Below are 72,089 nucleotides of genomic sequence, written 5' to 3'. Positions count from 1 at the left end.
CATACGCAACCATTTAGTACTCTGTTCACTTTAGAAACATTGAAGGTAGCCCTCAACAAGATGGCTAATGGAAAAGCATGTGATACTTTGTAGTTGAATGTAGAGATGTTGAAATGGACAACAAAGGAGACGAGACTGTTTATGTTCCATGTGATACATCATCCTTTTGCATATGGTTTTCCCCAAGAATGGTAGGAGAATTGGATACAACCGTTGTATAAGGGAGGAGATTGCAATTTTCTCACAAACTACCACACGATTATGGCCAGTTCATAGCCATGGCAAAGCTATTTAGCACTAACTTGGAAATGCAATTGAGTCAATGGACAGAAATTAATAACAAAAGAGCTTATGGACAAGCAGGTTTTTGCCCTAGTCATAACACCATTGACCATTTGGTTACTTTACGTGTGCTTATGGATGAGAGTTGGCTTGAGGGAGCAACCTTGTATTGCTGTTTTTGGATTTTAAGAAGGCTTTTGACACTGTACCAAGGGTTGGCTTATGGCAACAAATGCAAGAATTAGGGGTCCCAAAATGATCTCTACTAGGGAATTTACAGGATATATCAACAAGTAGTGTTCTGCCTTAGAGATAATGGGCTGTCACAAGTATTTGAGAGTAATATGGGATTCAAACAAGGTTGTCTTCTCTCCCCTACATTATTTGGTTTATGCATTGATAAGCTAGAGGAAATACTTCTCACGGCTATAAATGAAGAAGAAGCCAAAATCCCACATATTGGTATGTTTTCCATCTTGCTCTTGCTTTAAGTAGATGATGTGGTCTTCTTTACATATACTAGGGAATGTATGTAGTAGTTCATGGGGATTCTTGAATGGTTTTGTCAAGATAGTGGTTTGACAGTGAATGTATCAAAAACAAAGCTAATGGCTGTGTGCATCAAGCAATCAAAGACCCCACCAAAATTACATTATGCGGGATAGTCTATAGAGATAGTATCTACTTTCAAATACTTGGGGATTGAGTTACCTGCAGACCACAAATGGCATACATGTGTGGAGCGACAACTAGCGACAGGAAAAAGCAAGTATTATCACTTTGAAAATGACTGCAACCACACAATTACTAAATGATGAAAAATACACTGTATGATTTTTTATGCATATGTTCTATAGACGGTATTATATAGAGTGAAAGTGTGGGGGGGAGCATCTCCTCATCTGTTAAAAAAATGCAGATCTAGAGCATGGCTATGGCGGATGGAAGATGAAGACTAAGTTCATGATGGCCTAGACTGAAGAGGCCAACTATTACTCAAGTGAATTAGGTTCCAAGATGAAAGCTTGGACTCATAAACAAAATCTTGATTATGAGACTAACAATGATCAAGACACTAATTGAAATGGTAAAGCATCATGATATTGCATTCATCATATATATATGTATATGAAAAAGTGCTAGTCAAGTACAATGCTTTATAGTTGCTAGATGGGTAGCAATTTGCCTCTCTGTGCATATGGGAATCATGCAGCCTACATGTCTTCAGCCCAAACTGCCTCATACAAAGAGGCTACATTAGGTGTGATTGCAAATATCTCAACACCCCTCCTCAATCACAACCAGAAAGTACAAAGTGTATAGAGGCTTTAGCAAGAGCAACACTTACAAAGTGTGGGCACACCATAAACATGGCAAAACACTAGAGGTTGTCGCATAAAAGGCTAAGTGTGGGTACCACAAACATGATGGTCATCCAAATGCTGTAACAGGGGCCTCACAAAGTGTATAGAGGGTGTAGTACAAGGCTACATGAGGAGTTTACAAGCTTATGCCAGAAGCATTAGGGCTATGCAATACAAGGCTAAAAAAGTCAATAAAAATTTGGGTCAAGGACTAACAGGCCCTTGCAGTTTTCAGCATTTCTTTTGACATAGATCTTCAATTCATTGCAGGTCTTCTTGTCGATGTAGTCCAGCTTGCTCTTTTTGATCTTGTACTTGTTCTTCACATTGCTTGCAGCTTCACTGTCTTCATGGTTTATCTTCTTCTTCTTCTTCTTCTTCTTCTTCTTCTTTTCTTCCACTAATTTGCTTGCATTATTCATCTAGTTCTTTTCTTTATGGTCCCCCTCAAGCAAAGGTACAATCTCTGAGCTTCGCATGGTCTTCAATGGTCTTCAAGATGAAAGAAATGTCTTAAAAAACTTTCAGTATCTCTAAGGTAGCATGCATATCTTTAAGTTCTTCAAATGGAAACATGGATGGCATCTTCATGAAAAACTTCATGTTTGTCATTGAAAAACAGCTCCAAATCTCTGATTTTCTGACCAGTAAAAGAGTTGAAACTTAATGTGTCAAAAGAGACAAGAGATACCAGTGCCAAAAAGCACTATGTAAGTATCAATAGATACTAGCAAATTTAAACTTTTGATGTTTGATGTTGATGTTGATGAACCCATTGCTTGAGTCCCCTTCTTGCTGGTAAAATCTTGTTGAACATTGAGTAAATACTCATATCAGAGTGACAATACTTGCCTTGCCAAATGGAGGAAGAATGAAGCAAAGAAAAAAGCTTTGGTGTTTATGTTATTGCTTGAGGTGTTCCAAATTTTCCAAGCCTTCAAGATCTCCCCTCCTTACTAATTATGGGCAAGTGTTTGCTCAAATCAAAGTGGCAAAAGCTTTATTTGAGTGGCAAGAGAGAGAAAATGATGAAAATTGAAGCTTTTGAGAAGTTGGCTATGGAGGTTCTAAGTTTAGGGTTTTTGGCGCTTGGTTTTTTAGCTCATGCAACTCATGGACATAACCATTTTGCACAAGACTTGATGGGAAGGAAGCTTGGGTAATGAGCTTCAGTTGCCCTATGGAAACAAACCAGATCATAGCACGCAGAAGCTGCGCAAACTGTACGACCAAAATATGGAGAAAAACAAGCAATGGCTGCAAATTTCAAAAATGTCGGGCTCAAGGCGCACCAATGTTGGGGTCTATGGTAATATGCACATGCGCATTGGGTTAAGGAAGATTTTTGTAGAAGAAAGAATGAGGAAATATAGCATGTAGAAGGAGATCAAGAAGCTCCAAGACAAGTGGGTGCAGGTTGGCTATGGCTGCTAGGTAGAGAGTGTGATTCAAGTGAGGAGATGAAGTTAGATACTCAACCTGATCTTGGACTGAGCTGGAGAAGAACTGAGAGAGCAAAGAAGAGCTAAGCCGAGTTGATTCATGCCTGACTCGGCTCTAATACCATGTTAAAAAGACACGGATCTAGAGCATGGCTATGGCGGATGGAAGATGAAGATTAAGTTCATGATGACATAGACTGAAGAGACCAACTATTACTCAAATGAATTAGGTTCCGAGATGAAATCTTGGGCTCATAAACACAATCTTGAGTATGAGACTGACAATGATCAAGACTCTAACTAAAATGGTAAAGCATCATGATATTGCATTCATCATATATATATATATATATATATATGAAAAAATGGTAGTCAAGTACAATGCTTTATAGTTGCTGGATGGGTAGCAATTTTCCCTCTTTGTGCATATAGGATTCCTGCAACCTAGATGTCTTTAGCCCAAACTGCCTCATAAAAAGAGGCTACATTAGGTGTGATTGCAAATATCTCAACATCATCTGCATGGAACGACATTGAGAAGCTGCAAAAAACTTTTATTTGTAAACATTTGGGCATCAAAAGCACCACACCATATGCACTTATGCTTTTGGAAACTGGCTATCGGTCAACTGAGGTACATGCTACGAGTACTGAGATATGCCACACAAGTATGTCAAATGGATGACAATAGGCTCCCCAGGCATGGGATGCTAGCACACGCCTAGAGAAAACGTGGAAAAGTAAAGTGCTTTCAACAGGATGGGTGTTGGATATGCGAAAATGGTTTAAAGGATGGGGAATGGATAGATATCTAGATATGGCATCCGAAGATATATTCATGGACACATTTCAATCAGACCTCTTATGAGCGTATCAAGCAAAACATCAAAGCAAGGGAGAAAATGGCAAACTTGCTTATTACAGTATGCATATATATCCTTCATGTTGGGAAACCTACCTGCAAGCAGAAGCACACACGTAGACATACATAGCCAACCCGCTCTCAGTGATATTTAGATGAAGTATTGCACAACTTTGAAACTCAATCACACACTTTATTGATCGATACAGGTGCATGGAGTGGACATGCAAGAGAGACAAGGTTATGCAAGTTGTGTGGACTACAAAGTGTAGAATCAGAGGAGCACATGATTATGAAATGCCCAGCATATGCACACATACATGCTGACTTTGATATCCTTTTACAAGGGGTAATTCACTAGTTTTTTACCACTACTCCTATATGGAAGTTAGGGGCTTTCATCACCCGCATGTTACACTTTCGGGAGAACCACGCTACATAGATTATTTTTTCACCGTAACTACCCTTTCCTACCATGGGGGAGGAGAATTATTGTATATCTAGAAAGGTCCCATGGGTCATAATTTGGCCTTCCATAGACAATACTACACTACACTTATTGTATATCTAGAAAGGTCCCATGGATCATAATTTGGCCTTCCATGGATGACTCTACTCTACTCTACTCTACTCTACTCTACTCTACTCTACTCTACTCTACTCTACTCTACTCTACTCTACTCTACTCTACTCTACTCTACTCTACTCTACTCTACTCTACTCTACTCTACTCTACTCTACTCTACTCTACTCTACTCTACTCTACTCTACTCTACTCTACTCTACTCTACTCTACTCTACTCTACTCTACTCTACTCTACTCTACTCTACTCTACTCTACTCTACTCTACTCTACTCTACTCTACTCTACTCTCTCCCTCTCTTCCTCCCTCCCTCTCCCACTCCCTCTCTCTATTTCTCTCTCTCCATCTCTATCCTTCCCTCTCTTTGTTTCTCACTTTCTCCCTCTCTCTCTCTATCTCTTTCCCTCTTTCTCTATCCCTCTCTATCCCTTTCCCTCTCCCTCTCTCTATTTCCTTCCTCTCTATCCCTTTCCATCTCTCTCTCTCTCTCTCTCTCTCTCTCTTTGATTTTCCTCTCACTAACTCAAGATCAAGGTAGGGAGAGTAGCCCATGTCCCTAAAGCTTTATGGATTAATAGATTATGCCAAGAGGAGGTAGAGAGCAAGGATTATTACATCTACATATTTTACAAAGAACCTTGTGTTTCATACTCGCATGGAGCACATTAAGGCTTATTAGTACATCATACTAAAAATATGCATCTTGGATTTTGTGTTGCAGGTGGCCTATGGTCCCAATGTAGACAATGCACAAATATCTTCACAAAGAATGTGACATAGTCTTCGATGCTTTATGACATGCATCTTCTTAGCTAACAATCACTCCCAACCTTGAGGAAAGGGGAAGGAGGTGGGGGGGGTGGGGTAAGGAAGGGGGCAACCTATAACAAATCATTCATATCACATGTGTTGAAAGGGTATTTTTAAAAAGAAACATTTCCTACATGTCATTATGTAATAAAACAATCCATTTTTCCTAAGAAACCTATAAATATTTTTCAAATATTAATAAAACCCCTTTTGTAAATGTAATCTTGTAAATCTTACTAAATAAAATAACCCTTTTTTTAATTGCCCATGGTACACTTACATATTTGAAGGTACGCCCCTTGAGATCCCATCTATATGTCATGCATGTCATCTCTTGATTGTAAGCTAAGTCAAAGCTTGATGGAGATAGAAGAGCTCTCAACATCTATTCATGTAATTTTTATTTCCATCCAACTTGCCCATTAGTTTCAATCATTCTCAATTGGTTCATGCATTTTGAGCCCCTTTTCATGACTAATTTTGGACCACATTGTCTTCCATGTGGAAATTCTGAAGCTACCATTTTTATATTAAATAATGTATATTGTACTAATTCAATATTCTGACTCATTAAGCATCATATGTGAGGATGAGGTTAGCTTTCTTGAATTCTTTGTGCTTGATGAAGCTATCATGGTAGGCCTTGCATTAGGCTTATGTGGCTTCCATGCATTGTAAGACCATCCTTTAGATCTTATCCAAGCATTCTAAGTGAAGGAGATGGTGCTACTTACAGAGACTCATTATCTCCTAACAAGTCTATCATAGCCACTCGTAAAGAGGCCAATTCGAGCTCCATAGGGAAAACAACTTATGTGCCATACACCAATTGGGTGTTTGTCCCATAGCCACCTTATAGGAGGCTCTATATGCCCAAAGGGCCTCTGTAAGTCAATTGTCCCAATCACAGTGATTTGCTGTAATTATTGTAGATCTCGGTTAGCTCCTCCATGATCTTATTCAAGAAGTGAGTGCCATGATCACTTACCAACTCTAAAGGATTACCAAAATGGTGATAATATTCTCATACATGAATAGAGCCATGTTGTTGCCATTATCTCACTTGTCACAAAATTAGTACATACCAGAATGTATTTGTTCTTATTTCATTTGGTTGGAGGGTCGATCATGCCCACAAAGTCAATGCCTGATTTCTCAAACAGCTTTAGGGGAAGAATAGGCTGTAATTGCATGGCACACATCTTGGTGGACTTCCCCAATGTGTTGGCAACAAAATCAAAATGTTGGGCTAAATCCACAACAATCAGGACATTTGGCAGACTTATATTGTTTCAAAAGTTGCAACTCACTTTGGCAATAATCTCTCACCTTGCCTCTTGACACTCCACTCTAACTAGCCATGCTTCCTTCTCTCTAAACGAAGAAAGCAAGAATACAAGACTAGCTTCAAGCTGTAGTGAACTCACATATCTTACCTTCTAGCATTATAGTCTAAAAGCTTGAAGGCATAGAGATGGTTTCATGACCCAGGCAATACGATCCGATGATGTTGCTCCTTTTCATTCACAGCCAAGCACACCAATAAGTTGACAAGCTAGTAGAGAAGAAGAGAAAAGTAAAAAGATGATGGAGAGCTTCATCTTCCCTTAGTCCCTCGCTTAACATACCTCTCACTCACTCACTCTCAACAATGGAGGCAATATGATAGAATAGAAGAAGAGAATAGAAAGTTTCAATAATTGCACAGACAGAGCTTCTACATTATGGATGCACTAAAATAGTAAATATAATTGAGACCTCCCATCATTATATACACATAAATTAGGATTAAGGTTAGGTCAGTTCTTTAGGATGGCACATTTTTTGCATTTTAGGATTTACACCCCTGTGAATTAGGGTTTGCACCTCTTCTACATTTTAGAGTTTCCACATTTGTGAATTAGGGTTTGCATCCTCCTTTGGATATCCTACTCACTTTGTGGAATCTAAGCCAATTCCTTAAAGCATGCTTTGTCCTTAACTTAAACAGACCTAGTCTATACTATTCTAGCCACAAATCCATATCCTCAACCCACCTAATAGTTACAAATGGGACAAATATAATGTGAGAGATAAATACAATGTTCCTCGTGAGAGTAGGTCTAGCTCTCATAAAATGATACATTCATAATGATCATGTGTTTCTAAAGTACAACAAATAATATAAGTGCCCAAAATATACAATGAAGTTATATAAAATAATAATTCTTCCCAAAAATAGTCTATGCACTTATACTTTGTCTCTCCAATTTAGCCTTCTCCGAATACCATTAACAATAGATAACTTCCTATTAACCTCCATAGGTGTAGCTATCTCCTTGCACCACTCAGTTATGCCAAATGCTTTTAAGATCTTCCATGTATATTTTAGATAAAAATCTTGTCGAGCTCTTTCCAAACTTCAATCCCCAAACAATAGTGCAACAAGCTTAAGTCTATCATTTCAAACTCGAAGTTCAAAGCTTTTTGAGTCTAATGGATCATATCTTCATAGTCACCTCTAATAAGATGGTTGTCCATATATATGACAATCACTACAAACTTTTCACCATCTCTATAACCATACAAGTTAGCATCTTAGACACGTTGATTGAAGTTTGAGCCTAAAAAGGACTTATCTATTCACTAGTACCATGCTTCAAGGGCTTCTTTTAGCCCATACAATACTTTTTTAGCTTAGAAGCTTTGTCCTCCAAATGGGGGGCCTCAAAAACTGGTGGTTGTGCCACATACATCTCTGTCCTAAGGTCACCATTCAAGAATATTGATTTAGCATCCATTTTGTAAATTGGCCATTTGTTATGAGCGGCCACTACAAGGGTTGTGTGGATAGTGGTCATTCTAGTAGTTGGAGGAAATGATTCTTGACATTCAAATTCTTCAACTTGTGAAAATCCCTTTGCAACTACTCTAGCTTTATACTTTTCTAAGCATCCTTAACCCTGTACTTTACTTTCAGATCCACTTGGTCCCAATAATCTTCCTCTTTTCTAGCCAATCCATTAGTTCCCAAGTGGCATTCTTCATTATGCTATCATACTCAGCTTGCATGGTTGCTTTCCACACTAGATTGACAAGTGCTTCATTCAAGTCTATTGGCTCCTTTACTTCTCTTATAATCTTAGCCATTAAGGCCATATTGACCATGTGAGTAGAAGCCTTTCTTTGCTCCTCTATTCTTTGAGACATCCTTGTTCTATTTACCTTCTCCTCAACAATTGTAGGCATATGATCATTGCAATCATAAAACAGCTTCATCCACAACAATGCTTTTTGGGTGGCATGATTACAAGTTGGTGATATTTCTTCTCATCATTCAAAGATGATGATTCATCCTTATTAATTATAAGGATAGCTCTTAGGACATGTTCATAATAGACTACTTCTTTGCTTGATGATATAGTGAAAGAAATCACATTCTCCTCCCCATTATATGTGATTGCTTCGTAAACACCATATTACGGCTCGTTATGATCTTCTTTGTTTCTTGGTCATACAATTTCAAAGACTTTTTGCATATCAATATAATCTAAGAAGATACGTTTGGTGCTTTTTGGTTTTTAACTTATTACTCTTATTCTTTAAAACATGTGTATAATATTCACATCCAAAAGGTTTTGAAGTGTGAGATAGATAGTTTCTTATTAGTATAGTCCTCGTAAGGATTTTTTCTAAGAGCCTTTGTGTAATCCTGATTGGGAATGTAGACTCCACTCTTAACAGCTTTGATCCAAAATTAATCCCTTGTCCTTAAGTATACACATTGTTATTTCCACATTGGTGTGATTTTGGCATTCAACAATTCCATTCTACTAAGGTGTACAAGGCATTGTCAATTGACATAGAATCCCTTTGCTCTTGCAAAATTATTCAAACTCCTTTGAGTTAAACTCACCACTACCATGTGTTGTAAACTTCTTCACACTTTTCCTTGTTTCATTCTCAACAAGTTTTAGCCATTCTTTATATCTACTAAAGCTTAAGTCTCCTCACAAAGGAAGTACACCCACATCTTTCTATTCTAATTATTGACGAGATCAACATAAAATAAAAGATCCACCCAAGGCTTATGTAGGCAATTTATTGCATAAGTCAACACACACCAACTCTAGATGAGCCTTCACTCTATTATTGCTTCTTGGTGGACAGGTCTTTCTCTGTTGCTTTCCCATCATACAAGCTTCACATGGTTCCTGCATTTCAATTACTGTAGGTAGGTGAGCAATCATTTCTTACTTATGTATCTCCTTTCACACTTCAAATCCAATGTGATCAAATCTTTCATGCTAAAGTTTACTTTTGCCCACACTAGCGATAGCTATAAGAGCACTTAGCTTATATAAGTCGTTCCTTGTTTCTCCTTTTCCAATAACTTTGCCAATACTATCAAGAATATCTACACATGTCTTGGTGGACCTAATCTTTGGAACATACAACATATTTGAAAGCTTTTTGAGTTCACCATTTGTAGCAATAAATGAAATAGTACTTTGCTCTCAACAAGGAATTTTGCATTAGTTCGAACTATGAGGGTGATGGATTCTTGTAGAGGCTGCATAGAATTGTATAGATCTTTATTGTTGGTTATGTGATAGGAGGCGCCACTATCCAATACTTATGAGTTAGTCATAGATACTTCTTGCACCAAGGAACATACTTCTTCAATAGTTGTGATGAATAACTCCAACTCTACTTCAATCATGTTGGCTATATCCTTCGCCTTTAGTTTTCAAGATACCATTCTTTTCATTTACTTTCTTGATATGACAATCTGCAATTGAACGTTCTTTCTTCTTACAATAGAAGCACTCTCATTGAAACTTTTCCTTACCACCCTTCTTCTTTTTATCACCATTGGTAGAGAAACCAACCGTATTTGCCTTTTGCATTGGTAAAGCATGTAGCATCTATAGTAGTGCTACATTCTCAGGATTTAAGCTACAACTCCTCAATCATTAGTAGAGTACAAAATTTATAAAACATCAAAGCTTGGGGTCTCACATGAGTGTCTAGGGTAGTTACCAGTCCATCAAATTTTGGTGGAGAAATCCAAAGATACCTTTGAGCTAGCTCCTCACTAGTCTTTTGGATCCCAATGCCAGTCATTTGGTCACATAGATTCTTGCTTTGAGTGATCCTTTAGCAAACTTCTTCACTACTGGTTGATTCTTTAAGTCATGAATCCTTGTTTGGTTTTGTGTTTCTATTAACTTCTCAATACATTCCAATTTCCCAGTCCATAAACTCTCTACATTTGAAAGATTCATCATGCTTAAATTTGATGGGTCAAGGTGGGTTGTGGTTTTGGGTCAGTCTTTATTACCGTCTTCAAAATCTCCTAAGAATCAAGGATATTTATAATTTTAAACTTCTACAAACTATAGTTTGTACCATCTAACTTGCCTTCACTAAAGGTTGGTGGATGTAGTGAAGAATTCGAGATGGAGCTTCCTCTATACTTCAATGGAGATACAATAGGTTGAGAGAGAAGAGAGTAGACACAATATCTGTGGGCACAATGACTTGTATCTTTTTAAGTTTTTTAGATAGATATATGAAACATAGTATAATACTTGTAAGGGTATGTTCACCCATGTAGGGTGTAGGCATTGTGTCTATGTAGGGTGCATGCACGATGGCCATGTAGGGTGCAATGAAAGTGGCCCTTTATTCCCAATATCCTCCCACCTAAAAGAAGCATGCTTAAAGGTAGAAGAAAGAATTAGCTAAGTCTAAGTATGTACAAAGCTAAAAACACCTATACCTATCCAACTCCCATCATCTAGCAGCAAGGATCAAACCACTTTGCTAGAAGACCCCTCATGAGAAGGTCTACATGTTTATCATCTATATGTACCTTAACAAGATCAATGCTCTTGATGTCAAGTACATCCTTGATAAAATGATACTTCACCTATATGTGCTTTGTCTTTGCATGAAACATAGGATTCTATGCTAGCATGACAGCACCTTGACTATCACAATGGAGGACATGAATCTCAGTAATGCCAAGCTCTCCCACTAAACATGAAAGCCATAAAGCCTCTTTGCATGCCTCAATGTTGGCTACCACATACTCTTATACTTTCCAAAGTAGATGCACAAATCCTTTGTGCCCTTAAGATATCTCATGTTACCCTTCATCACTGCTTCCCAATGCTTTTTTCCAAGATGTGCCATGTACTTGCTAACCACTCCCACTGCAAATGCCATGTTAGGATGTATAGCAACCATAGAATACATCAAGCTACTAATAGCAAAGGCATATGAAATCTTTGTCATTTCAAACTTTTCATCATCAAATGTAGGATTGTCCTCTGTGTTTAGTTTCATATATGGAGACAATGGTACACCAATCACTTCTCCTCCCCTTCCATATTGAAATGCTACAAAATCTTAGAGACATAATCCTCCTGTGATAGATAGAGAAGACCCTTGGATATATCCTTGAGTATATGCATCCCAAGAATATGATTTGCCTCACCAGGATCCTTCACATCAAAAATGTTGTGTAGGCTTTGTTTCAAGGTGTCCAAAAAGCATGAATATTCAGGTTGATTTACAGATCCAAAGTTTCATGGTTTGTGGGATGTTGAGCCTACAAATTTTCATTTACAGTTTACTATCTAGAAATTTCAACATGATGTCATGCTAGTTTCGGCTGTCCTAATTGCATGTTTTCCTATTGAGACTATGGTATAACATGGGCAACTCCTTTCCGATTATTTTTAGCATCATTCCTTGCATTTTCATGGTCATTTAGAGTAGGTATTTGCTGCTTTCCAACATGCATTCTTTGTTATTCTATAGGTATCTCTTCTTGGAATACAACCCTTCTAACCTTCTCTATCTTTTCAAGTTGTTTATGTATGCAGTCTTCTCAAAAGATAACATCATTGTTGCGTACAACTTTCCTTTTCTCGAGATCCCATAATCTATACCCCATTTCACCCTCATCACCATATTATAGGAAAATGCATTTATAGGACTTTGGCTCAAGTTTGATGTGTTCTTCCTTACGAATGTGCACAAATGTGTAGTAATGGTCATGAACTAATCGCTCTACACTATTCGATATTGGTCATGATATTATAGGCAATCCTCTCCCATTATCCTCATTGAGTGAACCACTTGGCAGCTCTCTCCAAGATTAAAGGTCTTTTATATGATGGACACAAACCTATAAGAGCGTCAAGTTTAGTAATACGTATCTAATGGTTATGGTTACTTGACACCTTGGGAGGTATTAATTATGGATATTAAATTAGCTTTTTCAAATTGAATGCGGTCACTATTTTCGTGGGTTATTGTACTCATGGTCGGCCTTGATGGGGGGAGTGGTAGCCTTCAAAAGTTGTGACTTAAGTGGACTCTAGCTTTGAGAATATGTAGGCATTGGAGATTGAGAAGAGCAAGGGGAGTGGTAGGTGTTGATGGTTCCTCATGACTCTTCTCTTTGTGCTCGAATTTACTAGTGGGTGGTGGCAAGGTAGCATTGATGGCTTTATTTTGGTGCCGGCTTTTGCATAGTCAGGACTTTGTCTACAACTAGTAGACCCAAATACTCTCAAATGAGCATACGAAGGTAGCTTGCCTGACCACACTTCTTGCAGGACTCTCCCCCCGACATACCTATTCGATGACCAATTTATCAAGTATATATCTATCATAATATCCTCCAACCAAAATCCACAAGGTAATGCAACATGAGACAACATACTACTGACCTTGTTCTAAATAGTCATATTCATATGCTCTACAACACCATTTTGGGTGGATTATGAGGGGTAGTGAGCTCCCTCTTTATTCCTTTACTGTCACAAAAGTCTTGAAAGAATTTATGAGAGGTAGTGAACTCTCTCTTTATTCCTTTACTGTCACAAAAGTCCTAAAAGAATTTGTAATAAAGCATAAATGCCTTAGTCTAGGGTAAGTGTAAAAGGTGGAGGTGTAACATGTGAATCATCTTTTTGCCATTTTACAAACATTACTTGTTTGAGGTCTCAACTTCCCACCATCTAAGAGGGTGAATACTCTTGGCCACCATAACTTGGGGTGCATACCTTGTTGCAGCCTCTCATCATTTGATTCTCAACCAACATTGGTAATACCATTTCTTGCCAAGCCACCTTGGCTATGGCTTCTTGACATTTTATGTCTATTTCTTGTATTTTCAGTTTAAAAGCTTGCTATGGACTTTAGCTTTATTACATTGGTATCAGAGCATGGACTTTGATCCATGGGAAGCGTCATTTTCATGGAGAATTTAGTCACAGTGTGACTGGTACTAGTTAATTGGAGCACCAAGATTTAGTCACAGGGTTTGGTACAGTTCAAACCGTGACTAGTCAGAGTTCTCTGCAACAAGTCGAGACTAATTTTGAAGGCTTCTTGAAGAAGATCTTGAGGAAGATGGAGGTTCTTGGCCGAAATATCAGGACATGGTCAAATGGAGGTCCATTTTGAAGGCTTTTTGACCCTAACTAAAGTCTAAGTGGGGTTACATAGGTTAAAGTGAGATTACTTTTGGGACCAGCTTCTCTCTCTTCCTTCTCTCAAGCTTTCATGGTGGATCTTGGTTTTACTCTTCTCTCAGGCCCTTCAATGGTTCAAGTGACCTCCAGGACTGTAATCTTCATGCCTTAAGCTCTTCATAAAGTGACTATATGCCTCTTGATCATGGCAACCATCTCAGAAGGACAGCAGGCTGAATTTGCGTTGATTTTCTTGCTCCTCTTCCCCACGATTTTAGCAACAAATGGCAATAGCTATGGCTTGTGCAATCTATGACAATCATTCTCTGAGTCTCCAATCAAGCATACTCAATTAAATCCCATCCTCTTGAACATTCTTGATCTCTCAAACCCTAGCTATGGCAGATTCAGGACAACATTGATTTTTTTTTTAATTTCTTCAAAGATCAAAGGGATTTTGCTCTAACAAGTATCTTGGAGCTTCTTCAACACTCAAGGGACCGACATAGCTTATTCAATGACAAAAAAAGGGTAATGCCCTATCCATAGCCCTTTCAATTCAGTCATTTCCCAATACCCACTTGCATTTCATTAAAGAATTCAAAGGCTTTTTCAATCAATGCATAGCATCCTTGTTTGATTAGTCATTAGAATGCACTTTCCATGTTAGTTCCCATGAGGAAAAGTAGATGACAGGCGAGTCGGAAAGACAAAAGAGAGGTGACCCTTCCTTCTCGATTAAGACCCTAAAGGGGTGCACAACCCGGCTTGAGGAGGAACTTTGCACACCCCTCTTGTCTCAGAGCCCATGCAATTTTCAAATTTAGGTGCATCTACATTTCCTATTATCATATTTTGACACTAGTACAGCATTGATCAGCAATATTCAGGGTTCCATAAGTGGCTGAAGAACCATTGGAAGAGGTGCAGGGCATCTCCTATTTTCAGGGTACCTACAGGTGTTTGACAGAGTTTTTGATAGATAAAACAGCAGGTATATACCAATCTATAGTTATCCTTGACCCCTATAGGTGCCTCATAACCCTCTCTTGGTTTCTACATTGGTTTATAAGGGTTTCCTTTGCTCAGGGTATTCCTACAGGGTCAAACAGGGTACTTATAGGTGGTGGACATGGTGCAGGAATTTCTTATTCAGACCTGAAGATTCAATTATAGAAAATTTTATCCTAATTCAAATTAGGAACTTGATAGCTCTATTTTAAGAGGGTATCCTAAGCTTCAATTTGAATCAAAAATTTTGGTGATCTGACATCAAAAGCTCAAGTTATTGCAGATTTTCTGACACTAGGTATGTTGAGACATCACCCAAACAGCATACAGGGGGACACTATTTGACATTGTTTCATCCAAATATCCACCCCAAGTCCATATATTTTAAAATATTTGTATCCCCATATAATAATATTCCCATTGAGCTATTAAGCATTGGGATTGGTGCTATAATGTTAAAGAAACAAGGGATTAAGTGACAAACTCTCTACTACTACATCACTGTTTCCTAATGGCCAAGAATAAGAAGAAAGATCCTATTACTAAGACATTTGATGATGGTGTTAGATACTTTCAAAAGGATCCAAATTACACAACTGAAGCCCATAATGTTGATTAAATAGATGAAGAATTAAGCATTGGGATTGCTCATAGCACATATCAAGGACAACATGACATACATGAAGAGCATGCAGGGAATAATTATCTTCTATTGTCAAAAGAGTTGGGACATGTTAATGAAGGCCTTTCTAAGGATTTTAAGGCTTTGAATGAAGGTTTAACCCATATTAATAAAGGTTTGTTGCAAGGGATGGCACAAGTAAACCAAGGAATCTCTAATTTGCAACAAAGCAATAAATCCTTATTCCAAGAGCTCATCTCAGCCATAAAGAAAATTGGAAGCAAACCACAAAGAGAACCTCAAACTATTGAAGACTCTCATGCAATTCCCTTTGTTGGTAATACTTTCTATCCAAGCAAAGAGAAGTCTTAGCCAGTAATGCACACTTTTGAAAGGGGAGAACCATCTAGAGTAAGGGGAAACCATCATCCTTCACAAATTCATGGCATTCATACCCCAAGGCCTTAGTTTAGCAGTCCAAAGGATAATCATAGACATGAAGGGGAACAAGAAAACACTCGATGGGATAATGATTATCATGGATGTAACCCCTTCTACAAGAACTTTTATCATCAATCCTCAAATGCACAAAAAGGTAATGCAGGCAACAATCAAGTTCATGAAGGAGGAAGGCATGATGAGCGAAGATCAGCCTCATGACATCCCAAACCAAGAGCATGTTTCAAATGGACAACCTTCATCTCATGGTTTTGGACCACCCACTTTTAGAAAAAATTCATGGAATAAGGATTCATGGAGACAACAATCTCATGGGCAGCCATCTTACAATGAAAAAGAATATAAAGAGAAGATCAATATCATTAATTTCAAAGGAGATAATGCTTCACCTTCAAAATGGGAGGAGTGGATCAATAAGCTTGAATTGTACTTCACCCTTTACCCTAGAAGTGAAGAGGCCAAAATTTACTTCGCGGCTCTTCATCTTGAAGGTTACACCCATACTTGGTGGCATTACATGCAAAAGATTGGGCAAAATTTTGACTCTTGGGAGGAGTTCAAGCAAGCAATGATTGATGTCTTTGTGTCTCCTTTGGAAAAAGAAAGGCTTCAAAGAAGATGGTATACATGCACTCAAAGAGTAATGTCCATTAGATACTATTCCAATACCTACTTGAATCTTTCCATGTATGTTGCAGGTATTTCAAATTTTGCTAAGTTGAACAAATACATTTTTAGTCTTGACCATGCCCTATCATCGGAGATAGGAGCTCAATAACCAAAAACATTACATGATGCCATACAATTGGCTGAAAGATACTCTTTGAAGTACAAAAGAGATGCAAGAAATTTTCAACAAAGAAGTATGGGCAATAATGTTTCCAATCAACCTACAAAGTATGGGCAAGTTTTCAGCCAATCAAGAGACTCTTTTAGGCAAGAAAACAGAGATTATAACAGTCCAAATAATTATAACAGCAAAGTGCCAACATTTCCCATTGTTTATAGACAATGGTATCCTTTTCCAAACGTTGCAGGAATAGTCACGATAACCTTTCCATCACGTATTTGTTCTCCCCCTTGGAATCAAGAGCAGTTCCATGTAAAATTTACTTAACACGCCCTTCTTTCGACTAAGGCATATGTTAAAGTTTCAAACACTGTACAAGACATAAGTCCTAGTAGCCACTTGTGTTGATCAATAACCCATCCCTCTTCTTGACAAGTACAAATGCATCGCTCTTTCCTTTGACTTAGGGTTTCCCAATTCCTTGAGCTCTTCATTAGCCCTAGAGTTGTTGTTGCATCTAGCTCAACCCCAAATAGGATTGATAAACATGGTCGCTATTGGCAAGGCGTCTTAATTCTAATCCTTATGACCCTTGCTTGTGTTAACTACGCACTAGAGTTTCGAAAAGATTCTTTTCTAAGACACATTACTTACCATGTGATATGTCAAGTGTGCAAGCTAAACGTACTTTCAATGTGGTAAAATACTTATCTATTAATTTCTAGAAAAGAAGAGTCAAAAATACCTTGGAAGGCTTTTATGCTATGTGTGAGTTTGTCACATAGCATCTAGATGCACTTTGCAAACTCCACCTTTCGAATACCTATTCTTGTGTAGCATAGTATGGGACTTAACCTACTTCATGCGAGAATCAAAAAAAGCATTCATCAATTTGGAAATACGTTACTTACGACCAGTACCACAGTTGGATGGGCAATGATGTCCTCGCTTGAGGCTTTTGTTGCAGGATTCCCATCCGTGTGTGACATCTTCCGCTTGGGGGCCATCCTCGGCTTGCAGATAACCAAGCGAAATGGGGGGGAAAGAAGAACGCCGCGTGTGATCGCCCTCTAAGGAGGGGAAAAGGAGAACCTTCTTGGGGGGGTTCTCTCTCTTTCTCTCTGTCACTCCTTCTCTCTCCCTCTTCTTCTTCTTCTTCTTCTTCTTTATCTCTCTCCCTTCTCACCTCTCTCTTTCTCTCTCTTCTCTCTCTCTCCCTCTTCTTCTTCTTCTTCTTCTTCTTTATCTCTCTCCCTTCTCACCTCTCTCTTTCTCTCTCTTCTCTCTCTCTCCCTCTCTTCCTTAGTCTAGCAACAAGGGGGCTTTCTCTCTCTCACATGGCAGCAAAAAGGGGGCAGGGTAAGAGGTGGTCTATATGTTCGCTTAATGAGGGGGGTTTATATAGGTATTGGGGGTGTATTATTGGGGGGCAAAGTGGAGTGGTGGTGTGGTGGTGGTATTTTCCCACCCACCACTTGTCATGGCGGATTAGTCGAGAGGGGGGCAGAGGTGGTATCATCGACTTTCTCTTCGCCATTGGATGTGTCATCCCTTGACTCGTAGTCATCATTGCACTCTTTCTTGTCGTCCTCTTCCTCCCATCGATGTCATCCCTCTTCTCTCCTCCTCACCACATCATTTTCTACATCATCTCCTTCTCGGCTTCCTCCCCTATTGGTGTCATTACGCCGTCTTCCCCTTCTTTCCTTGTCATCTTCTTTCCCCCCCTCTCCACCTGTTGGCGACGAGAGGGGGGAGAAGAAAAAAATTTTACATTATTATTTTTTAAAAAGGAGAGGGTTTCTGTGCCCCGCAGGGATGTTACATCCTCTCCTCCCCCCCCCCCCCCCCCCCCCCCCCCCCCCCTTAGAGAACTCAAGAGGTCCTCCTCTCGTCGAAAGAAAATGGGGAAGACAAGCATTGATGGGGCTTAAGGCATGTGGGTTAGGACCCACTATGCATCCATTGCGCTACTTTGATCACTTATAAGCATGTGGTCATTTGAAACAACAACTTATCGTATTAGATCTATTCAAATCTGGATTACAAGAGAAGAGTTTATTATAGTTACATCTCATGGATATCTTCTAGGTTTTTCCTAAGTATCTGGTATATTTTGGATCACTGTAGCTTGTACAATTTCATTCCTTGTAAGTTCAAGTTCTCTTTGAGTCCTTTTGGGACAATTGATGTGGTTATGTCCAATGTTATGGTACTCAGAGCATCAATGTTTAGGGTGCTTTGGACATTCCCTTTTGAAATGACCTAGTCCCTTGCAATAGAAACAGTGTGAAGGTTTATTACTTGGAGTCACAAGATTCTTGGTCGTTCTTGGCAAGATTTTCTTCTTTAAACCAAATTGTCCTAGGATCCTTTTAGTAGAATGGTGGTCCTTTATCGCAGAAAATTTGTTTTCGAATTGTCCTCTTTTTAGATCTGGACTGAGATCCATGGTCAATCGGCTTTGCTTGTAATATTAAAGAGTACTCCCAAACTTTGACATTTTGACAATGCCCAATCTATATTAGTCGAGAAGAACACTTAAGGAAAATTCACTACAAGTTATAACTATCATTCCTTGCTAGAGTATCTCTAATCATTTGCAAGTTCTAGGTCCCAAATAGATGCAACTCATATTACTTGGGTTAACTGTAGTTACAAGAGTAAGGTTTATTCTGTTTAGTATATGTCTACAAACTATACATTAATCAATCATGTAGCATTATGAAGTTTTGCTCTAATACCAACTGTAATGTGCCCACCTATTGACTGTCCAAGCATGTTTTAGCAGTCCATCAAGATACGAATCTAAGCATCAGTGCCCGGCACTCCCATGGAATATTCTGGGGTTTGTTGGCTAGGGTTTCGTGAGTCCGCCTCGCAACGGAACGTTCACGTCTGAACCCACTAGGATCAACCTGAAATCTGGGTTCCTAGGGGTCAAGGTCTCCTAATAGTATTCTAGCATCGGGTTTTGGACATCCTACTTTACACAGAAAATACCCAATCTGAAGCAGATCCATGCTGCACTTGGTTCAAAGAGAATGGGAAACGAGAGGGATGCACCACTCGACCTCTCTGTCGTAGGGCATAGTCCCATTCTGGTCCCCTAAAAGGGCATGAATCGGGTTCTAACCTAGCACTCCCTAAAGGTCAACAATGGTGAAACCTTGTAAGAAGCCTCCCAATTCTCTGGGACCACCCTACCATAGGAAAAACCCATTGAGGGTTGTGCCCACCCGCTTCCCTTGATAGCTTTAGTTTCCTAATTAGGTCCTACCACAATTACGTGTGACATTTAAAACTAGCTTCCTTAACTAAGCCTTTAGGGAACAGCATTCGTTCACGTAACTTACAACACAGACATGAAAACAGAGCAAGTAAAACAAGTTCAAAAAAATTCCTTAACTTATATTCACGTTAATCTTTGTCTCCTACCCATATAGGAGAAATTATGTATCCCTCCTATCCAATAGAAGTACCCGATCCAAATCACATGGCACCATAATTTCCATCTAGTATCTAGAATAGGATCTTCCGACGCCCTAAATATCAAGCTCATGGCAGTCTACAACTCTATTCCGAACTAGGCAAGGGGTGTCTAGAGCTCCACTGACCCCAAGCAACCTAGGAGTGAGACACAACTTCCGTGGTTGGCCTTTTCACCACTCGACCTTCGGCCCGTGAATTGAGCAATGCCCTCTCGGGTTGAAACACAGCATGACCTTGGAGATGATCCACCCACACAAAATATCCTTTCTTAATTAACCCAATTAAGAATCAAGCAAAAACAGGGCAATCACCCTAATATCATCTTCCAAGTAAAACATTCCTTTTATTCCCCACAGCAACTTGTCATCACTAACCCCTGCCATGCATTTACCATCAAACACAAGCACTTGGAATAATCATCCAAATCATATCCCACAATTAGTTTAATGAAAAAACATTTAGGACATTATTCGATCAATCAACAAAAACAATGATATCCTTTTCCAAACATTGCAGGAATAGTCGCGATAACCTTTCCATTGCGTATTTGCTCTCCCCTTGAAATCAGGAGAGGTTCCATGTAAAATTTACTTAGCATACCCTTCTTTTGACTAAGGCATATGTTAAGGTTTCAAACGATGTACAAAGGCATAAGTCCTAGCCACTTGCATTGATCGATAATCCAACCCTCTTCACGACAAGTACAAAAGCATCACTCTTTTCTTCAACTTAGGGTTTCCTAATTCCTTGAGCTCTTCATTAGCCCTAGATCTGTTGTTGCATCTAGCCCAACCCCAAATAGGATTGATAAACATAGTCACTATTGGATGGATCTCAAGGTGTCTTAGTTCTAATCCTTATGATCATTGTTTATGTTAACTATGCATTAGAGTTTCAAAAAGATTCTTTTCTAGGACACATTACTTACCATGTGATTTTTCAAGCATGCAAGTTGAACGTACTTTCAATGTGGTAAAACACTTATCTATTATTTTCTAGAAAAGGAGAGTCAACAATATCTTGGAAGGCTTTTATGCTATCTGCGAGTTTGTGGCATAGCATCTAGATGCACTTTGCAAACTCCACCTTTTGAATACGTGAAATGAAATTTATCCTTTTCGAATACATATTCTTGTGTAGCATAGTATGGGGCTTAACCTACTTCATGCAAGAATCAAAACAAGCATTCATCAATTGGAAAATATGTTACTTACGATCGGTACCGCAGTTGGATGGGCAATGTTGTCCTCGCTCGAGGCTTTCATTGCACGATTGCCATCCGCGTGTGACATCTTCCGCTTGGGAGCCATCCACAGTCTTCGTCTCCCTTAGTGCGAGTCACACAAGACTTCCACACCTTGTGCTCGATTAGTGGAGCCAATTGGGGAGAGAATTAGGTTGCGAATAACCAAGCGAAACGGGGGCGGAAAGAAGAACATCACGTGTGTTCACCGTCTAAGGAGGGGAAAAGAAGGAGAACCTTCTTGGGGGGCTTCTCTCTCTTTCTCTTTGTCACTCCTTCTCTCTCCCTCTCTCTCTCCCTCTTCTTCTTCTTCTTCTTCTTCTTCTTCTTCTTCTTCTTCTCTCTCTCTCTCTCTCTCTCTCTCTCTCTCTCTCTCTCTCTCTCTCTCTCTCTCTCTCTCTCTCTCTCTCTCTCTCTCTCTCTCTCTCTCTCTCTCTCTCTCTCTCTCTCTCTCTCTCTCTCTCTCTCCTCCTTCCTTCCTTCTTCTTCTTCTTCTTCTTCTTCTTATTCTTCTTTTTTGTCTCTCTCCCTTCTCACCTCTCCCTTTCTCTCTCTTCTCTCTCTCTCACTCTCTCCCTCTCTTCCTTAGTCTAGCAGCAAGGGGACTTTCTCTCTCTCACACAGCAACAAAAAGGGGGGAGGGCAAGAGGTGGTATATATGTTCGCTTAAGGAGGGGGTTTATATAGGTATTGGGGGCATATTATTGGGGGGGGGGGGGGGGGTGGAAGAGGTGGTATCATCAACTTTCTCTTCACTATCGAATGCGTCATCCCCTGCCTCATAGTCATTGTTGCACTCTTCCTCCCGTTGACATCACCCCTCTTCTCTCCTCCCTGCCACGTCATCTACTGTGACATCTCCTTCTCGGCTTCCTCCCTACTTGCATCATGACACTGTCTTCCCTTCTTTCCCCATCATCTTCTTTCCCCCCCTCGCTGCCTGTCAGTGAGACGACAGGGGGGAGAAGAAAAAAAATGCCATTATTATTTTTTTAAAAGGGGGGGCTTTTTTGTGCCCCACGGGGATGTTACAATGGGTTAGTGAGTACGCCAATGTGTTCCTTAAGACACCTAACATAAATATCTCTTAGTTGTGAAGTAGATCATGAGATTAAGTTAACTTTAGAAGCTGAAACAGTTGCAAAAAGGCCTTATAAAATGTATATTCTCAAATCCATTTAACCAAAGAAATAAGTTAAGTAACTATTAGAACAAGGATTCATCCAACCCAACTACTCAGCTTGGGGTGCCCCCATGCTTTTCCAAAAGAAAAAAGATGGGACCCTTAGGCTTTGCATTGATTATTGTGGATTGAATCAAGTAACCATAAAAAGTAAATATCCCATCCCAAAAATTAACAAGTTACTTGATAGGCTTCAAGGAGCAAACATATTTTCAAAGCTTGGGATACTACCAAATTCGAACAAAAGATGAGGATATCACAAAAGACCACTTTTAATACTAGCTATGGCCATTTTGAGTTCATAGTTATATCCTTTGGTTTAAGTGATGCACCAAGTACTTTCAATAAATTGGTACATGATATTTTCATGCCTTACCTTAATGATTCATTCTTGTTTTCTTTGATGATACTCTAGCTTTAAGAAGAAGAAGACCATCCATATCACCTTCGAATTGTCCTTGAAACCTTGGGGATGTATAAGCTTTATGGAAAATTGAGTAAATATACATTCTTCAAAAGGAAGATTGAGTACTTAGGTTTCATTGTCTTAGTCAAAGGAATCTATGTTAATTTAGTTAAAGTGAAGGAGATCCAAGATTGGCCACCTTTGCAAACCGAACTTCTCAAGAAGTTGACCACTCCTAGGGAGCAAGAAAGCTTCAACAAGCTAAAGTTGTGTCTCACTACTGCTTCGGTATTAAAGCTCCTTGACTTCTCTCAATAATTTGAAGTCATCTTCAAGCAAATCACTAGTTCTAAGAATCGGTATTCGATTTTCAACAATGAATTTATTTAAAGCTATATAATCAATGCATATCTTTTATTTTATTTTCAACCAATAAAACAGGTGCACTAAAAGGAGAAGAACTAGGGCAGACTAAACCTTTTTCTAATAATTTACTCACTTGTCTTTGAATTTCTTTTTTATGCAAAGGATTGTGCCTATATTGAATTTGTGGGGTGGGGTGAAGTAACACCCCAAAATAACTCAATTTTATGATCTAATTCTCCTCATGATGGTGGCAATTCACTTGGATAATCATCCATGAAACAATGTTTACATGAGTTCAAAAACTTTTTCTATGTGGATGTCAATGCAAAAGTTTTAATCTTTTCAACTTTAGTCAAAAAACTCATACATGCTTTGTCTTGCTTCCTAAATGCTTGCTTAGCTTGTGTATGACTAATCTATTCGAACAACTCAATCTTAGGATCACTAGCCAAAGAAATAAGCTGGCTTTGGAATTCAAATGTTATTGTGTAAGTATGATAATCACTATAAGGATTAAATTGATGTCTAAAAGGTATACCAAGGATAATGTTTGAGGATTAGAGAGATGCAAGTAAGAAATCACATCTTTCTTTATACTTTCCCATAGAAATTTCTAGCTCCTTAATTTTCCTTGTGCCATTGTATCTAATACCTTGAAATGCCTATTTAACCTTGTACAATGGACTAGTTTTTAGTTGCAACCTCTCAACCTAGTTTTTCAAAACAAAGTCATGAGAACTACCATCATCATGCAAAATATTCATGTGTGAATTATGCACAAAATCTTTCATCTTCAATAAAGCATCTAGGAAAATAGGTATCCTTGATTTTTTTTCAATAGTTGCTTCTTGATATAATGTATCAGTAGTCCAATCACATGAGCATAATCAATTTCTCCTTCGATGTTGTGCAATTGAGTGATATTTTGGTTATTGTTGGGTGGTAATGGAACTCGCATTTTCACAACAATGACAGATAATTTTTTGCCTTTTTATTTTGAACATTAAGATTTGCAGTTTGAGGATTTACCTTGTTGTTTAGATTGTTGTTTGGGTACCTTTGCATAGTGCCAATTCGTGGTTGGAATTTAGAAGACTTGTTAGATGAAAAAGAGTTGGGATGATAAGGAACAAAATGTCTTTTCCATTTGTGGTTGTTGTTGAAGGAACAAGTTATATTAGATTGTCGAGTATAGAGGATTTGGGCAACATATTGGAATTATTTCTCAGCATCATGGGTGTAAGAAATAACTTCATAAAGAAAAGTGGGCTTAAGAGATTTCAATTTAGCTTGAATGTGGGATTAAAGACCATCTTTGTATTTGCATTGTAGCATACTCTCAGGAACTTCTTCAAGCATGTACAACAGCAAAAGTCTTCGCCAAAATCACTCTATGTAGATAACACAATATTAGTGAGTTTGGGAATCTCCCAATTCCCATTTTTTGAATATTAAAATTGTGGCACCCGGATAACATACCCATAAGTTTCTCAAAACCATATGATGTGAACTATCATTGGAAAACACTTGAAAAATGCAATCTATTGAGCTATAGAGCACTCGATTTGGGGTTATAGTGTTCAAGTTATGACAAATCTAAATATTTGACCATGTGTCCCAAACTTATGGAAATTTCCCATATTTCCCAATATGGTGTTAGATAGAAATATTATCACCTTCTTGCCAAGATAAGTTGAACCAATTGAGCCTTACTTGAAGATGAAACTCGGACAGAAGAATAGATTTTATCCTTCTTGAGAAAAGCTTTATCAAAGTAATCATCAAACTAGCTCAACCAAGACAAAACAATTTTTCCATCAAATTTAGAAAACTAGAAAGACATATGGCTTATTTTCCTTTTTTATTTGTTTAGCATCGACTATACCCTTTTTGGTTTTTTGAGTATCAAATATACCCTTTACGATCTGAGCAATTTGACCATGTTCATCTTGAGCTATAGGATTTGGCCGATGTTCATGCTCTTGAAGCGCTTGTATGATTGCATTTCAATTATGTTAAAGAAGATTGATTTATTATTGTAATGTATTTTTTGGAAGTGGTTATTCCATATTTTCCATGTTTACTTCATTGATGTTGGAAGGACCCAACATGATAGAAACGATTGAGGATGTAAGGAATAATTGTGAAGAAAAACCCAATGTATGTGAATGGATCTTTAAATATTCTAAAAGATAAATACCTTGTGTATGAAAAACCTCTTATAGATTCCATAGAATAAACACCTTGCATGAGATCAATGAAATAACCAGGAGCCCTTTCACATAGAAACAAGGATCTAGAAATATAAGTGTGGGCTTTAAAAGGGAACTTTGCATGGAAACAGAGTCTTATGATAATGGCTATTATGAAATAGATAGTTGTCAATGTGAAGGGAGAATTAGATATTGACCCTCCCCTTTCTTAAATGCTAAGCAGCTGCATGTTGTAACTTAGAGCTTAAAGAAAAGAAACAAAACACTTTCCATCGAACTAGCTACGAAGCACAGGGCAGCAACGTCCATCCATCGAATCCGGTGGCTCCAATGGCATATTTTTGGTGGAGCAAGGGTGGTTTTAGGGCTAACAAGATTTTGCAACCAGATCCATGTTGATCAATCATCCTCTTGTTCTATCTTAATAAAAACTACTATTGGAAGCAAAACCACTAGTGAAAGTGGTATTTGGATAAACAATCATGATATTTGGAGAAATAGCACACACACACACACACACACACAGCTTTTACAAGTCTTTTTCAACCTTTGCTTCTTAGAAATAGCAAACCCTTGAAGACCTCAATCTTTAAGAAAGAAACCACTCTGTAAAACCTTTAACCAATGGATAATAAGGTGTGCCTTGATTATGATGACTTCCAAGAATGGATGGATGTCTCTCTTGTTGATGTTGATGGATAGACCAATCAACTTGCTTTGATACCAATGTTGCTTACCTTCACCATAAGATAGACAATATTTGAGAATAAAATAAGAGTGAACAAATAGCATGAGAGAAGAAAATATCAAAAGCTTGCACAACACAAGATTGCATACAATCTCTTCCTATGCATTGGTGAGCACCTTCCCCATGCATGTATTTATAATATTAGAATAAGCGTTTGTACTACCCAAAATACATTCAAAGCATCATTTTTGTGTTTCTTACTTTTTCTCACTTTGCACTACTTGCTTTTGTGCAAATAAATCAAAACACACTCTATTCTAATAGATTTACATAAATAGTATTTTGTCTTCTCTAATAAATACATTTTAAAAAAATCTATTACGCATGTATGCACACAAAGTCCTAGCGCTAATAGATGCATACAAAATATAATGCTTTTGGTGATATTTTTTCACGTTGTAGAGCGCATAAATTTCATGCACAAAATTACGCACTCTAAAAATCATAATTCCACTTACTTTATCTAATTATGTACTACCACAATACATCACACATTAGTATCCTTCCATCTATCAACCATGCATAATGCGACCAATATCACATGTGCACCTCATGCAATAAGTCATGGATCATGCAGCAAATAAACAAAATCCCCAATAATAAATTCTAGTAAAATATCATAATAACATAATTCCATAATAGCATCAACCCCTCTGTTCATAAGGCATAGTCTCACACTAGCCCTCTAAAACAGTGCTTAACTAGTTTTAAGACTTATTCATATATCGCTAACTATATGTACCTAAGTGATGGTGGGCTGCCTTAGGTAGTTTATATATGACTCTAGGTCAAGAGTATCTTACGCATTGCCCTAAGGATGGCATTATACCTCAATCCCATCCAGCTACTAAAGGCATGGACGTCATTAAAATGTTTTTCAAGAATTTAATGCAATTAAAAGTAGTCAAATAAAATAACCAAACAACCAATCCCTTTCAGACAATTATCAAAATAAAACTTCCAATGGAATTTCAATCATTTTCATTCAACTAATAAAATCCAACTCATGATTTAAGTTTGAGTTTATGCATGTGAATACACATTAACAGAGCTAAGATATCTTGATTGATTCTTGGTCAACTTGAAAAATACAAAAAGAAATACCTTACGATTTATTATACACCTTTCGCTAATGAGAAAAAATATAATATAAGTGCAACATGCATACTTTATTTAAAAATTTAACTTTTTTATAAGACTTTTAAGCTATAGTTATAACAATATTAATTTTCTATGACATTTAATGGTACTAAAAAAACTATCTAAGAGTCCAATCGTTCTAAATTTAAATTTTTATTTTTTTAAAATACTTTATATTATTAAAATGTGTCTTTATTTTTGAATATATTTTTAGCTAAATTAACTAATTATTTATATAAAATTAAATTCATAACTACCAATTTAATTTTTCACGTAATTTATTCAATTTATTAATGTCTCTTTTTAATTTTTACTTAATTGATTATAATTTTATGCTAATTATATGTGTTAAATTATATTTTTTTAACTTTAAATAATTACTTTTTAATAATTTTAGTATAATTTTCATTATGCTTTTCAATTTAGGAAATTAATGCTAACTAGCAACTAATGGAGATCGGACAAGTTATAATTTTAATTTATGAGAATTTTTGCGATTAGAATTCAAGCTATATGAATGATTTAAGAATTTAAAAAAATAAAGTTGTAAACATGTGCCATGTCAACGGCCATATTCTCTGTATTTTGGATGGTCGACGGTCCTATTATATCAACATGTTTCCCTAAGGCCATGGTAGTCAAGAAAGGGTATTTGAAAGAAGATATTCATAAACAAGGTGTTGATGTAAGAATGGCCGCTATCTCCTTGTCACATGAATCACCTTGCCTCTCTTTTTCTCTCATTTTTTTACTCTCACTCTCTCAAGAGTAACCTCCTCCCCACAATGAGATGAATTGTGAAGAGAGACACCTCCTTTAAATAGTTTTTCTAAAAAGAGGGGGGGAGGGGATGGTCGCATGATGCACGTGTGCTCTATTAAAGAGGTTGCCCCCCCCCCCCCCCCCCCAATGCCCCCTTATTAGGCCTTAGTTAAATTCTATGTAAATAATAAAATTAGAAATAAATTTTAAAATGTATCAATAAATCAAAATAAATGGAGAAAATTAGGTTGGCATGCACTTTGTAGATTGTCAAAAAATGCCAACTCTCCATCATCATAATAGATAGGAGTCATGTAGCTTTAAGAACTACACCTTCATAGAAAGCTATTCATTTATTCAAATTAATCTGGTAAGTGATCTAACCAATCATGCTTCTTGATTTGCATAGCAACACCATTCACAATGATATGGAGCAAGACCATATGGATACCACAAGTATTCTTTGATTCCCTCAAGTCCGAGTAAGATGTTCCATGGTTTTCCCTATCCTTGCAATGTTATAATCAAGCTTAACGTTACTAAAATTAATTTCACAACAAGTGATCTAACTAATCATGCTTCTTGATTTGTATAGCAACACCATTCGCAATGATGTGGAGCAAGACATGTGGATACCACAAGTACTCCTTGATTCCCTCAAGTTCAAGTAAGATATTCCATGGTTTTCCATGTCCTAGCAATGTTATAATCAAGCTTAACAATAGCGACTATCGCAATACAATAAACCTACTAGCTAACCAAGCAAGACTAGTTTGATGCATGCATATCTTATCAGTTTTTTTTCATCTTTTTAATCGATCTTTTCATACATAAACTATTTATATTGAGCAATAGTTGTTGCCATAAACCTACCGGCAGCTAACCAAGCAAGGCTAGTTTGATGCATGCATACCCTATCAATTTTTTCATCTTTTTGATCCTTTTGAACGATCTTTTCCTACATATGCTATTTATATTGAGCAACAATGGTATACGAGTACTCGCTATGCACCCAGCAATGGTGTATGCACCTAACAATGGTGGTGTAAGTCACAATGCGGGAAATGGTGTAAGTCACAATGGTGCAACTCACAATGTAGGAATTTTTAATGCGAGAGATTTTTAGGATGCGATATCCCCTTCAGGTCATTGGCAACAATGTGGGCACTGGGAATTGAGAATTTGTCTAAAAGTTCTTGTGTATATAATTCCGGCTGCTGCATCTACTGAGCTCTCAGCTCAATGTATTGGTGATGAGAAGAGAGCATGATGGGGTTTTGTTTACTGTCAATCAGTGGGTCAGATCTCTCAGGAGACAAGGACACGATGCCTCACAACTCAGAATTGAGTGCTCAACAGCCGGCACATCCCCCTGTTCAGTAGTTGTTCAGGAAGACGCAAAAATCCTAGCCCATATCGCCCCTCTCACCAGAGGTCACATCCCACAGTTTGTTGATTGCAGTAGCTTTGTTCCGCGCCTGCAGCGCGCAGCCAATGCTGCAGAGGGTATGCAGCTCCATCATGAGATCATTTCAGACGGCAAGGACAAAAGCCCTTACTTTGGTAGTTTCCTCATCCAGATGTACCTCCATTCTGCAGCTCTTGAAGATGCAGGTGCCTGGTTTGCGCAGATGTGCGAGCGTAACGTTTTCTCTTGGAATTTGATGATGGGGGCATGCCTTAGGCATTATGAAGGTGGTGCGCAGGTCCTTCATATGTTTTCCCGAATGCAACAGGAAGGAATGCTGCCAAATAAAGTCTCCTATGTTCACATCTTTTCTGCATGCGCTTCAGAGGACGATGTAGCTGTAGGCTTGCGAACGCTTGCTCTGATCATGGAGGGTGAGTTTGAACTGGAGGTGGTTGTTGTGAGCGCCGCTGTAAACATGTATGCGAAATGTAACTGCCTGGGAGATGCCATCAAAATGTTTGACAGAGTGGTCAATAAAGATGTAGGTCTATGGAATTCACTTATTGCTGCTCATTCTCAGCGTGGGCATGGCAGAGAGGCCCTGCAGCTATTTCAGCAAATGCAGGCGGAAGGGTTGGTCCCAGATAAATTCACCTTTTTGAGCATTTTATCAATATGCTCAAAATGTAACACTTTAGCGCACGGTAAACATTTGCACGTTTGCATCAAAAGTAGTGGATTTGACTTAGATATAGATGTACTCAATGCCCTTGTGTGCATGTATGGTAAATGTGGTAGCTTAGAACCTGCCCAAATCATATTTGATAATTTGCCTGAGCATGATGTGGACTCATGGAATGCTCTTGCGACTGCTTGCAGCAAGCAAGGGCACAATAAGGTGGCCAGCCACCTTCTAAGCCAAATGCAACAAGAAGCAATAATTCCTGACAGTGTTACCTTGATTAGCGTCCTTTCTACATGCACTATGCAGCTGTCCCTCATTGAAGCCAAATGGATTCATGCTGCAGTTGTGCGTAGTGGCTTAGAAGTGGGTTCTTCTGTGATGAATGCACTTATACATGTTTATGGCAAGCATGGTGAAATTAGGGAAGCATGCATTCTTTTTAATGACATTCCTGAAGCTGATGTGATCTCATGGAATGCTTTAATCACTGTCCATGTTCAATCTGGTAGAAGTCATGTGGCCCTGCAGCTTTATGAACAAATGCATCAGGAAGGTATAATCCCAGATAAAATTACATATATCATTGTCTTACCCGCATGTGCTAGTATAACATCCTTAACTCGAGGCAAGCAAATTCATTTATGTATCTTAGATCAGCACATGGAGTCAGATGTTGTTATTTCTAATGCCCTCATCAATTTTTATGGTAAGAATGGAGACTTGCACAAAGCAAAGACATTGTTTGACAAAAGAGTGGATCAGGACTTGGTTGCATACAATGCTATGATAGCAGCATACTCCAAACATGAACATGGAAGAGAAGCTCTTGAACTGTTCCATGGAATGCAGCAAGAAGGAGTTATCCCAGATAAGATAACGTTTCTTGCCATAATTGATGTTTATGCTAACGAGGGAGGTTTGACAAAGCTGCATGCTGATTTAACAGATCGTGGGCTCGATATAGATGTTGTTGTTGGCACAGCCCTTGTCAATATGTATGCAAAATGTGAGAACTTGGAAAGAGCTGAGGTAGCGTTTTACAAACTTGTGGAACGAAATACCATCTCATGGAATGCAATGCTTTCAGCTTATACACAGAATAGACATAATTGTGAGTCTTTACAAATATTTGATCAGATGCAATACGAAGGGGCTATTCCAGATCAGATCACTATAGTGACTGTCCTTTCTGCATGTTCTAATGAAGCATCACTCGCATATGGGAGGGCTTTACACTCCCATATCCTTTGGAGTGGCTTTGAGTCACTGGATGCTGTTGCAGGTGCACTTACAAACATGTACGCCAAGTGTGGGATCCTGGAGGCTGCCTACAGTGTCTTCCAAAAATGTCATAAACAAGACTTGATTTCGTGGAATGCCATCATTGCAGGATTTTCACAACATGGCTATGCCAGCAAGGCTCTGGAGCTGTTCAGCCAAATGCAGCACTCTGGTGTCATTCCAGACAAAGTAACTTTTCTGTGCATTCTGTCTGCATGCAGCCATTCAGGCCTGTTATATGAAGGTTTGTATCTTCTGAAAAAGATGAAAGATGAGTACAAAGGTACACTTACTCCAGAGTGTTGTGATTGCATAATAGATCTGCTTGGTAGAGTTGGACTTTTAAATCAGGCAGAGTGTTTAGTCTGTAACATGCCGTACCAACCAACCGCATTTTCATGGTCAACTTTGCTTGGTGCTTGCAGGAAAGACCTTGATACAGCACGGGCAGAAAATGCAGTTAAACATATGTTTGAATTGGGCCCACAGTCTGGGGACTTGTATGTTACACTTTCAAATATATACACAGCAGTTGAGATTTTTGAACTGGCATAATGCACTCTATATTTTGTTATGCTTAAGCATAAATTAACAAAGTGATACTCATAAAGTGCCACTTAGCCATAAAATGTTACGAAATACGGGTAGTGCCATGAGGGGGCTTGCTAGAATTTCTTGAAGTCTAGTGAGCAAAGTGAGCCTTGGATTCACAAAAGAAATGACTGTTAAATAAGGTTCCACATGAGGCAGACTTTTATTGTGAGACTTAAAGAAGTTCTAGCAAGTCCATTGTGAAACATTTGTTAGAAGTGGTGCAGCAGTGGAAGCATAGACAAGTGTTGTAGTGCCGCGAGGGGGCTTGCTAGAATTTCTTGAAGTCTAGCAAGCAAAGTGAGCCTTGGATTCACAAAAGAAATGATTGTTCAATAAGGTTCCACATGAGGCAAAGACTTTTCTTGTGAGACTTAAACAAGTTCTAGCAAGTCCATTGTGTGACCTTTAGTAGAAGTGGTGCAACAATTGAAAGCATAGACAAGTGTTGAAATAACTACTGAACACAAGACACAAAAGAGAATGGAAACAAAAGAACAAAAGAATAAAAGAACACTGCAAAGAAAGAGAACTCAGAGATGTGCTCGGAAAATGGAATCCATATACTAAACACGAGAATGATGCTTATAATGATGAGTCACTAGTTGTGTGGGCATTGACATTGGCTCCTCTCTCTAACAGGAAGACCATTTGAAGATTGATGATGATTAAATGAGCGGAGGAGCCATTGAATAAGTAGGCCCAAAATATGCCAAATATGGATGTTGATTAGCCAACAATAAATGCTTGAATAATCACTCATATAATCACTATAAAATACCTAAATTACCCAATAACATCAAGCATAGCTCAAACTCACACATAAGCTAACTAGATTGCTAACACTCTCAAAATATTTGTGATCTGATACAATACAATGAGACAATGATAATCATATACAACAAAGAACCACCAGAGTAGAGCCATGGATACCAAAGTAGTGGGTGATCAAGTCACCACCAAGGTGCCTTGAAGAGAACTTGAGATCAATGTCGATCGTATCAACTCTTGTATATAGAGAGGAGTCATAACAAATCTTAGTGTTTGTCAATAATGTCTCGTAATAGCATACAAGAGGATCTTATCAAAAATGTCTCTAGAAATATGTGACCATAGATTCTCCATCTTTGGCCAAGACTGTCAAAGTGTCCCCTCGTGTGAGCTCAGACTAGGAGTCAATCCCACTCGCTGTCAAAGAAACAACTTATCATAGATCTAGATGTCAATCCTTATTCCAAGATTTGAATCTGCTAGACTTCAATCGATGTGTCAAGAACATCCCCCTTTAGAATCTGTGTACTTGTATACTTGTATAGATGAGGTGCGATTGTCCCATCACACCATCCTCACATACTCCCTCTATGGCACGAAGAGTTGTGAGGAATGGCCATATCACCAGGACTAGAAACCAACTAAGGAAGGGACAATTAAGCCCTTTCCACAGTCTAAAGAAGTGGATCCCTTCCGTGCCGTGGACTTCTCATTGGTCGAAGGATCAGAGTCAAAGTCCAAGGAAAAGAATGCGCGTCAGAGGAGTCCACATCTTGTTGTTTTTTCTTCTTCCTTGAAATTGCTAACTCCTTGCAGTCCTTCTACAAGTGACCTTTATTACCACAGTGATAACACTGGGCCTTCAACTTTTTTTTCTTGTCGCTCCTCTCTAAACTTGGAAAGGTCTCACTGGAATTGCCATAATGAGATGAAAGCCTCTCTTGTAAATGCAAAGATATCTCATGCTCAAGCAGTATCAAGGACATATATGAAAAGCTCACAGGTGTAGAGAATGTTTGTGCCCTCAAAGCATTCACCACTCCATTAGAAGGGGGGAGCTTCTAGAGTACCATACCCACTAGCTGTGCCTCAAAGCATTCACCACTCCATTAAACTCTGCGGGGGGAAGACGGGGAGCTTCTAGAGTACCATATCCACTAGTTGTGCCTCTGGAAGGGCAAACTACATGTCAAAGCTGATCCTATACTTATATAACACAGGGGAAAAATGATTGAATGGTGTCTTTGGACTCAAACTTCATCTGTTGAAGCTGTCTATAAAGGGCCACCGTATGCATTGGGGAAGATGCCTTGTACAACATTTGAAGCTTCAACCATATTTCTGGTGATGTCCTATTGGAGGTAACCGCCAGTAGAACTTCTTTAGAATACACCGAAGCAATGTAGAATATGCACAGGCATTGTTCAAATCCCATGTAAGCACAACTTCCTCATGGTTGTTCTCATCAAAATCTTCAAGAAGAGAAAAAGAATGATGAGACCAAGGAATAGCTCCACATACAATGTACCAAATCCTATTCTGCACAAACCAATCTTTCATCATGGCGCTCTACGTAAGATAGTCAGGTCCATGTAACTTATCATCGGTAGAAGTGCATGGAGGAGCCATTTGAAGAGAAGAAAAAGAAAAGATAGAGAATAGAGGCATACAGAGAGGAAATACAACCAAACCAACAGCAAAGACTTCACAAAATGAGAGTTCACATGTAGTGTAACAAAAACTCTAATAAAAAAGGAAGGCCAACTATTGCAAAATGAAGAAAAACCAATCAAAAACTACCAAAAACAACAAAAATGGCTTGTACAAATAATCATCCAGCCACGGTTAGGGGCAAAAAACCAAAAATGCGGGCTGGTGGAGCATTGAATGTAGCAAACTAATGATTGCAGATTGAAAGCCAGGCGCAAGCTGAAAACGCAAGTTGCTGTTTTGAAATATGCAGTCCTGCTCAGCAAGGAGAAGAAAGACTTGTAATCAACAGAAAAATCGCAGTAGGAACCGAGATCCTACAGTCTAATACCATGTCAAAAATACCATGTCAAAAGTGGTGCAGGAATGGAAGCATAAAGTACTAAAATGAACTGTTGAACTCAAGACAAAAGAGAAAGGAAACAAAAGAAAAAAAGAACACTGCAAAGAAAAGAGAACTCAGATGTGGTCAAAAAATGGAATCCATATTCCAAACACGACAATGATGCGTACAAAAGTGAATCACTAGCTATGTGGGCACTGGCACTTGCTCCTCTCTCCAACAAGAAAACCACCTAAAGAATGATGATGACTGAATGAGAGGAGGAGCCATTGAATAAATAGGCTCAAAATATGCCAAATATGGCAGCTGGTCGGCCAGCAATAAATGCCTAAATAATCACTCATATAACCATTATAAAATACCTAGATTACCCAATAATATTAGGCATAGCCCAGACTCACACATGAGCTGACTAGACTGCTAACAACACTACCCTAGCTGGTTATGCTAAGCTGAAAGAAGCATGTTGCCCTTTAGTGAACTTCAAAAGGAATCTAGCTGTTGAGTCCCCCTCCCTATGCTCTGCTGCTCGCCTCTGTGCTACCCTCGTGAGGTGGCCAGAGATATGCCTTTGAGATTTTGAACTTCTAACTTGATGCCTTCTTGCTAACTAGGTGGGTGAGCATCTGATATGCATGGCAAATACAACCAAGAACTGCAATTCTACTGTCTACTACAAGTACGACCAAGAGGCACTGTTTACAACTAGAAATGGCATCAACAATAGGCTTTCTTGCTTTGGTATCAATTAGTTTTTGGCTTAATTACTGTTTTTTAATCCAACAATGGAGTTAACAATCAGATTACAGAACCAAAAACCTGGAAATTGTATTAAAAACATAGTGCTAGGAAACTATCAAAATGGCCATAACTGCGAAGCTTTATCATAGGACTTGCAAAGCCAAGACATGCCCAAAATGACCTTAAATGGCCTTAGCGCTTATTTTGCTCACTGGAAACGAGTGTTTAATCTAAGATGGTGGCTGCTTCTACGCCTTTTCTGATTTTACATTTGATGACTTTGAAAGCTAGCCTTCATGCTTTTCTTTACTTACTTCTAGGTCTGTTCTATAATGTCATACATAGCATACACTGGTAATGCCCTTGCGAAACCACTGGTTGATGAAGGTGTTGACTTGCTTATGGTATCAAATATTTGGTCACTTAGATGTATAACAATTACTTGTGAGCAATACTTCTTGGAAAAATGGTGGTTTTTGTAACAATCAAATTTGACATCTATTTTCTTTAGGAGTAAATTTACGAAGGATCAGTATTTATTAACAATAAATGGTGTGTTTTTAATGATGCTGTACCAGTAGCTAACATATTTCATCAGGGCAACACAAATTCCTATAGTTTCTTTCACAATTCTTTAAAGGAGCCCCTTGAACCGCATCCCCTGAAGAATGTCAATATGACTGAGTCCACACTATTGCATACAAGAGCTTTAACGTTCACACTACAATTAAAATATGCAGGTATAAAGCTTCATTGATCACTCTACTCATCTGTGCGCATTAAGAAGCAGTGACCCTGATAGTTGCATTGGTTATCCAATTTTACAAGGTGACCCTATTGTATGAGCTTGGATCAACCTCTGAATGTATCTCAAACCTAAATTAAAACGTTTTATCGTAAACGATAGTGAAAATTGATCTACGTAAAGGAAGATTATACCCTTGAATTATTACCATTGATATTCAAGCGCTTATAAGCTAACATAATGGCCTTTTTTAATGCGCTTAGACTAAATGCAATCAGCTTTAACAACATTACGTTTCTAGCCATTAATGGAAAGCTTGCACTTTATAATCCTAGGCACTTTAAATGTTAGTTAACCTTGTATTTAAAACTAGAATATCAAAACTCGAAGTAACAGACAGTTTTGCGCTGTGCTAATGGTTTGATAAGCCTTGCCATCTTTTTGAAGATATGAGAGATAGAGAGTGTGTGCAATACCCACAATACTGGAAATTCAACGTATTGGCCCACCTCTATGCATTGATAGATAATGCATTCTATTGCTTGACTGTTTTGATAGGTCCTTAATGGTTGTACACTAATATTGGTTTTGACTATATATGGAATGTTATACATCTCTTTTGGGCTTTTACCAGAGAATGCCTTATACCATATATAAGAGTTAAGTGTGTGCTTATAGTAATCATTACAACTACCCCACTTTCAAGAAAATTTGCAATTGCCAGTGAGATTTCTAAAATCTCTGTTCAAAACAACCAGAGTATCTAATCCAGCAAACTCACTGCATCAACCCCAATCAACTAGACTAGATGTCTAAGTAACCATCATCTAAAAGTGATACTAGACCACTATCCCAAAAGAGGCAAATCCTTTAGAAAACTAATAAGGATTAATGCTAAGGATCTCTGTGGAGTCCTAAAGCTAGCCCAAACAATAGCAAGGCTCCATGGCTTTGTCTACTTGCTTTTTGCAACCGTAAATAAATCAATCACCAAAGAACTCCGACTATTTTCTCTAGTCAGAAAAGTTTGACCAACAATGCTAAGAGTGAAAGCAAGCATATCCAACAAAATCAACATATACCGAATCACTACAGCAAATAAAAATGGACTCCACAAAGAGTGTTAAGTCATTCAAGACTAAGTTGCTACATTACTAGATTAGTCAAGTAATTTGTCATGAATGTGACTAAACAACAATGCAAATTTGAGCTAGGAGGTAGTAGATGATGCCTCCATTGCATGTTAATTATGAGTCTTCTCTTTACAACATCTTCAACAACATTTTTATACGCCTAGAATACATAAGTGGATGTGTAGAGAAGAAAATAAGACACGTATAACCCACTTTCTAGACTTTGAGGACTCGGCTTTTGTTAATCCAAATGACATTTTAAAGCATCCTACTACCATGAGAGAATAGAATAAGACAAATCATAATGATAGCTAGTAAGGCATGATCTTGTCAAGCTGGTCATAACAAGTGACAAGAAAGATTGTCTGAAGTTTACAAGTCTAGATCCCTTATCAAGGTTCTGATTGGAGGTTCTTATTGGTAGCCTTAGGTGACATGATGCAACACCATAAGATTGTTCATGGACATTGATATGCGAGTGGAGGCATCTCCTTATATTTTAACTCTCTCGCCTGATGGCTAGACAAGTGGGGGACTTCATTTCTAAGGTATGATCTAGACGCTAATGGTTGAAATGTATCTTGGAAAGAATGCCTAGCTGTGTCAATCCACGGCGGCAATAATGTCAACTTGTTTCATAGGGCTTTGGCATATCTAGAATTTTGGGAATGCCTTCCATATTTGGTTCAGTTTTGGACATCCATGGTCATGTTGATCCAATAAAGCATTGGAATTTGTAAGGTAGGTCTCCTGCTTGAAATTTGAGGCTGCATGTCATGCACTCCATGCAATATGATATATGTTTGGCCCCACGCTGGCCTATCAATGTGTAGATCTTATCATCAATCCTCAAAATGTGCCCAGAGGCAGTTTGCTGACTTTTCTTAAAATACAAACTTTGAAACAGGTGATTTAGTGCACTTCCTATTTTTAAAAGTATGGATTGATCATCACAACAAATGGGTATAATATTATCAACATAAATGATGGTAATCAGCAAGGTACATGTGCAATTAGATGATGTTATCTTTGTCCTCTTACATCCATACAATGGTCCATACATATCTTTTTCCTCTTACTGGTGTGCAATTGATGTTATGGCGATAAATTTGGAGCTTTATACATGTGAAGCAACTTGTGAGTTTATTAATTAAAGCATAGACTCTGCAGAAGGATGATGATAAAAATGAGAATGCAAGGGAGACCATTATACAGTAATAATGCTCCATTATGCACAGGTTTTTCTAGTAAAGTATGAACATCTCTTCTAGTATTGATCTGTATTGTAGATATCTTACATAGTACTCCTGTCAAAGGCAGGTATTTCTGTAAGAATTTTTCCATTTTCATTAATGCACAAAGGAAGCCCTAAATGTGAGGTTACTTCCAGGTAGGGTACTAAACAATGAAAAATGAATCCAGATAGCCCAGTTTGATGCTCGATACTGAATTTCTGCAAGGTGATACATTCTTTTACACTTCAGCTAAGCATGACCTGCTTAATGTCCATGCCAGCTTCTCAAGCAGATTCGTGTCCTTACATCATAATCCCAAAGTCCAGAATCGATTTGCCTATCAAACTTCCGCTGCCTTCCACTCACCCAATTGTTGTGCAAAATGAAGCACCCTTGGAGTTCACAAGCTTCACTGACATTCTTTTTCTGCCACAATTCCTTATAACCTCCATTTGGAAATTCTTCTCTACTCAAGAAATGGGTTGTAAGGTTATATTCAGGCTCTACACAATGCAAATCACCCTGCCTATATCGTCCTGATTCTCCACAAAGGATATCATAAAAGCTTGGCTGCTCTGACATGTTACTGGCTGATGCATGTTTCACTATCTTCTCAAAAACTGCCACAGTTGAGAAGTCTGACCAGGCAAAATAGAATCCTGAATTTAGCCTTCGTGGCTTGTTTGCAGCTTCTGCAAAAAAGAACATGAAAGGAGCAAGTCAAGTGATGTGAAATCACATATGCTGTGCAGACTTCCAGTCAGCATCCTTGCAAGTGAAACAATAGCAAGATATTTTCAATATGGAGCAGCACATACTATGCTTACGCTACAAAAATTTCAAAAAATAACTACCGTACATCCAGATTTTGTAACAATCCTTCAGTCTTTCAGACTACAAGAAACAACAATCCGGGACGGACCATCAATCAAGCTTACAGCTTGGCGGGTTATGCAAGAAATATAGAGAGCATAGTTAGCCTGAGGTGTACTATTTGGAGAGAAGCCTCACAACAAGGAAATTTCGAAGTGCACCTCATTACCTTAATCTTAACATGCAAAGACAACTGTGCATCGACATCGCTTTGGTTGAAGCATCAGAATTTCTACCTGTTACATTCCATTCATCACTTTGGGCCACAACTGTTCCTGGGCCAAATGATGTAAGATAATCTAACGGATTCTTGAACCAATAGACGTCAACATCACTGAAAAGAACACTATATCCCAATTTCAAAATCTGTAAAACCGTGCGTGACTTCACTTTTGTTACCCTCCTGAAACAATCTGTTCCAAAGTGACAATCGTTGAAGCTCAGGTCCATACTTGGACCACTCATAAACACTGGCAATCCCTGATAAATTCATTTTCAGAAATGAAAAGCATGCGATAAGCAGAAATGTTGTACTGGAGGATCAATGCAAAATACTCAAGTTAATATAATGGTCTGCAGAACAGACCTGTAAAAGGGCAAAATCATAAAGATCCGCATCCACTGCTCCAACTATGAAATTTGAGATCTGAAGCTTTCGTAGCCGGCATACCCAGTTCATAAGCATATCCCTATAATTATTCCCAACAACTGACAATACCACGATCTTTCTACTATCAGAAACTTTAGAAAGCAAAGAGTCTAATGGCATTGGCATTGACTCAGCTGAGGCCACCAATGATGACCTTGATGGTACAGGTCTTGGCAGTTTCCTCATCTTAGAAGAAGGGCAATCTAGTCTCAAATCTTCCGAGCTATCAATGCAGTTGCATTTTACCTTTAACTTTCCTATCATAAGCTTATTCTTCAAGTGACCCCTTCTCTTGACGGTAACTTCTGCTGACTGACATGGGTATCGCACTGCATTCATCTGCCACTTTGCAAGACCAAACCTTCTGAAATTGGTTAGGAAACTCTCATTCCACAGCTGCTGACTTGAGAAATCCTGCTGCATTTCAACAGGCTGATGCCCACTAGACGAAGAGACAATCTCAGTATTACTGAAAGACTCTAGAGCAAACAACGGGTACAAAAATCGAAATACTTTCAGATTTGGATCACCACATCTAACAAGTTTTGCTGGGGCATTGACAAAGTGCACGGGCCGAAAATAGAAAGATCCATATAAAGCTGCTAGATGAGCATTGTTTTCTGCTTCCCAAGTGTTTCCCCTTGCAAAGGTAGGGCCACTGTTAAGAAACGGATCACTTTCAGATTGAGATAAATAAAATGCTGATATAGCATCACTTGCATCAAACACAAAGCGAAGTCCTGACGACAATGCCTCGTTTAAGAGCCACTCATTATGAAAACCATAACCATGCACAAATGATGGCATGACACCAACATGCAGAGGGACACTCTCTGTGTTCCAAGCCCAAATGAACTTGCCTGTGCAAGGCTGCCAAAGACCGTGACCCTTAACATAAGCATGTACCTGTCAAGATGTAAACATGTTTCAAAATTCAAAATCTCCCATTAATCCTCAAATTTCTTTTGGGGCCCTTTTTTTACTTCAGAAACCACACTTGAAGTAAAATATTCAATTCTTGAATCTCAATGACATATATGAAAAGAAAGGAAAAACATAAAAATGCACAATAAACATACCTGCTCGTCCCCTACAAGCTGTCCGTTTTCACCTATCCAAAGAAGTGAATGTTTCAAACTGTATGGAAATCCACTTATACTTCTGGCGCCAGCGACAAGAAGCCAGTCATGTTGCAAATTTTGAATGTGCTCGAGAGTATCCACAAAGTCTTGTGTCAGTATAAAATTTGACTCTATAAGAACTGATATATCTGAATTTGAGGAAGTTGTTCTGGCAATTATGCTGTGAAAGAGAGGCGCATCAGAAAACCTGCAGAGATAGAAAATCTGTCCATTTTCAGTTTCCAAAGTACTTATCTGGTGAGTCTCAGCTTCTGAAAATGCAGAGACTTGACTGTAAAGGAGATCCTTAAACATCCAAAAGAAAATGCTACTCCCATAAATGAGCACACATGCTTAGTGACAACACAGACTTTCCTTTATGTGGGCCTGTGTTCTTGCTTGCTCTTTACTTATTCCCTTGACTTTTGTGTATTTTAGTGTGCAGGTCTTGGGTTGAAAGAGAAGGAATCATCTATTCTTGAAGCACATATGTTATGCTAAATGCTGCTTCCAATGCCACCTTACAGAGAACAGAAAGAAGCCATCAGGAGAACAACCAAAACCCTTCACTTCTCAAATTCCTGGACCTGAACAATAGACCATAGTTGCCAAGGGTTTCCGAAACGTGAGGTATGATATGGGTTTCATAGCTTTCATACAAGTTTAGTAAAATGTTAGAAACGGGTTTCATTGGAGATACTAAAAAGTATGAAAGTTTTATATACATATAAGTAACATCTCGGCCCCTTGCCTTCCCAGCACGTGAAGGGGGCTTAAGGGGGGGGATTAAAGCAAATGATTAAAACCTTTTAAAAATTAAAAAAGAAGAATGAAAGAGAAGAAGAAAACGAACTCATCGTCATCAACTCGGACAAATCGCTGCCATCTCTCCCTCTTGAATGGAGCACTGCCTCGAATGCATCAAAACACCTTAAGCACAACACAAATTCAGCATCAGGACCTGCCTCGGAAGCATCACTATGCAAGTGGAGGAGGATGTGCAGGTGACCATAACGAGGAGGAATGAACAATGTAAAAGCCTTTAGATAAGGCTATAAAAGCCTTGTTATTAAGGGCTTAATGAGGCTTCTGGGAGAAACTTCAGTTTCTGAAACACTGCCACTGTTACGAGAGAGAGAGAGAGAGAGAGAGAGAGAGAGAGAGAGAGAGAGTGTGTGTGTGTGTGTGTGTGTGTGTGTGTGAGAGAGAGGGAGAGAGAGAGAGAGAGAGAGAGTGTGTGTGTGTGTGTGGTAGGAGAGGAAGAGTTAGAGAAGAAGAGGAGAAGAGGAGTAGAAGGGAAGAAGAGGGAGGAGAAGAAGGGAAGAAGAGGGAGGAGAAGAAGGGAAAGAGAGAGGAAGAGTAAGAGGAGAAAAGGAGTAGAAGGGAAAGAGACAGGAAGAGTAAGAGAAGAAGAGGAGGACAAGTAGAAGGGAAGAGAAGGAGTAGAGGAGAAGAATAGTAGAAAAAGGAAGAAGAGGAGAGGGGAGGTTTAGAAGAAGAGAGGAGAAGTAAAGAGGAAGAGGAAGTAGAAGAAGAGGAGAAGGAAAGAGTAGAAGGAAGGGAAGAGAAGAGGAGGAGAGAGGAGTAGGAGAAGTGGGAAGAAGGAAAAGGAGAGAGGAGATAGATAGAGAGAGAGATAGGGGTAGAGGAAGAGAGAGGTAGAGATAGAAAGCAGGGAAGAATTTTTAGATAGACAAAAAGAAAGAGATTGAGAAAGTTGGTGCTACTTCCCAAAGCCAACAAGCGAAGAATAAGCACGTGCTTCAAGAAGAACATACGGAGTTTGGGACACATGATGGCCCCCAAGAGGATCATCTTGAATGCCAAGTACTCATCCGCAACTATGATGGCCATTCCAACCGCATCACAAACTTTCCAAGCCTAAGTATCCCTATATTCCTTGCTTTTGGTTAAACTAGTTGAGAATTATGGTCGTCATATGATCCTAGTCTAATCTCATAAGTCATATCTTTAGTATCTAGACCTCTTGCTATTGCATAAGAAATGAGGGGTGTTCATAAAATTGAAACGTAAAAGGATGTGCATAAAATTGCCTTGTAAAGTAGCAACTCATATTGCTAAGTGGTACCAAAGCTGGTCATGCTAGAATTGATACCACTCAATATAAAATGCAAGGGTTGGGTGTAAAAAGAAAAGTTTGTGGTACAAAGAAAAAGGTTGAAAAACATGTTACTCCATCATGTGATTAGCATGTATCACTTTGAAATTGCACTTTAATGGAAGGATAAGCTGTTATAGATTGCATCTTTATTGCAAAGTATTTAAAGAAAAGGGATTGCATCTTCATTTGCAAAGTATCAAACAAAGGATGTGTTTGCGTTGTTCAAATTGTCTTTCAAGAAAAGAATAGTTATTTTGTGAAAGAGATAGTCTTGCTATCCAAGATAAGTGGCTGATTTTTATGAAGCATTCAAAGTAGCTATCACATTGATATTATGAAAAAGAAATGCTTCCCTAGCTATTGATCATAGGTTGATTGCTTGGATGTGTATTTGCACAAAAGTTCTTGTGCTCTCATGGGTGGATTTTTTTTTTAAATTACGCACTAAACCTCCCCCAAGGTTAGTGGCAGGAGCCCTTCACCAATGGGCTATTTGACTGTGCTAGAGGTTAGGACCAACCCTAGATGCAAGAGGTCTACGTGACCCAAGGTGGACTTCCTAGAAGGCCCTGATACTAGATAAGGGTGAATTGGTGGAACATAACATGAGTTCCAAGTTAAGGGACAGAATGCCAAGATTGGCATTGTACCTTGGAGAAGGTGTGACACAAATACATTGTTTTATATTAGCTTCCAAAAGATTAAGATAATATTGTCTTTGTGTCCGTGACATAATTTACATGAAGGAACTAGTGCTCAATGGCTAATTAAGAAAGTTGTCTTTGTTTGTCACATCTAAATGTGTTAGGATAGTTAGATAACTAAAACAAACCCCCGGGGAAAGCAAGAGGACGAGATCCCTAATAGATCCGTCCTACAAATGAGTGGTCTCACTGAGCCGAGAGTTTTCCTTCAAGGCAATGTGATTAGGAAAGGATTGAATGCGTGACTACCTACTAGTGTGTTGTCTTAGACCCTGATCAATGCCATTTTAGGGGAACGGAGTCGAGACTATACCTTACAGGTAGGGTTGATATGTATCGCTCCCCCTCGTTTCTCACTCACTATGAACCAAGTGAGACATTGATTTGCTTTAGTTTGAGTTGACTTGCGAATGCTATAGCTCAAGAACTGACGCTAGCTTAAGTTGTTAGGTAATATTAGCGTCGAATTAAAAACCCAAATTCAAGTCGATTCTTATGGGTTATGCCCAAAAACCTTTCATTGCGGAGTGGACTCAAGAACACCTAGGTGACAAACCCCGTGTTATTCTAAGGAGTACTTGGCGACGTCACTTAGGGAAAGTCTCTCAAGGAACCACTAAATCGTACTAATGAGGGATCCTCAATCGGGCACGTTACAATATACTATATGACTTATGTGACATATAAAACATAGATTAACATTATTCTTTATTCTTTAAGATGCAAATGAATATTTAACATAGCATCAGTATTTGCATATAACATGGTCCACTATTCATGTCCAATATCAACTTTAGCTGCAAAAGGAGCCATCAATATATGCAATCATCATGGATAACAACTCAAAACAAAACTACAGCAATCAATGCCAATATCCATGTCAACGTACTAAGTAAATCCATGACAAATGATGATTACAAAAGTCCCAAGACATTTAGGATATGCCATTTGTGAAAGTTTAAAATAGGTGTTTCATAAATTTATGAAATGTCTAGGTATGAAACGGGTTTCTTGCCAACTATGCACTAGATAGATCTTTCAACATGGAAGACATGAAAGGAATTTATCAAAAGGGGAGAAAATCATATGGTGATTCCCTCACTACAAACAAGTGGAGCAAGAAGGACATGCATGTCAAAAACAGACCATTTTGGGACACAAGACTTATGAGCCTAGAGTGAGAAAACAAAAAGGAATTTTGTAGTTAATGTTGCTTTCTAATAGTACACAAATGACATAAGACCAATTGAGACAAAATAAACTAGAATATTATCTTGTAGATCAAGTCACCAAGCCTAGAAAGGAGTCTATTTTCTATAGAGCAAAAAGAGAGTGAGTCGTCCTATAAAGAAGCAATCAGCACATGAAAAGGAAATTCAAGGACTAAGAGATGTGAAAACCCAATCTCGCATGAATCATCACCATAGTCAAGAAAGATGAGGATGCTAGATTTATGTGGCTGAGACTTGAGATTGACACATGACAATGCATGTTCACCTCAATATGCTACTTTGCCCTAGGCCATATCAGATATCTAACACAATGATTACCATAGGGGTTTAAGACACGCAGCATATTGCACATTGATGATCCCATAATAACTATACAAGACGAACATTATGGACATTGGGTTCTACAAAGGTGTCCATAAAATACAGGAGGCATCTCTTGCAACTCGTGACAATTCATTGCCTACTCATACAGGAAACAACTTACCTAGATGGGCCACATCGCAATCACTCTTTTCTTGTAAGGCAAATTGTCTGACAAGGTGCACCATCTTATTGGAATTTGGACCACAATCTTTGCTAAACTCATTACAAAAGTCCGCAATACCACAATGATCCACTACAACAAACCATATCAATCTATCTTTCTTCATTCAATATGCACTACTAACACTTCTGATATCACCCCAACTATTCATTTCACCTATGTCCACTTCAATCATGAGCTAAATACATATATATTGCCACCACAATGACCTTGCTTTTCCAAGAAGAGAAAATTCAATCAAGGAAAACATCTTTTCAGCTATCTGCTCGAGGAGGTCTCAAGTACAAAGTGCCATCACAATGCCCTAGTATGCATGTCTCACTAGATTCCCTCACCTCACAACTTACAAATAGCACCACTTCTTCCTTAATCTACACCACAAATCCACAACCATGTACTATTACATATAGTGTATTCCTTGGAGCCTTTTAGGAGTGAAGGTACCATATCACCAAAGTACTATTACCCTATCCCTATACTATTACATATAGTGTATTCCTTGGAGCCTTTTAGGAGTGAAGGTACCATATCACCAAAGTACTATTACCCTATTGTTTGACGAGTGTTTTTCCCCCATATGAGAGCATGCCCTCCCATCCATCCAACAACTCCTCTGACATCCAAGGTCTCCACATTGGGATATCAAAGTACAAATGTATAAGTGTCGAGTCTAGGACTGGTAGAAATATGTAAACTCCTAACGAGTGACCCATAAGAATAGCCAATAAGTGATTTGATTAGTGTGTAACACGAGACAATAAAATAACCTCTAACACCCTCTCTAAACTCATAGATGATCACTGATGAGGAAGATAGTGTGAGGATACAATAGGGTTTGCAGACAAAACATAGGGTGGACAAACAATTGAACTCAAAAACATCAAAGAAAAATGAAAGAATGAACAAATGTAGCATTAGATTTGATGAACAAACTCGAGTACGCTAGGTGTGTGATAAAGGAAATGCTCAATGAGAGGACTATCCAACAATCATTGTATCTCACAAGAGTGGGTTGAGGGATGCTAAAGGAGTGTCTTATACTTTGACTATTAAAATACACCTTGTATTTTCCTCTGAGTTGTTCTAGTGTGAACATATCCTATCCACGGTCACTTTTTACCCTCTTGCATGGGAGGGGTTTTCTCCCCATGTGAAGACACTTCAATGTGTAGGTCTATATAGCCTTAGGGTTATAACTTGTATCCTCATTCTTGTGATTCATTTTAGTGAAGGTACTCTTACATGCTCCTTTGAGTGTCTACTCTCACTCTCAAGGATTTTTGCATAAAATCCACCATGTCTAGCATGTCTCAAGTTATAGAGACTATTGCTACAGCCAATGCTTTGTTGCGTGGGAAGGATTCAGCTTTTGAGAGAGTGGGGAGAAGCTGAATAAAACGTTATCTAAGGCTGAGAACAAAAGCAAACCTGAAAATCAGCCTAAAAAGAGGCCAAAACAGCAAAGAAAGGGCTGGAAATCATTGGCACAGCATAGGGAATTAATGGCTGCAAATAAATGTTTTATTTGTGAATGGGAGGGTCATATTGCAAAGGACTGTCACAATAGGCAATAGGCTGGAAAATCAAAAAATTGAGAAAATCCTAAGGAAAAGAAGCCCAAAGCATTAGTTAGTTTGGTGCCGTATGTTGTTAGTGAGCCCAATGATGACACTACTGAGTTATGCAAAACATGGGGCAAAATCAAGGACTAGCATCCATTGATATTCTTTGATAACGGTGCATGAGCCCACTTCATCTCTATAGCCATGGCAGCCTGTGTAGGCATCAAAGAGGATGAGATGAAACCTATGGGGAAAGTTGGAATGGCAAGTAAGGATCATGCAGAGCCTGTCACACCACTCATTGAAAAGCTTTGGTTGCATATTCAAGGATATGTGGATAGTAAAGAGTTCTGCATTACTCCACTTCAGAGTTGTGATGTACTGCTTGGTATGCCATGGTGTCCCCTTATGCATATAGTGATATAAAAATATGCAAAAGAAATCACTATTTAGCATAAGGGAAAGACTCTCACACTTGATGTAAAGTTGAAAGGGGAATCTTCCCATATTGTATCAGTTGTTGTCATATGGACAAGAAGAAAAGACGAAGCAAACTCAATTCCAAGTCAAAGAAGCTTATCTTCATTGGTTACATGAAGGACTATTGGCTCTACGACCCGTTGACTCCTCCAAAGATCGAGGTGTTGAGAGTCATTCCCTGTGCCACGTCAGCAGTGCCACCTGGCAGCAGTCGGATTGTCTGACTGCAATCGGCTGCAACCTGATTATTTCGGGTTATTTTGAGGCTATTATTTTCAATCTTTATAAGGCTAAGTTTCCAGCAGTCTTATATATTGTATCTAACAGATTTTAGCCTGCTGGTGACGGAGATTGCTCTCATGGCTGACGGAGAACAAGGTCCTCAAGGTGGAGACATACGCAAATATTTACTTTGTACCTGTGTTTAATTCTGCATCCTTATACAGCACTCTTCACTGCAGATTTTCTGTGTTTCACTGTCTCTTTCTCTCTCTTTCTTCTCTCTCTATTCACTCTTTGTCACGGTCATTTGCTTCCGCCTTGCTTCACTCTGACATGGTATCAGAGCATTGAAGGACTGGACCTATCTGAAGAGGAGTTTCTAGTGCGACACAAGGCTGCGTTTTCAGCGTTCAAGTGCAAGCAGGTGGGCTGCACATCAAAACAAGGCTGAGGCAAGCGTGGGCGTGCGAGACAAGAGAAGATTTGCTGAAGCTGCTGCTGTTTTTTTGTTGTTAGAGATGGAAGAATGTTGTGTTTTTGGCCTTCAAGTGCAGATTTTACCTTTTCATCGCCTCCGGCGAGTGAAGAAGGAACGGGATGTGAACCTCAACCCTAGCCAGCTATACTTTCACAGTCAGAGGGGGTTGCTTTTTGTGTTTTGTGCAGGCATTGTAGGTAAAGATGTCTTCTGAGGCCGAGACAGAGTTTCAGGCAATGTTGGACCGGAAGGTGCCCTACCAGCTCTTCCTTCAGATCAAAAGCTCGATGGTGAGAGCTACCGCATCTGGCGGGTTATGATGCTTGCCATATTGGAGTCCTATGATTTGGAGGAGCTTGTTACAGAGGCTATCAACCATCCTTCACGAGACGAGTCCAGACTCTCTTCCAATGAGAAGGCGGAGTTGGCAAAGGCTCAGGCACATTGGGATAAACTCAATGCACACATTCACTCGTTTTTATTTCTCATGCACTACAGCTATAATCTCTCACCTAGAGCATTTGACAGTAGCTAGGGAGATATGGCTGGAGTTGGATCAAATGTATAATCGGATGACCATCATGAAGCGTGTGTCTTTGGAAGTGCAAATGAGAACTATGAGTGTCAACGGGTCATCATCTATGCAGGAGCATATCAACAAACTAAGGCAGCTTTAAATACAGGTTCCAAACGCAGGGAAGGTGATCACTTTTGAAGACATGGTGATAACTCTCCATTCACAGTTACCGCCTCGCTTCAGTGGTGTTTATTCCGCCTTGATTGCTTTTGGGCAGTCTAAGACTCTTCGGTGGGAAGAGTTGGTTCCTATGGTCTTGGATCAAGAGAAGCAACCGAAAGGAACCAATGCTTCGATGTCTGAAGCTTTGGTTGGTCAATCCTCTCAAAAGAAGGGGAAGAACCAAAATAAAAAGAAGGAAGACAAATCTAAGAAGAACAAAGACAAGGAGTCTACTTGTCACATTTGTGGAAAAACACGTCACTAGAAGAAGGATTGCCCCGACAAGTAGAAGAAGAAGAAATCTTCAAAGGATTCCAAAGCGGTGGATGCTCTCTCATTAGTTGCTTTCCTCCATTTGGAGGTGGTTGAGGATTCAACTATGCCGACTTCTGATGTTGCATTGATTGCCCCATTTACTCAAGAGTGAATTGTTGACAGTGGTGCCTCTAAGCACATGACTCCTTCAACAAGTGTTACTCATTTACGGCCTTCTCATGGTCAAATTCTTATTGGAGATAGTTTGTCTCTTCCTATTCAAGGACGGAACAACATGCATCTTATTCCAAATGGCTGTGGTGGTGCCCATGCTTCTGAGGTACTCTATGTCCTGGCATTGGGGTATCATCTTCTCTCAATGCACAAGATTTGTGCACTCCGCCGCTTGGTCGAATTTGATGTGGATTCTTTTCGGATTCTTGATCAAGGATCGAGAGCAGTTCTTTCTTCAAGTTATGAGGAGAATGGAGTCTACAAGTTGCAGGCTTCTTCTGCCTTGACTTCTCTTCTTCTTACCCCTCAAACACAGTCCAAGCTTTGGCATGCTCGGTTTGGTCACCTCAATTACGAATACCTTCAGAATGCGTCTGAGGACCAGTTTATTCGAGGTTTGCTAGACATTGTGGTGAGTCAGCAACCTTGTGTATCTTACATCCGTGGGAAGCAAACTCGTGATGTTGTTTCCAGCAAGGCTTCGAGGCGGTCTTCAGCACCCTTGGAGCTTATTTCCACTGATCTTTGTGGATGGATGAGGACAGAATCTCTTCAAGGGAGTTTGTATTTCATGCTCATTGTAGATGATTACAACAAGATGACATGGGCCTATTTTTTGAAGTTGAAGTCGACGGCTTTCTCCAACATCAAGGATTGGTTTTGAGGATAACTGATCGGGGCGAAAGCTGAAGACCTTACGATCGGATAAAGGAGGAGAATTTGTTTCTAATGAGTTTGCTCGATTTTGTGCAAATCATGGTATATACCAGGAGTTTGCCAATACAAACACCCCTCAAGAGAATGGCATTTTGGAGCGGAAGAATCGCAATGTGATCGAGATGGCCCATACTATGATGGAGCATCGTCAAACACCTCAATGTCTATGGGTTGAGGCTGTGGCAACTTCAATTCACATCCTTAATCGTTCTCCTACTTCAGTTGTTGTTGGTATGACACCTTTTGAGGAGTACTGCGAATCCAAGCTTGATGTTTCATATTTCACGGTTTTTGGGTGTGATGCTTATGTTCACGTCCCGAAGACACAGCGTGACAAATTTGAAGCGGTTTCCAGAAGACAAGTGTTTGTGGGCTATAGCTCGTAGTGTTAAGGCTACCGATTGTATGATCCTGTTAAGCAAGATATCTACATGAGTCGTGATGTTCGGTTCGTAGAGGTTCCATCGGCGCTCTAGGACCGATCTGCAGCTTTATGTTCCCACTTTCAAGGGTGGTCGTGTGTTGTTTGTTTTGTATGTTGATGACTTGATTGTTACAGGTGATCATGCCCAGAAGGTCAAAGAGACGAAGGGAGTCCTACATCAAAAGTTGGAGATGAATTCTCCATTTCTCTTTGGGCCACAAGATTTATCAGTCTCAGAGGGGGATTTTCATCTCTCAGGAGAGATATGTACAAGAGCTCTTGGTGACTTTTGAGATGGAGGATTGTCAATCCATTTCATAACTTATGTCTGTTATAATCACTTTTGCATTTAGTTGCATACTTGAAAGGTCTTCCAACTAGGACTTCTATGGATCCGAACTGGAAGACCACTTCACACGTAGATTCTCCTTTGGCAAATGCTATCCACTACGGTCAGCTAATTGGATCATTGATTTGGCTCCTCAACACACGAGTTGATCTATGTTTTGTTGTAGGTCTCTTGGTTGGGTTCATGAGTGCACCTCAACAGGTGCATTGGTAGGCTGCTCAAAGGATACTTCGGTTTTTGAGGGGAACCTTCGACCTCAGGATGTCCTATCCAACAAGTACAAGTGCTTTTGATCTTGTTCTTGCAGGTTTGGAGTGATTCAGATTGGGCTGGCGATGTGGATCAAAGGCGCTCTACTACATGTTATTGTTTCACCTTGGGTGCTGGTGCTATCTCTTGGAGTAGCAAGAAGTAGCCCACAATACCCCTATTTTTGACTGAGGCAGAGTATCAGGCTGCGTCTTCTACCACATGTGAGATTGTGTGGCTTTAGCACTGCTTGGAGGAGCTTGGCTGCCCCCAGACTCGTCCTACTATTTTGCAGTGCAACAATGAGAGTTGCATTGCCTTGGCACAGAATCCCGTACTCCATGCCCATACAAAGCACATAGAGGTCCAGTATCACTTCATCAAGGAGAAGCTTCTAGATGCGACCATTGATGTGGAATACTGTAAGACTAAAGACAATCTCGCAAATCTGTTTACGAAGGCACTTCCCCAAGCTTTACTTCACTAACATTCTAGATCCCTTCGTCTGTTGCCTTGTCCAAGATCTAAGAGGGGGTGTTGAGAGTCATTCCCTATGCCATGTCAGCAATGCCACATGGCCAGCTGCCACATGACTGTCTGGCCGACTGCAGTCAGCTGCATTTAATGCAGTCAACCTGAATATTTCGGGTTATTTTGAGGCTATTATTTTCAGTCTTTACAAGGCTGAGTTTCCAGCAATCTTGTACATTGTATTTGACAAATTCCAGCCTGCTGGTGACAGAGATTGCTCTCCGGGCTGACGGAGATCGAGATCCTCAAGGTGGAGATATACGCAAATATTTTCTCTGCACTTGTGTATAATTCTGCATGCTTATACAGCATTCTTCACTGCAGATTTTCTGCATTTCATTCTCTCTTTCTCTCTCTCTCTCTCTCTCTTCTCTCTCTGTTCACTCTTTGTCACAGTCATTCACTTCCGCATTGCTTCACTCTGACACGAGGTGAGTAGGGATGTGATCTTCGATGAGACTGTGGCCTCCAAAGATCCGATTTATGGTTCTTCTATTGCAAGTGGTTCTTTGACTTTGACTCCCCCCTCCACCCCCCAAAAAACCACCACCACTATCAACCCCTCCCCTTCCTTTCAAGTTATCCCTTGGCATCCCTTCTTCATCTGCAACTCCTCCCTCTCTTTCCCCTTCTCCCTCACCTTCTCCCCTTCCACCCTTGACGGCTCCTTCATCTACTCCTTCGCCATTGAGTATTACTACCCCTTCCCCATCAACTCAAGTTTCCTCTAGGGGGATTCAGCCATTAGAGGGGGAGTTCTTCATCGGGTGAGGAGGATCCACCTCCCCTTAGTAAGGGGAAGTCCCTTCCACAAACAAGTGCTTTACAAGTACTAGAGGCTTCACAATCTCCTTCGAAGAAGGATGAGCCTATCATCATTTCTTAGTGGTATCGGCAGCTCACGCAAGATTCAAAGATTACTCAATTCCTTGAAACACATCTTGACCCATGCAAGTCAACTAGGTTACATGCCCGACGGTATGGTTCACTCTGTGTAAATTATGCCCTTATGTCTTAGATTCTTCATGACCATGAGCCTACTATAGTTGATGAGGCTCTTGCACAAGATGTTTGGCGTAGTGCTATGCAAGTTGAGCTCGATTCTATGTGTTAGCATTTGAGTCATCCCCTGGACAAGCTGTGTTAGGGTTTCTACACAGTTAGGGTTTGGTACAGCAGGCAGATTACAGAGGACAAGTCAGCAATCGGACAGCAGACAGAGTACAGTGCCATGTCAGCAGCCAGCCATGTCAACAGACTGCACAGGTGCCACGTGGCAGCCTACAGTGCAATCGGACAATTTTTTAGGTATTATTTTATTGCAGTCGGCTGCATTTTATGCCTTTTATTTCTACTTTATATAGCAGTCCTCCAGCACATTATTGGCACATTATTCAATCATTTCAGATTCTGATCTTGAGATCTGTTGGCTGAGACAGACTAAGCTTGAGCTGACGGAGATCGAGGTCATCAAGTCGGAGACATACGCAGATATTTCCTCTGCCCCCTTGTGTATTTCTGCACTCTTATACAGCATACTACGCCGCAGATTTTCTGTGTTTACACTGTCTCCTTTTCTCTCTCTCTCTCTCTTCTCTCTGTGTTCACTCTCAGTCTTTGTCCTACACTTCCGCATTGCTGCACTCTGACATGGTATCAGAGCGGTGAAGATGGATTGACTGAGGGCTGAACCTATCCGAAGAAGAGATTTCAGCGCGACACAAGGCTGCATTTCCAAGATTCGAGGGCGAGCGGGAGGGCTGCGCATCGGATCAAGACTGAAGCAATAGTGGGCATATGGGAAAGGAGTCTAATCGGTGAATTTGCTGCAGGTTATTGCCATTCGAAGGGGAGGAAGGCTGCGTTTGAGGCCTTCCATTGCAGATTTTACTTTTTCATCGCCTCCGGCGAGTGAAGAAGGTTTGGGCAGCGGAGGAATCAGTCCTAAAAGGCTGCGTTTTCACAGTCAAAGGGGGCTGCTTTTGCGTTTGTGCAGGTATTGCAGGTTAACATGTCTGCAAAGACTGATTTGGAGTTCCGGCGATCATGGACAGGAAGGTGCTTGTCCTACCAGCTCTTCCAATGGATCAAAAGCTTGATGGTGACAATTACCGCATCTGGCAAGTGATGATGTTGGCCATTTTAGAGTCTTATGATTTGGCGGAACTAGTGATGGAGGAGATTAACAGGCCCTCGGTGAGGGATGAGTCCAAACTCTCTTCCAATGCTCGTGCGGAATTGACCAAGGCCCAGTCTCATTGGGACAAACTGAATGCCAAGATTCCATCTTTTCTGTTTCTGTCTTGCACCACAGCCGTGATAGCTCACATTGAGCACTTGACAGTGGCTCGTGAGATATGTCTGGAGCTCGACCAGATGTACAACCGAATGACCCTGATGAAGAGGGTTTCTTTGGAGGTGTAGATGCGGACTTTGTCCGTGAATAGGTCTTCTTCGCTTCGGGAACACATCAACAAGCTTCGACAACTTTAGATGGAGGTTCAAAATGCGGGGAAGCCTATTTCCTCCGAAGACATGGCGATCGCTTTACTATCCCAGTTGCCACCACGATTCGGTACTTTTTATTCCGCTCTTATTGCTTCAGGGCGGGAGTCGACTCTTCGGTGGGAAGAGTTGGTTCCTATGATCTTGGACCAGGAGGAACAATTGAAGGGACAGAATACTTCCAAATCGGAGGCATTGGTTGGTCAAGCCTCTCAAAAGAAGGGGAAGGACCAAAAGAAGAAGAAGGAGGACAACAAATCCAAGAAGGACAAGGAGAAGGAATCAACTTGCCATATTTGTGGAAAGACCGGTCATTGGAAGAAGGATTGCCCTAACAAAGACAAGAAGAATACCAAGAAGAAGGACACGAAGGACTCTGGATCAGGGGTTGTACCATCATCAGTTGCTTTTCTACACTTAGCAGTCATTGAGAACTCTACACCGACAACTTCTGATGCTACAATGACAGCTCCCCAAGCTCGAGAGTGGATTGTGGACAGTGGTGCCTCACGGCACATGACTTCTTCTTCCGTTGGTGTTGCCCATTTGCGACCTTCGCGTGGGCAGGTTCTCATTGGAGACAGCTCTTTTGTGTCTATTGCTGAGCAGGGTGAGATGCAGCTTATTCCAGATGGACGTGGTGGTACCCACACCTCTGAGGTGTTGCATGTGCCGGGATTGGGGTATCATTTACTTTCACTTCATAAGATTTGTGCTCTTGGCCTCTTGGTGGAGTTTGACAGTGATACTGTTCGAGTCCTTGATCGTGGATCAAGGAAGGTTCTCTCTACAGGGTATGAGGAGAATGGAGTCTACAAATTGAAGTCTTCTTCAGCTCTTACTTCACTTCTTCTTACTTCTCAGACATAGTCCGAGCTATGGCATGCTCGGTTTGGCCACCTGAACTACGAGTACCTTCGGAAGGCGTTGCGAGGGTCGTTTGTCCGAGGATTGCCGAACATAGTGGTGAGCCATCAGCCATGTGTCTCCTGCATTCGTGGGAAACTGCATCGGGATGCGATTCCCAACAAAGCTTCTAGGCAATCTACTTCACTTATGGAGTTGTATCTATGGATCTTTGTGGCTCGATGAGGACCGAGTTCCTGAAGGGAAGCTTGTACTTCATGTTGAACGTAGATTACTACAGCAGGATGACTTGGGCCTATTTCTTGAGTTTGAAGTCAGAGGCTTTCTCTCATTTCAAGGATTGGCTTCTCTTTGAGGAGAACCATTCTGGCCGGCGACTGAAGACCTTGCATTCAAACAAGGGAGGTGAATTTATGTCTAATGAGTTTGCTCGTTTTTGTGCAGATAGGGGCATTCACCAGGAGTTTGCTAACACCAACACTCCCCAAGAGAATGGCATTTTGGAGCGGAAGAACCGAAGTGTAATCGAGATGGCACGCACCATGATGAAGCACTGAGACAGACACCTCAATTTCTGTGGGTCGAGGCAGTGGCTACCGCAGTTCACATCCTTAATCAATCTCCCACTTCGGCAGTTGACAGGATGACATCTTTTGAAGCTTACTTCACGACTAAGCCTGATGTCTCTTATTTCAGGATCTTTGGGTGTGACGCTTATGTGCACATTCCGAAGACGCAGCGTGATAAGTTGGAGATGGCTTCCCGACGACAGGTTTTTGTTGGCTATAGCTCCCAATCCCAAGGTTATCGTTTGTTTGATCCCGTTAAGTGGGATGTCTATACGAGCCGAGATGTGCAGTTCATGGAAGTACTGGTCACAAAGGGGGGTGAGGAGCACCCCGTCCTTGGAGATCCAGGGAAGAGTTGGACTCCCGTGACAGTTTCTTTGAAGCCAGAGCCTCTTGATGGAGATTCTTCTTCGGATTCAGAGTCTTCTCTTCCACCGGCCACCCCCGAGGAGCTTCCGCCGACGGATGTTCTTGAGTCTTTAGCAGATGGAGAGCGAGGGGAGAGGTTTGTCCTCCTCGTTGGGCCCATGACACCCTTCGAGATTCAAGGATCGAGGGGGTCCCTAAGGAGTGGGAACTGCAGGATGGACTGCGGAGATCATGAAGGAACCAGGCACATTCTTCGGAGCTTGTCTGCTCCAACTATTGTTTACTGACTCGTGTTATGCAGGATCGAGAGCCCACTTCAGTGAAGGAAGCTTTGCAGTCTGATCATTGGCGCAAGGCCATGGAAGCCGAGTTGGAGGCTATTGAGAGGAATGGCACTTGGTCTCTTGTGCCTCGTCCCTCTCACAATAAGGTAATTGGTGTCGAGTGGGTCTTCAAGACCAAGTACCTTAGCGATGGTTCTTTGGACAAGCACAAGGCTCGCCTTGTTGCTAAAGGTTTTGCTTAGCACCCAAGCATTGATTTTCATGATACTTTTGCCCCCACTGCTCGTATGGCGACTATTCAAGCTGTTCTTGCCTTGGCTGGCCATAGGAGATGGCCTGTTTATCAGTTGGATGTGAAGTCGGCCTTTCTGAATGGTGACTTGCAAGAGATCTATATTGAGCAGCCTCTTAGCTTTGGATCCTCGAATGGGAAAGTTTACAGGTTGAAGAAGGCCTTGTATGGCCTCAAGAAGGCTCCGCATGCATGGAACAAGAAGATTGACTCGTTTCTTCAGTTGAAGTTGGGATATCGGCGCTCCAAGGCCGATCCGCAGCTTTATGTGCACACTTCAAAGGTCGGTCGTGTGTTGTTCGTGTTATATGTTGATGATTTGATTTTGACAAGGGATCATGCATAGAAGGTCCGAGAGACCAAGATAGCTTTACATCAAGCATTCGAGATGACGGATTTGGGGTTTCTTCGTTTCTTCTTGGATCACGAGATTTATCAGTCTCAGAGGGGGATTTCCATCTCTCAACAGAGATACATTCATGAGCTCTTGGTGACTTTTGAGATGGAGACTTGTCGGCCCATTACTACTCCTATGGATCCGAATTGGAAGGCCACTTCACACTCAGATTCTCCCGTGATGGATGCTTCCCACTACCATCAGTTGATTAGATCCTTGATTTGGCTTCTCAACACTCGTGTTGATCTTTGTTTTACTGTGGGTCTTTTGGCAAGGTTCATGTCGGAACCCAAACACGTACATTGGCAGGCTGCCCTGAGGATTCTTTGGTATTTGAGAGGGACCTCTGACTAAGGGAATTCTTATCCCACATGTACAGATACTTCAGATCTCGTTCTTGCAGGTTGGAGTGACTCGGATTGGGCTGGCGATGTGGACCATTGACGGTCTACTACAAGCTATTGTTTTATCTTGGGTACAGGTGTTATCTCTTGGAGTAGCAAGAAGCAGCCCACAGTAGCCCTTTCTTCTACTGAGGCGAAGTATCGGGCTGCGTCTTTCACCACATGTGAGGTTGTGTGGCTTCAGAGATTGTTGGAGGAGCTTGGCTGCCCCCAAACTCGTCCTACTCTTCTGCTATGTAACAATGAGAGTTGCATTGCCTTGGTACGGAATCCAGTATTCCATGCCCGGACGAAGCACATTGAGATCTAGTATCACTTCATTCAGGAGAAGCTTCTGGATGGGACCATTGATGTGGAGTATTGCAAGACGGAGAATAATCTTGCAGATTTGTTTACGAAGGCGCTTCCCCAAGCTCTTCTTCAGCAGCATTCCAGATCCCTTAGTCTGATGCCTCGTCCAGGATCTGAGAGGGGGTGTTAGCATTTGAGTCATCCCCTAGACAGGCTGTGTTAGGGTTTCTGCACAGTTAGGGTTTGATACAACAAAGATTACAGAGGACAAGTCAGCAGTCGAACAGCAGACAGAGTACAATCCCACGTCAGCAATCAACCACGTCAACAGACTGCGCAGGTGCCACGTGGCAGCCTGCAGTGCAATCGAACAGCTTTTTAGGTATTATTTTATTGTAGTCGGCTGCATTTAATGCAGTCGACCTGTTTATTTTATGCCTTTTATTTACGCTTTATATAACAGTCCTCCAGCACATTGTTGGCACATTATTCAATGATTTCAGATTCTGATCTTGAGATCTGTTGGCTGAGAAAGACTGTGCTCGCGCTGACGGAGATCGAGGACATCAAGTTAGAGACATACGCAGATATTTCCTCTGCCCCCTTGTGTATTTCTACACTCTTATACAGCATACTACACCGCAGATTTTCTGTGTTTAGTCTCCTTTTCTCTCTCTCTCTCTCCTCTCTCTGTTCACTCTCTCTCAGTCTTTGTCCTACGCTTCCGCATCATTGCACTCTGACACTATGGAGCAAAACCAGACTTGGCAGTTGGTTCCTCATCTACAAAAGTGAAAGGTGATTGGTGTGAGGTAGGTCTTCAAGACCACCTATCTTGCAAAGGGGACCTTGGACAAGTATAAGGCACGGCTTGTGACCAAGGGATTCTCTCAGCAAGCAAGTTTAGATTATTTTGAGACTTTTATACCGATAGCTCGAATGACCACTATTTGAGCTATCTTGGCTTTAGCCACCCATCACCATTGGCACATTAATCAGATGGATATGAAGTCAACCTTTCTAGATGGTATTTTGGAGGAGGAGATCTATGTCTCACACCTCCTAGTTTTCTTGTGCAAGGGAAGAAGGACCATGTTTATAAGTTGCAAAAGGCCCTCTATGGCCAAAAGCAACCTCCCAAGTCTTGGTATCAACAAATTGATCAATTTTTCTTGGACAGTGGCTTCCTTCGATTGGATCATGACCTAGATCTTTATTACAAGGTTGTGGAGGATAGGTGTGTCTTGGTCATCTTGTATGTTAATGACCTCATTACTACCGAGAACGATACACAGGATGTTGATCATAATCAATAGATATTGGGCCAGGAGCTCGACATGAGGGGTCCTGGGATCCTCTACTTCTTCCTTAGATTGGAGATTTATCGTATGGCAAAGGGCATTTTTACTTCCCAGCAAAGGTACATCTCCGAGCTTTTTTCGAAGTTTGGTACGACTGAGCGTTTGCCTACTTCTTGCCCCATGTGTGAAGAAAACTACTAGGATTTTTACTAAGGAAACACAGTGTACGACGACCACAACAGAAACACAAAGAGACAAACACACACACAGAAAGTAAAACCCAAACCCTAAACACAAAACTCAGAAACTCAAACACAAATAGAAGAAGGGAGAGAAGAACATAACTCTGAAGTGAATGAATAATGTAAATGAATGTAAGAGTGTATAAATACTCAAGGGCAAAGCAAAGTGTCGGAGAGTGACATCCCACTAGAGACGGATCCCAAGTCTGTGACCACCAATCGGAGTGAGGAATCTACAAAACAATGATGCCAAAAGGGCCAAGAGCACCAAACACAAGTAGGAGAAGCTATGAAGATGGAAGGTGACCCCCAGATGAGTGTAATCGCAAACTATGGATGTTGCCTCGATGAGGAGGAGCACCAATACCTGTTGCCTGGAGGAAGAGACACCAAACGCAAGCAACTGGAGTGTGTAGGAACTCTCACCTAGCTAGTCTGGAACCAAATGCAAGCTGCAAAAAGTGATGAAGATGCTAGCCATGGTTGGAAGATGCCAAACGCAGCCTGGAGAAAGATGCCAAACAATGGGCGACAACCTGGAGGAAGGTGCCAGGGTACTACAAGGGCTGATGGAGAGGTGGCAACAGTCTTGAAGGATGGACAGCCACATAGAGGTAGACTGATGGCTGAAATCTCCACTCAAGGGTGTGAAACCTGCACAAACGAGAATGAGACTAAATGGGGGTAGCCTGTCTATTTATAGATGTTGAAGAGTACCCCAAAGAATTAGGGTTTTTGGGGGACCATTGAAACTCTCTCGGACCGCTTCCCTTTTTAGGGTTTTTCATTAATTAAGTGTGTTTTGGCCCTTGGGGCTGTTTAAGAATGCTAATCAGCTGAGAAGCATATTTTAGCTCAACACCATGGACCCAGAGTCCAATCTTTTGGCAATGGGAGATCCCTTTAGTGATGCCACTCATTACAGGTGCCTCGTTGGCTCTTTGATTTGGCTGATCCACACTTGACTAGACATCTCTTTTGGGGTGGCTTTGTTGTCTTCTTTCATGAAGACTCCTACTCAAGCTCACTAGCGAGCCGCATTGCACATTCCACGCTATCTACAAGGGACTTGATCCTATGGGATCACGTATGGAGAGGAGGTCACCCTTTCAAGATGGAGTAACTCCAATTGGATAGATGGTATGGACTCCTAGTAGTCCACTATTGGTTATACCTTCTCCCTTGGTTTGGGTTGGAGCAATAAGAAACAGCCTAATGTGGCTCTTTCATCTACAAAGGATGAGTATTTTGTCCTTTGTTCTACCACTATAGAGGCAATTTGGCTCCATCGCTTGTTGGCGAAGATTGGCTTTTCCTAGACAAGCCCTACGAAGCTACATGAACAAACACAATGCCCTTGCTCTAGCAAGGAACCCAATGTTTCATGCTCACACAAGGCACATCAAGGTTCACTACCACTATGTTCGAGAGTGGATCATGGATTCCAAGTTAGCAACGGCCTATTGTCCTACGAAGGACAATGTGGTGGATCTCTTCACGAAGCCTTTGGCCAAGGCTTCTATGCTTCATCACATGAGGTTGTTGGGCCTACAGACACTTCCGGGATCTAAGAGGGGGTACCACTTTTAGTGTTTTCAATCTGTCATCTCTTGGTTGTGAGCTCCTGTCAGAGTCTAATGGAGAAATGGAAGTTCTGGCATTCCTTAGTGTGCATTTCCAGTTCATTATCTGCATTTTCCAGCCTGTGCCACCCTGTCTACTGACATTATCCAGTTAGCTGGCATTTTTTCCTACCATTTTCTGCCATGTCAATAGCCTGCAACTGCATTAAATACAGTCAGTTGGCCAGATCTGCCACATGGAGAGGTCGGCCAATTTTGGCCATTTCCTGCTGGCTGGAGCAGATCATCTTTTTCTACAAACTGCTCCTCCGACTCCGAGCACACTCCTCCGTCTCCAATGCCGCTACTGCCATCATCATTCCAGCCAGATCTGGTGCCCCCACTGACACCTCGGGCTGCATGCAGGGACTGATCAGTCCTGTTTGTATTCACCATTTATTTCAGTTAGTGCAGACTTCTTTCTTCCTTCATCTTCCTGCTGTCTTCTTCTCTCTGTGTTCCAGTTCCTTCTTCTGTTGCACTCTCACATGCCACTAACTCGCAAGAGCAGGCTGAGGGAGAGTGTTGACGATTGTCATCCATCATGTACGGAGTGCAACAAAACCACCAACAATGATAGAGATGAAGTAGATTGGATATCAGGGTGATGAAATGCAGCAGCCAAATGCCAATCAAGGATTAGGATATTGAAATTTGATGTTGAGGATGTTGTAGCAGTCCCCCCTCGCCCCCCCCCCCACAAAAAAAAAAAAAAACAAGCAGTCCAAACCAGCTGTCTAAATGAAAATGCCGCAACAGTGTGCCACATGGCAGACTGAGAACAGTAAACCGCAAGCTGGAACTAAAAAATAAATGAGTTGCTGCTGCCTACATTGGAGCTGTCTTAAGCTGCCCCTGATATAGCTGGAAGTCCACCCATGTCTGCTAGCTGATGCCCAGCCTACTGCCCTATTAGAGAGTTGCTGCCTGCTTGCATTTTCAGGTTCTGCACCTTGCAATGGGTGTCACCTATCAACTGCAAGAGTTGCCATCATTCTATTCGTCAACCATCTGCGTTTTGCAATTTTGCCTTTGCTAGAGTATCACCACCTCATCCAATTTGTGGAGATTTTCGTTTTGCACTGCTAACCCATTTGCAGCCAATAGCCCACCTCCTGCTAGCTGCCATCACCCAGTCTACATCTGCATTTTGGCACAAAAATCCCCAAAGATCAGTTCATCATTACCAACAACTATTGAGGACTGCACTATGATCCCTCTACTACTGTCCATCTTCATCCAATGTCTTTTGCAGCATCCCCTGCCCTAAGGGCTGCATTTCACTCCCTCCACAATGCACATTCCTTCACACATGTTGTGAACAGCCAAGACAATGTAATATGTGAAGTGAGTGTAGTGAAAAAAGGTACAGCAACCGACACATGCATAGGTGTGTAAATCCTGCTTAAATACGCAGAAAGGATGCAACACACGCACAAAATGCTAGCGCCTATGGGAAGAAAATACAAACAACCGCAAACCTGATGAAAATGTCAGCAACTGATGCAAAATAATGGCTGGGCTGATCAAAACACAGGTTACAGCACTACAAACACAAGTTAGACTGACCACCCACTCTCAGACGATGCACCCAAGTCAACTCCAGTACAAGAGCAAAACACAAGGTTTGTTCACCTGAGAAGCAGTTGGGCAAGGTGGATCAGACCTGAAACAGCAGTCAACCAGAAGAAAACAGCTACTGTAAACACAAATAACCGAACAAAAGAAGAAGAACACATGAACTCAGAAATAATAAACTCAGGAAACAGAACCCATACACCAAAGCACAAGTATGTACAAAGGCATGGGCTGTGGGCAACTAGCAAAGTGATTCTAGTCTCCCTCTCTCCAGCAGAACGCAATATGCATGTAGCAAAGGATGATGACATGGAGGAGAGGTGGCCTATAAATAGGTTGGAATGGAGCAAAATAATGATCAGGTCAACCAGCCATAAATGAGGCCAGAAATACAGGTCAGCCAGGCTGAAATACAATGCCCACTTAGAAATGCAACACACTCAAATGCAGTGCCCATACAGCCATGACTTGTACAACACTAAGGATCTCTCATACTTAATCCAACTTAGACAATTTCAAAATGACTCTGATTTCAAGAAGGTGGATGACAAGCAACATACAATTCTTTGAGTGCATAAGTGATGACCACCATGCCAGTAAAGGTTCATGAAAATGTGTGCTCCACAAGGTCTCTTAGAGGTGTAGGTGCTAGCAATAGACACTATGGTTAATTGAAAGGGATAAAGACACATGGAATCACATCTGGGTGTTGCCTAGAACTTGGCAAAGAGTAATCTATTTTCAATTCAACAAAGCCAATTTGGTTTTCATGTTGCAAAGCATCTGTGCTAATACTACTTAGGTATCCAGAATGTAAATTCATTGAAACCAGACAGAAAGTAAAGAGTTTATCTCACGTGAAGTCAATGTCAGACTCTACAGCCACTCGTGGATGCAGCCTCGCCGCAAATGACTTCAGTGATTGGTGCCTTCCAATGAGAACCACTTGCAGGTCAAGAGACAATCGCAGCCATGAGTAAACTGCCTGGGCTTGAGATTCTCCAACCATGCCCTCAAATGGTTGAGGCACACTGAAAATGGTCACCTTCACTGCTACAGCTGGATTCCCTGCCTGACTCTCCTGTTCAACCAACCCAGGTAGCAGTTGAGTTGCATACAGAGACACAACGATGAAGAGAAGGCCTGCAAGCCAGGTTCCATAAAGTGCAACCTGCAATGCCTGCAAGCAGTGTGGGCAAAAAAACTTTTTCAGAACCCATACAAGAAACATACCCAAAGAGAAAGGCTTAAAAAATTACAGATTTGGATTCATAATTTGCTGGCTTTTGCCAGTTCTACAACAAAGGTGCATGGAACCCAAATTTCATAGATTGCCTGATTTTTCCCATGACAGGGAGATTTCAAAGCCATATTGCATCTGATATATACAGGAACACTTGCTGGCTCTTGCCAGTTCTACAACTAAAGTGCATTGAAAATAGTAAGACCCAAATTTGATGTGTTGTCTGATTTTTCCCATGACAGGGAGATTTCTAAGCCACAGTGCATCTAATATGTAGCTTTATGTATAGCTTCACAATTTTTTTTCAATAAAGGGAAAAAAATCTATTAATAAGACTCCTCGAAACAAAATGTCGCAAGGCAAAATACAAAGTACGAAGCAGTCCTGTAAGGGACTTCCATATCTAAAAACATGTAACGGGCGGGCGCGCGGGGAGGGGGGGAACAAGGCTTTCCTTCCTGTGACTCTCTGAACAGAAGCTGCAGATAATGCAGCCCTAAGGGCACGTCTAGAAAAGGAAAAGACCTGTCCTCTGATGCCCTTAATAGACTTCGAGAGCTTGACATGGAGTTCGCGGCCCTCCATTTCTCTCAAGGTCTGATCAACCCATCAAACAGACACTGTCTCGAGTATGGTGGAAAACTGGATCTGCATCCGGCGATTCTTAAGGAGGTCACTCTAAAGCAATAGCCTAATAGCCTTTCGTGCTAAGATTCATGTGTCTGAAATCCTGCAATCTCCCTCTTCTTTGATGGAAGCGCTCTCTCTCTCTCTCTCTCTCAAATGACAGCTCGAAAAGTTACTGAGCAAGTCTCAGTCAAAGTTAGAAGGTGACTTACTAAGAGTGAGTCTCACTTTGACTCATCCCCATTTACCAGTTCTTTTGGGTTTTTTCCTTTTTAGAACAACAGAGATTGTAAATCATTGTATTGTTATACTTTCGCTTTCCTTTGCTCACAAAAGTGCAAAACTATCTTTTCAAATACAAAAGTGATATATGTGAAAAATGAAAAAGATTAAGATTTATATAGGTATATGAAACGGATTCACTGAAGAGGGAACCAATTTGAGAAGGAAAAGAGGACTCCATCTACAGTAGAGGGAGAATGTTTAGTAATTAGAGGACTGCATATAGAGAAGGAAAAGAGGACTACATATCTAATAGAGGTTTAGTAATTGGACGTAATATTTTTAATTTAGTGGAGCCAATTGATTGTGTTAGAGCTAGAGTGAGCCTAGTTCATATTCAAAACAATCTTAAGATCTACAAAGGAGTTCGATCTTTTCTTTCTCAACTTGATGGAGCTATTGATAATGCCCTCCTCCCCTACATAAACCTACAAAAGTAGAGACATTTATCAAATTCTTGGTTGCTTTGTTCTCTCTTCTTTGCATAACATGCCTAGGCACCACATATCATTAAATGAGCCAATGTTATTTGCCATATTACCATTCTTCATGGTTTACCGTGTAAAGTTATAATATAGTAATTTTTTAAACGTAGGGAGTTAGGGTTTAATATAAAAGGTGGACATTTAGCCTTGTGCAACATATTTGGATTTTGGCACATTTGTTTTCTCATACTTTGAGGATCTTGGACCTCCCACCTAGCATGAAGATGCATATTCATGTTTGCCTAGCATGATGGTGAGTTCTTCGGCATGACTATGGCCTCATCAAGAGCCATTATCTTTCTCTAGTATTCTCTTTTATTTCAACCATGGTTCTTTGTACCGTGTGCATTACATTAATATATGCTATGGCTATAGTTACTTTGTCCATTTGTTTATATTTTGCCGCGAGTATTAAGTTTGATTTTCAGTTTGAAGATAGTGACATTCCAATAGTATCAAAGCCTAAGCTTTAGATCCATGTCTAGCTTCATTTTCAATCCAAAATTCAATATCAAACAAGGTACATGAGATACAATTTAGGTACAAGAACATTCATATAACTAGCAAAGCTTCTACAGCTAACTAAAGTTATTTGGAGTGGATCTAGTAGATAGATATGGAGGAGGAATGACATATTTGGCAGCTTGGCACTAATTTTAAGTATTCTTGAATACCATTTTACCAAAAAGAGGCATACATGACTTGGAAGAGACTAAAACCTCTATCACTTTTCATACAAACCTCATTTCCAGCCTCTTCTTCAAGCTCTCTTCAACTTTCATAGGAGAGAATCAAACTTATCTCTATTTTTTTTCCAACGGCTTCAAACTACTATGGAGTGAGATTCTAGGCCTTGTGAGAAGCAAGTTTTATGCCATTTATCTTGGGCATTATATATGAAAGGAACTAGACTGGACTGTAGGAAAACGGTTGCAATTTACATAGCCTAAATGCTCGGGGAAGATCGAAGAGCATCTTTGATTTATTTGTTATAGCTTTGCATGCTTACTTACTAACGATACCTTAGCCAACTCATAACATCAATCATCAATGGAAATAGCATCAAGAACGGAAGATTGAAGATTAGCCTTACAAGATTGATACCAAGAGCTTGGGGTTGGGAAAAATCATCAATTCATTCCCTTCTCTATTATTGAGGCACTAATCTACATCATGGAGCATTGAAGGATCAGGATCAAGATTAAGTGGTCTATGGAGTATCAAGCTTAATGGATCAATCTATGGAGACATTCTTGCCTTCAAGGGTCAACCAAGTACACCAATCGATTACATTGTATGAGGTATTCCCTATCAATTTCTTTAAATCTATGTGAAATCCTCTTGTTGAGCCAATTTTTATCTCTATAAGAGATATTTAGAGACTTCATTGAGTCTTCTTTTATGAAATTAAATTGATAGAATCTATTGAGCATCACTTATGCTTTAGTCCAACAAGAGTTCTCCAATTTCAATCTCCATCTTTCCAAAATCCCTTTCCAATTACTTTCAATTTATTGGATTTCTTCTAACCTTGATATTTAGGTCAATCTTGATTGATTGGATTGATTACGAGTAGGTGAGTGTATAAGTATAATCAGTGAGTTCACTAAAGTAAAAGGTAGATGCCAAGGGAAGTAGTGAGACAAAAAAGAGGTGATGCACCCTCACCATCAAATATCCCAAAATGGTGCGTCAACCAACCCAATATAGACTTTGCCCACCCCCAATGATCTAAAACCCATTGTTGCATGTACTATTATATGTACATTTGAATGGACAACCATTAGGAATGACTTTGGACTGAAATTTGGGATAAAGAAGCTAAAACAAGGTAGTGTTGATCACACCATCAAAATATGAAAAAGCTTGTTGCTATCAGTTTGTGGTAATATTACGCAGAGCTTAATCCCTCTATTGAAGCCATGAATCAAGGCCCAGAAGATGTAGAGAAGAGTGCATCAAACAAGGAAGGTGATACTTATATTGCACCTAGTGTCCATGATCATATGATTGGCACAACTATTTCTCAAGAGTTTAATAATTATATATAGTTTTAAGATGATGTTAGGAATATGAATGTGGGAATTCTTCATCTATGGAGTCAAAATTCGATCAAATGATAGTAGCCATAAATAACTTGTGGCAAATTGTCAAATACTTAGTTCACAAATGGCTCTATTCCTATAAAACAATCAAGTGAATCTATGCCCTCTACATTTGAGGTTGGAGAATCTTCAAGTGTTAGAGATACAAATCAACAAGTGCTTATACATTCAAGGTTTTCTATGAAGGGCAAACTACAACTCTTCCCAAGGAACCAATATCACCATGAAGTTCTTCATCCCCTCCTTAGAGAAAAAGGAGCACATTGGTGCAATCCATTTTATGAATCATTTTACCTTCATACTACAAGGATATAGGGGAATAGCAATAGACAATTGCGATGGATATCAATGGCATCGCTATTTGCGTCGCAAATAGTGACGGTACTCAAATAAATAAAAGTAGTCAAATCTCGAGCGCGATAGGAGGAAGAGGGAGAGAAAGAGAGAGAAGGAGAGGTTCTCACCGCCGTCGCTCATGAAGAAGAGGAGGAAGTGCACGAAGGGCGAAGAGGAGCTGTCACAAAGAGGTGAAAGGAGCAACGGATCGAAGGTTGGACTCGAGAGCTATCGCGGGAGAGCAAGACCAAGAAAGGGAGAGACTAGAAATGGGAACTCCAATAGTCACAATGTGTGACTTGGCCTTCCTTTATTCAAACTATCACTAATGACCGGGCCTTCCTTTATTCAAACTATCACTAAAACAATAAAGAATAAAGTGACGGTGACGGACGCTCGCCACCTGAAGTGTGCAATGGCGGTGACTGTCAGTGTAGTAATACATGGGCGACTAGGCGAACAACCTCCCACTTAAAGGCGAATCTGCCCCAGTGAGGAGTGAAAAGAAAAAGAAAAAAGGCAGTACAACATGTACACATGTACAACAGGATGAGGAAAGTCGTCATCTCATCCCACGCCCATCAACCTCCTAAGGAAGGCAAAGCGCTCTGTAGAGAGGCTTTTCATGAGCAGATCTGCAGGATTCTGGTCAGTCGAGATCTTGACAAGATCAACAGACTTGTTCTCAATGACCCCACGTATGAAGTGATACCTCACCTCAATGTGTTTCGTCTTTGCATGGAAGACCGGATTATTGGCTAACTGAATAGCACTCATAGAATCTGAATGCAGTGTAGGGATAGCATCAATACCAAGGTCAGCAACTAAACGACCCAACAAAATGGCCTCCTTGCAAGCCTTAATGGCTGCAACATACTCGTCCTCTATAGTAGAAAGGGCCGTGCATTTCTGCACCCTGGACATCCAAGAAACAGCACCTCCAGCATAGGTGAATACATAGCCGGAAGCGGACTTCCTACTATCTACATATCTTACATAATCAGAGTCAGTGTACCCCACGACTCCTATATCCTGACTGCCATAGCATATGCACATATTTACAGTGCCCTTCAGGTACCTCATGATACCCTTCACGGCATCCCAATGCTTCTTGCCAAGTGTAGCCATATAGCGTGCCACAACACCAACTGCAAAGGCAATATCTGGATGAGTGGCTATCATGGCATATATAAGACTGCCCACTGTGGATGCATAGGGAATCTTGGCCATCTCGGCCCTCTGCTCATCTGTCTACGAACAATCAGCCTGTGATACCTTCACATAAGACGGCAATGGACAACCAATAGGCTTTACGTCCTGCATGCGGAAGAGCTCAAGGACTTTATGAATGTACTCCCTCTGTGACAAGTAGAGGAGTCCCTGATGCCGGTCGCGTCTAATGCGCATACTAGGTATGTGAGCGGCCTATCCCCGATCTTTCATCTCAAAGATCTTCTTGACCTGAGCCTTAAGAGCATCTAGCTCATCATAAGCGTTCCTTGCTATCAGCATATCATCCACATAGAGTACCAAAAGCAATAAAGAACCATCACGGGCTTTCTTCATGTAAAGACACAGATCCATAGCACTCCTACTGTAGCCCTGTGACTGCATAAAGGCATCAAACTTATGATACCACTCTCTATGTGCCCATTTCTTCAAGCCATAAAGACTTTTCTTCAATTTGCACACTAGGTGCTCCCTGCCAGGTTCTGCAAAGCCCTTAAGCTGCTCCATATAAATCTCATCATGCAAGTCCCCATATAAGAAAGCCGTCTTGACATCCATCTTGTATAAATCCAAGTCAAGTTGAGCAACCAAAGCCAAGACTAAGTGCAGGGTGGTCATCTTAACCACAGGAGAAAAGACTTCATCAAAGTCCACACCATGCTCTTGCTTAAAACTCGTTGCTACCAATCTAGCCTTATATGCCAGCTTGGGGTGTCCAGGGGTATTTTTTAGCTTGTACACCCACTTGCATGGCAAAGCCTTCTTGCCCATAGGCAAGGAAACCAAATCCCAAGTGTCATTCTTATGTAGGGAGTCTATCTCAGACTGCATAGCCCTCTCCCAGGAGTGACTGTCACCCCTGCGCATAGCCTCATCATTGGTGAAAGGCTCTCTTGCATCTGTAACCAAGACATAATGTATCGAGGGCTGAAATCTATCAGGTGGACGTCTGTCTCTAGTAGACCGTCTCACGGCAGGCTCTGTTGCCTGCCCAACTGCCTGTCCAACACCTTGACCATGAGCATCTGCTACAGCTGTAGGCTGTCCAACTGGCTACTGTGCGGGAGCTCTCGGCTTCTCCTGAAATATTACCCTGCGGATCTCAACAACTCTCTCAAGCTGCCTATGCATTTTGTCTTCATGGAAGACTACATCATGACTGCGGATGACTTTCCGCGCTTGCGGATCCCAGAGACGGTAACACATCTCGCCTACATTCCCATAACCAAGGAAAATGCATTTAATACTCTTGGGATCCAGCTTACTTCTCTTGTCCCTGGGCATATGACAAAATGCCTCACATCCAAAGACACGGAGATGCGCATAAGAGGGAGGTTTTCCAGTCCATACCTCCTCTGCAACCTGGAAATCCAAACCACTAGAGGGTGATCTGTTTATGACATGCACAGTTGTACTAACTATCTCAGCCCAAAAGCTCTGTGGTAGGCCTGTATGGCTAAGCATACTACGTATACGCTCCTAGATGGTTCTATTCATCCGCTCATCCAAACCATTCTGGGGGGGGTGTAGGGGGCGGTCAACTAACGCTTAATACCCCTCTTATCACATAATTTCTCAAAAGCACGTGAGACATACTCACCCCCATTATCTGTCCGTAGGCATTTTAGCCTATACCCAGACTGGTTCTCAACCAATGCAAGCCATCTTTGAAACACAGTCAAGACATCGGATTTTAGCTTAATGGGATAAGCCCAAACTTTCTGTGAGAAATCATCTATGAACGTAACAAAATACTTTGCACCACCCATAGACTGACAAGGCATGGGCCCACAGACATCTGAATGTACCAATGCTGTGGGCTCACTCATGCGTGGCCTACCAGACTTCTTATGCGTAGACCTAGTCTGCTTGCCATAAAGACAATGCTCACATAAATCAAAACATGTATAATCAAGGGGGGTAAGTACTGCAAACCAGAAAGCATTTTCATTTCCTTCAAAGACATATGGCCCAAAAGGGCATGCCAAAGAGATACATGTGGGATAGAACCCATAGACAAAACATGATCAAGGGAAGAAGCTGATACAATCAAGGGGTAGAGACTGCCAGCCTTGGCACCTCTCGTAATCACAAGTTTTCCATGAGTGATCTTCCATGCAGAGTCTCCAAAACATACATGATATCCTGTGTCATCAAGCTATCCAGCTGATATGAGACTGCGTGTCAAAGCAGGTACATGACATACATCTTGCATAACAAAACTGCTGCCAGAAGAAAATTGTAGCCTAACATCACTAATGCCCACAATATCAAGAGAGCTGTCATCACCCAAGCTCATAGAACTCGAAACAGTACGGTATGAATGAAACCACTCTCAGCAAGGTATCACATGAAAGGACACACCTGAGTCCAAGAGCCAACACTGTGCATACATAGAGTGTATCTCTGTCATCTGCGAAGCACTAGAAGAAGCTGCTAGGATATAATCATCATCATCAACATTCTTAGGCTGCATAACATTGATCTCTTCAATTTTAACGCTGGACTTTGCAGGTACTATGCTGCGATCAGAAGACTTATCCTATACTTTGTCTTTCCCCTTATCTTTGCGCCTTTCATTGTGCAATTCATGGCATTGTGGCCTAATATGGCCCTTTTTCCCACAATGGTGACAAGTAACATCTGCATTCCTGCCACGGGATTTGCTACGTGACT

The 72,089-nt window shown here is 40.5% G+C and overlaps 2 protein-coding genes across 7 annotated transcripts; one reads left to right on the top strand and one right to left on the bottom strand.

The window, feature by feature from the left end:
• Nucleotides 1–29,391: 29,391 nt before the first annotated feature.
• On the top strand, nucleotides 29,392–32,589 carry LOC148037386 (pentatricopeptide repeat-containing protein At4g13650-like). 5 transcript variants are annotated; one of them, XM_087676293.1, is made up of 2 exons: nucleotides 29,392–31,460; nucleotides 31,632–32,589. In XM_087676293.1, the coding sequence occupies exons 1-2, from the start codon at nucleotides 29,507–29,509 to the stop codon at nucleotides 32,183–32,185; spliced, it is 2,508 nt and encodes an 835-aa protein (XP_087532419.1). In that variant the 5' UTR covers nucleotides 29,392–29,506; the 3' UTR covers nucleotides 32,186–32,589. The 5 variants fall into 5 exon arrangements, with proteins under 5 accessions (XP_087532419.1, XP_087532416.1, XP_087532418.1 ...); XM_087676290.1 differs by having other exon boundaries at nucleotides 31,557–32,589; XM_087676292.1 differs by having other exon boundaries at nucleotides 29,392–31,874; nucleotides 32,056–32,589.
• Nucleotides 32,590–38,871: 6,282 nt separating this feature from the next.
• On the bottom strand, nucleotides 38,872–65,158 carry LOC148037385 (Nucleotide-diphospho-sugar transferase family protein). 2 transcript variants are annotated; one of them, XM_087676288.1, is made up of 6 exons: nucleotides 64,874–65,157; nucleotides 63,963–64,285; nucleotides 41,501–41,750; nucleotides 40,359–41,327; nucleotides 40,009–40,252; nucleotides 38,872–39,591 (listed from the first exon to the last, which is right to left on the bottom strand). In XM_087676288.1, exons 1-6 carry the CDS (start codon nucleotides 64,931–64,933, stop codon nucleotides 39,164–39,166), a joined length of 2,274 nt encoding a protein of 757 aa, XP_087532414.1. In that variant the 5' UTR covers nucleotides 64,934–65,157; the 3' UTR covers nucleotides 38,872–39,163. The 2 variants fall into 2 exon arrangements, with proteins under 2 accessions (XP_087532414.1, XP_087532415.1); XM_087676289.1 differs by having other exon boundaries at nucleotides 39,370–39,591; nucleotides 39,942–40,252; nucleotides 64,874–65,158.
• Nucleotides 65,159–72,089: the final 6,931 nt, after the last annotated feature.

The sequence above is a fragment of the Lygodium microphyllum genome, chromosome 4, assembly GCF_053477565.2.
Source record: "Lygodium microphyllum isolate KBCC chromosome 4, Lygodium_microphyllum_v1.1.10, whole genome shotgun sequence".
Classification (NCBI taxonomy): domain Eukaryota; kingdom Viridiplantae; phylum Streptophyta; class Polypodiopsida; order Schizaeales; family Lygodiaceae; genus Lygodium; species Lygodium microphyllum.
Note: the sequence above shows the minus strand (reverse complement) of the source record. Positions and strands in the feature narration are given on the sequence as shown.

Excerpts from the sequence above, each read along its gene's own strand:
- LOC148037386 (XM_087676290.1), top strand. The coding sequence starts at position 29,507 with ATGAGAAGAGAGCATGATGGGGTTTTGTTTACTGTCAATCAGTGGGTC. Across the intron at positions 31,461-31,556 it reads TACACAGAATAGACATAATT|CATCACTCGCATATGGGAGG; the intron begins GTGAGTCTTTAC and ends GTTCTAATGAAG.
- LOC148037385 (XM_087676288.1), bottom strand. The coding sequence starts at position 64,933 with ATGGAGGGCCGCGAACTCCATGTCAAGCTCTCGAAGTCTATTAAGGGC. Across the intron at positions 41,751-63,962 it reads GAGTCTGACATTGACTTCAC|GTTTTCTGATGCGCCTCTCT; the intron begins GTGAGATAAACT and ends CTATCTCTGCAG. Across the intron at positions 41,328-41,500 it reads AGCTTGTAGGGGACGAGCAG|GTACATGCTTATGTTAAGGG; the intron begins GTATGTTTATTG and ends ACATCTTGACAG.